The sequence below is a fragment of the Lactuca serriola genome, chromosome 5 (assembly GCF_051521515.1).
Source record: "Lactuca serriola cultivar US96UC23 chromosome 5, Lser_US96UC23_V15, whole genome shotgun sequence".
NCBI lineage: Eukaryota > Viridiplantae > Streptophyta > Magnoliopsida > Asterales > Asteraceae > Lactuca > Lactuca serriola.
This window is the reverse complement of record NC_136412.1, coordinates 306426646-306498734: the sequence shown is the minus strand read 5'-3', so window position 1 is coordinate 306498734 and position 72089 is coordinate 306426646. Positions and strand designations below refer to the sequence as shown.

At 35.0% G+C, this 72089-nt stretch overlaps 2 long non-coding RNA genes across 3 annotated transcripts; one reads left to right on the top strand and one right to left on the bottom strand.

The window, feature by feature from the left end:
* Positions 1-45837: 45837 nt before the first annotated feature.
* LOC145054854 (uncharacterized) lies at positions 45838-50654 on the bottom strand. Of its 2 annotated transcripts, none has more exons than XR_013684987.1 (3): positions 50481-50654; positions 50128-50312; positions 45838-46929 (listed from the first exon to the last, which is right to left on the bottom strand). It is a non-coding gene; the product is annotated as an uncharacterized LOC145054854 (long non-coding RNA). The 2 variants fall into 2 exon arrangements; XR_013684986.1 differs by having other exon boundaries at positions 50128-50205.
* LOC145054855 (uncharacterized) lies at positions 46673-47120 on the top strand. The gene is made up of 2 exons (XR_013684988.1): positions 46673-46762; positions 47006-47120. It is a non-coding gene; the product is annotated as an uncharacterized LOC145054855 (long non-coding RNA).
* Positions 50655-72089: the final 21435 nt, after the last annotated feature.

The following is a 72089-nucleotide window of genomic DNA, read 5'->3' as shown; positions in this document are numbered from 1 at the left end:
CAAATATTCGACTGTTGAATTTTTTTTTCCATTTTACCTTTCTTTCCTATATATACACAAACACTTCATTTTTTTCACACAATACAAACCCTTGTCTCTCAAATTTTTTTAAAAAAAATTACCAATCTCTCTAAAAAATGTCATCTTCTTCATCTTCTGAAGAATTTCAGACTATTTTTGATGTCACTGTTCTGTGTGCTCAAATGGCGGAACAAACATACGATGCTTTATGCAATAACACAGCTGTAAGTCCTCAACGGAGAACACGAAGATATATTTTCAGAAATCGTGAAGAAGCCAACCAGCGTTTAGTACAAGACTATTTTCAAGAGAATGTCACTTATCAAGGGTATTATTTTCGTTGGTGCTTCAGAATGTTCAAAAGTTTATACGAACATATAGTTGAAAATGTAACGAGGGAGTGTAGTTTTTTTCAACAACACTACGATGCTAGATGTACACCCGATTTCACTCCCTTACAAAAATGCACGGCAGCACTTCGTCAGTTAGCATATGGGATTCCGCCTGACGTGTTAGACAAAAGTTGTAGGATGTCTGCTAGGATCACACAAGACAATCTCCACTTTTTCTGCCAAAACGTGATTCAGTTTCATGGTCCAAAATATTTACGTAAGCCTACACATAATGAGATCTTGCAATTGCAAGCTCATCATGCTAGTGTGCATGGGTTTCCTAGAATGTTATGAAGCTTTGATTGTCACCATTGGGCATGGGAAAATTTCCCTACATCATATCATGGGCAATTTACCCGAGGTGATCATGGTCACCCAACTATCATACTTGAAGCAGTTACATCAATAGATCTGTGGATTTAGCATGCTTTTTTTGGTTCTCCTGGTTCGATTAGCGACATCAACGTTCTTAATCGTTCACCTATATTTAACAACATATACGATGGATCCGCACCAGATTCTTCTTTTGAAGTGTGTGGAACGCCATATAAGTATGGTTATTATCTGTTCGATGGAATATATCCTGAGTATGTTGTGTTTGTTAAATTGTTTACGTGTCCACATGGTTCTAGATGAAAAAAATTCAAGAGAGCTTAAGAAAGAGCTAGGAAGGATGTTGAGCGTGCTTTTGGAGCTCTAAAGAAATGGTGGTTCATATTGAAAAACCCAGCAGTTCAATTAAGCGAGGAAAAACTTCAAGAAATCATGTATACATGTCTCATATTACATAACATTATTATTGAAGACGAAGGAAGAGCGATATGTGCGTTTGACGAGGAAAAAACCATACCAGAGACACAACCAATAGAAATTGGTGGCGAAGAGTACATGAACAGGAGAGCAGAGATACGTTGCACTGAAACATTTCACAATCTTCACAATGATTTGGTGGAACACATTTATGGGGTTCAAAACATTAACCTTAATTTGGATCTACCGGATAACTCCGAAGACGAGTTCTCGGATAACGACTTTATGTAGTTTGCTTTAGTTATTTTATTTGTGTTTTTTAAGTTTTTAGGATTATTTTAATGTCATGTGTGTGCTTTTTTTTTTTGTAATGCAATGTAATGTTTTTTGAATTTTCAATGTCATGTTTTTTTGAATTTTCAAGTAATGAAAAATTATGTTTTTTTATTAAAAAAGAAGTTCTAATTAAAATAGCTAAAACAGCAAAAAAAAAAATAAAAATAAAAATAAAAGTGTGGCAAGAAACCACACTTGTGTGGTAAAAAATGACATGGCGCTTATGTGACGGTGGAGGGAGTGCGGCTTCGGTGACACCACACCCTCCGGCGTAACCGACCACCACGCCGTGGTCTTCCTTGGCCACGTCGTGGCCCACATACAACCAAATAGTCGACAAAATGTCAGTCGTCACACCGTGGTAGCTGGGGGGATTCCAACAGCTTAATGCATTAAGTTGTTTGCTTCTATTCCAAGAGCTCCAAAGCTCAGATATGGTCCAAAATGTGATCTACGGGGATAAAGTTATTAGTACCACCCAAAAGCTCCAAACCCCAAATCCCTAAGTCCCAAAAGGCTTAACAATGCAAGATCTTAACCAATAAGCACATAATCCATAAAGTCTGAAGTCCATCCTTTCCAGAAGTGATTCTAGCACAAAAACTAACCTAAAAGTGGTGCTTTATAGACATGCATGTCCAATGCATGTCTTGAACCCATATTATGTTAAAATGAGGGTTTATGACATAAATTTCATGCATGGATTGAAAACCCAACCAAACTCCAGATCTAAGGCACAAATTACACCAAATGCCCTAGAGATTCATAAAGTTGCAAACTTCTAGATATCTCACCATCTCAACAAGCAAAAGTAGAAGTTAATGGGCCAAAAATCAAGATCTAGCAACCTAGCATGATAAAAATCAAGTGTTGGACACTTACAAAGGTCCAGAAGAGTGTTAAGGTGAAGAATGCAGACTTGCTTGATTGATCTTTTCTTCTTTCTTCCTCCTTCTTCCTTCTATAGCTTCAAGGAACAACAAAACTAGCTCAATATAGGAGGAAAGTGATTAGAGTTTTCTTTAGGGCTTGAGGGGGCTGATGGAGGCTGAGGATGAGCAAACCGTAGTCTCCTCATTCCTTTAAATAGGGAGCAAACCCTGAAAAGTAGGGTTTTCACATCAGTCGTCCACAACATCGTGGCCAATTCTATCTCGCCGTGGGGGCTTAAATGAAACACACAAACCCTTCTCGCCTCGCCACGTCGTGGTGCCTCCACTACGTCGTGGCAATCCTGAGAATGATAATTTAATTATGAACAATCTACCTCAAGATCCAGGCGTTTCAAAATATACAAAAAAGCTATATTTCAAGCAACGTGAAATCACCCAGATCACATAGTTCAAAAATGCAAATATACAAACAAAGCAATATTTCAAGCAGTGTGAAATCACCCAAATCACATAGTTCAAAAACACAAATATGCAAACAAAGTAGTATTTCAAGCATGATGAAATTGTTTCATATATAAACTTTATCTATACTCAAATTTTGCTAAACACTTATATATATATATATATATATATATATATATATATATATATATATATATATATATAACACATATTTTAGTGAAAATGTGAATATATACATATACATCATTGCAACAAGTTTTAAACACCTCAAATGTTATGTTTTTATATAAAAAAAACTTTATAAACATAACTTCTCATTATTTTATATAGAAACCCAAATTAAACATGTTTTGGACAACTATTTGTATAAAACTCATTTTTATATAAAATCATAACTCTTTTATATAAAAATCATGTTTTTGACCATTTTTGTACAACTCTTTTATAAAATTACATAAAATATATAATTTTATCAAATTTGCATGTATTTGTACTCTAGACCACATTTCATTTAACCAAAAACATTTATTTGTCTATTTTCCATAATAAACCTAAACATGCATTCTAGGTTGTCATTATATGTCTAACATAATGACTTACAGCATTTTTATGTTTAAAACATATTTGTAAAATAACACAATCCAAATAACATTTCAAGAACCTAATCTTATAACCATAACATGAAATGAATATAAATAGCATCAAACTTTCATTTTGGAAAAACAAGTATGTATCTTTCTCTGAAAATCTTAACAACTTAAAATGGGGCCATAAAGACTCGCCCTCATTTCGTGATTGCATATTTGTTTTGTTTTTGTGAAGCTTGTCGTGAGAAACGGCAAGTTGACAATTTTTTAGTTTAAAACAAACCACCAGTAATAATTGAAACTAAACGGATGAGTTTGAAATAATTTAAATCAAAAGGGGTTATTTTGGAAATGATTTAAATAAGGATTTTTTTGAATCTTCTAAAATGAATGAGGTTGTTTTTGGATTAGTATATGTGTCCATAACTATATTTGGTATGTACTTAACACGGTTGTAGCATGGTCCTTTTAGGTTTCCTTCACTAAAGTAACTTGACTCGATGAATAATAGAGAAAGAGGTTATTATAATTTATTAATATAATGGAGGAGCAGTAACTTGGAAGAGTTCCAAGCTGGAAACCGTAGCTGATTCAATGTGCGAATCAGAGTGCATTGCAGCAAGCGAAGCGTTGAAGGAGGCAATATGGTTGAAGAACTTCATTGGTGATCTTGGAGTTGTGCCTGCCATAAAGGAGCCTATGAAAATTTTCTGTGATAATGAAGGAGCGGTTTCCTTGACCAAGGAACCAAGGGATCATATCTCGTCATATCGACAGGAAATATCATTTCATTAGACATCGAGTAGAAGAAGGACACCTCGTGGTTAGGAGGATATCATCAGAAGATAACCCAGCAGATCCGCTTACGAAGGGACTGAGTAGGGTTAAGCATTTGCAGCATGCTAGGAGTATTGGGCTGAGAGATGATATTAGATTAGATTAGATAATTTTAGAAACTTGTAATAGATAAATGTAATTTAACATTTGATGAATAAATAAAGGAGTATTATTTATCAGTAAAGTTACTGTCTTATGTTAAATGTTTAACTATTGTTTCACTTTGCATGTTTTGACTTCCAGAATAATTGAGTTTATTTAGAATAATCGAATTATTCAAACAATCCACAATCGTTCATATGTTGGAAGTAGGTATGAATGAAGATTGTCATGAATTGGTGTGTAGATTGTCTAAATGGTATTAGACATAGCAAAAGTTTGCTGCAACGTTCATGAGTGCTTATGAACTAGTTTTGAGCATTGGAACAAACCCGCGCTTGCTGGAATCACCTTATGGAATGTGACGAAAAGGTTGATCGCAAGATAATAATATCATATGGTCTTAAAACCTAGATATATGGTTTGTTATTTGTTGAATGGTTGTACATTGATAATGCGAACCCGCATTAGTAAATTGATGTTATAAAATGCATTATTGTGTATAACTGGTTAATGAATAAGTAAATGCATATAAGTCGAAGTTTATCTGTTACTTTTATCCTAAGAAGGTAAAAGCGATATCTCGGCCGCTCGATGATTTGATTTGACTTATGTGCCGAGCCCGGTCAGAACTAAATTAATGTGTTCGATTAAGTTCTATGTCAAATAAATATGAGATCGAGAAACCAAGTGCTGGATAAATAGTTCCATAGAATTGTCTGTATGATATCTAAACAGAGGACTGTACGATCCCTTATCTAAAGGACATGACTGATAAGATCAGAGTTTGACAGCGTCTTTAAGAGCTACGATTGCTAATCGGATTATGCTTGTGTATATAGTTACTAGACTTATCCAAGTGGGAGACTGTTGGAATAGTGTCTAAGGCTGCAACTATATTTGGCAAGTATTTGACCCGGTTGAGCATGGTCCTTTTGGGTTGCCTTCACCATAGCAAGTTAACAGGATGATTTATAATGAGAGAAGAAATATTATTATTATATTATGAGAATAATATAAGGAATAATAATATTGTTATTTGATTAATATAAGTCATAAATTAATTAGGAATTAATTTGGTGACTTAAAGAGATTAACTGAATAAAGGGGCATAAACTGTCAATTGTATGATAGTTATACTTTGGGCTATGATTCCTTATGATTAAGGTAGTGGACGATTTTAGGGTTAGGAAAGGCCTAGAAATCGTCCAAGGCTTATCAATAAGGAGATTGGATTGCTTAGGGCCTAAGTTATCTAATTAGGGTTTAAGGGTGAAACCCTAGGAGGCTCACTAGTATAAATAGACCCTTAGGGCTAAGAAAATCGGAACCCTTGGTATTGGAGAAACCCTGGCCGAATTTTCTCACCCTCCCCTCTCTCTCTAATCATCCTCTTGCTAAGTTGGTGTTTGTAAGCCATTAAAGGAGTGACATTTGTGACTCTAAGCTCCAAGGACAAGAATATTCAAGCAAGCAATTCAAGGTAATCTTTCAGATCTGATTTCATGTGTTATGATATGAATGTTTTCATTAGATCTATCAATCAAAGTCTTGGATACATTGCATGTTCAATTAGAGAAACCTAGATCCAAGCATTAGGGTTTGTATGTGCACATAGGAATGTTCTTATGGCTCAAACCCATCAGAAGGAACCTCTAATGCTGGCGCTCAACCCGAGGAGGAAACTTTGGTTGAACGAATTGACGAGTCCCTACCTCTTAGACGTTCGAGTAGAGTTAGTGTTCCACCCCTGTTATATGGTTTTCATATAACAAGTGAGGGTGATACGTTTATTAGTGATAGTACAATAGTAAATTTAAATGTGCATAACAGCTACAAGGAAGCCATGGCAGGCCCGGAGTCTATAAAATGGATAGAGGCTATAGACGATGAGATTCAGTCTATGTATGAAAATGAAGTTTGGAACTTGGTTGACAATGTATCGGGTCGTAAGATGGTCGGGTGCAAATGGATCTTCAAGAAGAAGACCAACATGGATGGGAAAGTACACACTTATAAGGCACGATTGGTTACGAAGGGCTTTAATCAAACTCCTGGAGTTGACTATGATGAGACCTTCTCACCAGTTGCGAAGGTAAAGTCTATTAGGGTTATGCTAGCCATAGATGCGTTTCATGATTATGAAATATGGCAGATGGATGTTAAAACCGCTTTCCTTAATGGGATGTTGGTTGAAGATGTTTACATGAGTCAGCCAGAGGGTTTTGTTGATGCGAAGCACCCTAATAGAATGTGTAAGCTTGAGAAATCCATTTATGGATTTAAACAAGTGTCTCGCAGATGGAATCTTTGTTTCGATGAGAAATTCAAAGAGTTTAGCTTCATGTGAAGCGAGGACGAGTCTTGCGTATATGTCAAAGCCAGTGGGAGTATAGTTAGCTTTCTGTTTTTGTACTTCGATGACATACTACCCATAGGAAACAACGTCCCGACCCTACAGGAAGTTAAGTCCTGGCTTGGGAAGTGCTTCGCTATGAAGGACCTCGGAGAAGCTGCCTATATTCTTAGGATAAGGATAGTGAGAAACAGAGATAAAAGACAAATAGCACTTAGTCAAAGTACTTACTTGGATAATGTACTAAAGCGTTTTAGGATGGAGAATTCCAAGAAAAGAGAGTTACCAATCCAAAGCAATACCAAGTTGAGTAAGACTCAAAGCCCGAGTACCGAAGCCGAGATAGCAGAGATGAGCCGAGTACCTTATGCTTCCGCAGTTGGCTCGATCATGTATGCCATGACTTGTACTCAACCTGATGTGGCCTTCGCTTTAAGCATGATCAGCAGATATCAAGGGAACCCTGGCAGAGCACATTGGACCGCAGCAAAGAATATTCTTAAGTACCTTCGGATGACTAAGGAATGGTTTCTTATCCTCGGTGAGAGTGATGACTTAAGGGTGCGAGGGTATAGTGACGCCAGTTTTCAAACTAACCGAGACAACTTCCGCTCTCAGTCGGTGTGACAACCCAAAATTTTCCGTTAGTTTTAACGTCGAAATTAATTACGTCAAAAATTAGCCAAATTTATCCCGAAAATATTTTTGACCGGATTAAACCCGTTGGAATATTTTAAATAATATTCGTCAAGCAAACCAAAATTAAGGCGGTATAATTTTAAAATTTGTCGTGATTAACGATAGTCGTGAAAAATCCCGTTCGCGGTTGGTGTCAGGTGAACCCCAACCAGGCCATAAACTCCACCATATATAAGGGTTGAGTGGGTTTCATTCCCACCTTTTTCCCACCTTAGACACACTCTCTCTCTACAAATCGGGTTTGCTCCAAAATCGCCTCTTTCAAGCCCCAAACTAGTAAGCGATCTACCCTAACTTGTTGTTTAGCTCATTTAACTTACAAACTCGTGTTTAAATTACCCAAAACCCTCAAGAACATGATTTTACGGTCCAAGAACACCTTCATGGACCGTAAACACTCATAAATGGGGTTTTAATGCTAAAAAACCCTTCCAAACCACTTCTAATGCTTAGCAATGACTTAGAGGCTTGCATGAAAGGACTTAGAACACCAAAATCGTAACAAATGGGGACTAAACATGAGTTTATGGTCTAAGAACATTCTTATACCGTAAACCCATATTCAAGGACCATAAACACCTTTTAAGGTGTTAAACTACCCCTCAAACACCGCCAAAAGCTTCCATGAGTGCCTAGAGCCTTGTAATCCTTCGTTTGATGCACCAAAACATAGGATTCATGGACAACATGAGTTTACTACCATAAAATCATGTGTTTAAGGTAGTAAACTCCCCAAGAACACCTTCTTAGACCGTAAACACCTTTCCAAGGTGTTTAAGTGCCTTTAACACCTTCCTATGCTCACATAAGTGACTAGAACCTTGCATGCATGAGTTAGAACCACCAAACAACAAAATAAATGGGCAAAGATGAGTTTACGACCGTAAACTCATGTGTTTATGGCCGTAAAATCCTCAAGGAGTGGTCATGAACCGTAAACTCCCTAAAATGGTCCATTTGGAGCCTAAACCACTTCCTATGCCCTAGAATTGAACCTAGCCTAATTCCACGAGTGATATAAGACCTTAAAGCATCCAAGAACACACCACCCATGAGTTTACGACTGTAAACTCATGGGGATAAGGTCCTAGGGCCGTAAAATTTATAGAGAGTTTACTCTTGAAGAGTAAACTCCCTAACTAGGCCATACACTCCCTTAGATGTTACCCGGGACACTCCTAGCACTTGACCAAAGTGTTTTCCGCTCATTAGGATGCGTATACGTGTTTAATTATTATTATAACTACTAATTGTATGTAAACATATGTCATCATATGTTAATAGGTCACTAAGCGTGTTCAAGTCTTTACTTGACACCGAGCACCCAACCGGCATCTCCGTACCGATCCACTTACAACAGGTGAGTTCATACCCCTGAATTAACCTTTTTAAATGTTTTTACATGCTTTTATGGTGGGAATACAAGTTAAAACATGCTAGTTATCATATCAATCATATGTGATTGATAACCCGCATGCAAAAGAATTTATCACACTTTCAGCTGTTTTCCCAAGTATGATACTATAAAAGGTTTTCCCAAAACGTCTTTACTTGTTTAAATCTTTTCTCAAATTGTCTCTCGCATTGTAGGTTTTACTTCAAAACCAGTTACAGCAGTATTTTAAACAAAGGTTTTTCTTTACTTATATTGCTTTATCAAAGTTATATTCAAAACTTGTTTATGAAAGATTTTCAAGGATTTCTAAAGGTCTTCAAACTTATTTTACAAAAGGATATCAAGTCATGATTTTCTTAAGTGTAAAGGTTTTCCAAAGTTTTCGTCAAAGTTTTCTTCCATGCTTCTATGCTTCTACTTCGTTAGATACTACTACTTCGTTAGGTACTTCTACTTCGTTAAGTGCTTCTACTTCGTTAAATGCTACTACTTCGTTAAGTGCTTCTACTTCGTTAGATGCTACTACTTCGTTAAGTACTTCTACTTCGTTAAATGCTTCTACTTCGTTAAATGCATGCTTGTACTTGTATAGTTATATAAATAATGTTTAAAGGACTTAGGAAGGCTAGTTCTCCCAATTTCCTTTTCCTCATTGGGATGTGGTCTGGTGGGTATCGGATATCCGTCCGAAGGTCATTTAAACATTAATTATATATCATGTATACATGTATAGACATAAAGGTTTACATCGGCCAGTTCATGTTCCTTGGGTAGCAAGGGCATCCTCCCGCTCGTCACTCGTAGATCAGGGACACTAGTAACTATTGTAGGAATAGTTAGGAAGCTCTATTCACTCTTTTTAGCATGAGAATTCCACAGGAGTCAGTTCATATGCGAGTATATATCATTTCTCCAGCGCCTCTAATAGAATTCAGATTATGAGATGCATCTTCAAGACACGGATCTCCCCATCGTCGAGTTGGTAACCAGAGTCTCCTGTAGGGAGAGTGGGCATTGTGTGTATAGATCTATATGGGACTGACACTCCCGCACCCTGACTGCTAGCTACAGTCCACAACCTACCAAGCCAAGGGGTGACAAATGTCATATTTATTCCGACGCTTGCAGGGCATCAAGTACTCTAGTGTCAATCAGTATGGTTACGAGTATCTCCATGAACAAGGAAGACTGTTGGATAAGGTGTCTAAGTCCATAACTATTTCGGGCTTGTACTTGACCCGACCCGGCATGGTCCATTTGGGTTGCATGGCACCATGCAATTGGATAGACTAAATGAGAGAAATAACACTTGGAGATTATTAATATATTATAAGTTCTAATATATTAATAATATTATTTAATTAGTTGATCAAAGAATTAATTTGGAATTAATTAAGTGATCAAAGGATAACTAATTAAATATATGGGTTGATTATGTAAATCATCCATATCTTGTATAGTGGGCTAAGAGGCTCCATGGATTATCAAGTTGGGTTCTACCCATAGGATGCTCCATGGATGCTCCATGGATGCTCCATGGGAGTTACAAACCCATGGGTCATGGAAATGAAGAGTCATGACACATTAGGGTTTACATGGTGTAACCCTAGATGTGCCAACACTATATAAGAGTCCCATTCTCCACAAAATTGGCTACACAAGTTGAACACAAAAAGAAACTAGAGGGCTTGGCCGATTTTGAGAAGTGTGTGTTATCTCAAGAGTCTTTCCAAGAATATTTGGTGTTGTGTGAAGCATTTGAGGCATCACACTTGGGGTGCTAGGCTCACAAGGTTTCAAGGAACACAAGCAACAACAAGGTAAGTTATTCTATCTATGATTCAAGTTAAAATTGTTCCCCATGTATGCTAGATAGGAATATAACCTTGGAATTCAACTTTGCATGATAATTAGACAAACATAGATCCAAGGTTATTAGGGTTGCATGTACACTTAGGAAGTGTTAGAATGCTCAAAACCCATCAGTGGTATCAGAGCCTAGGCTTGTTTGTTTGTTATTTGTGCTTAAAAGTTGAAGAAAGTTGAAAATTCTGCTGTCTGACTGATGGACTCGGCGAGTCCATGGGGAGGACTCGTCGAGTTCATGTGTATCTTCAACCTACTCGGCGAGTAGGTTTATGCACTCGGCGAGTAGGGTCGACAGAGTGCAGAATTTCGACTTGAGTTGCTGGAAATGAATTAGAATCATTACCCTAAAATGTTTTGGTACTTGAAAACTTGTTTTAGAAGGTGTAATGTCTTTTCTAACTCATTTACAACAACTAGTTATCAAGATTACAAAGATTAAATGTGATTTTGATTCTTGAAAGTGTTCATATTCATATTCTTGTTCTTATGATGTTTAGATGATCATAGGAATTATTTGTAACCTATGTGGTAGATTAATTCATGATCATAATGTGTTTTAATGGAGTCCATAACTTGTCCTCAAGTTATGGAAAACCAAAAGTCTCTTGGATTAAAAACCATTAAAAGAACACAAGAGTTAGGAAAAATGAAAAGTCCTCATTTTATTACTCTATTAAACTCATAAGTTACAAGAAATGAAAAGTTTTGAAAGTTTACAAAACTTGCCCTCAAGTTTTGGAACAAGTAAAGTTAAGTTAAAACTTTAGTTCCAACCCCTAGAATTTTAAAAGTTAAAATTCAACCCTTATACTTATATTATTATGATTTAATAATTATATATATATATATATATATATATATATATATATATGTATAAGAACAAAGTCGTCTTACCGCTAGTACGCCTCATTCACGAAGCCGGTCTATAAGGTGGGTATAAGGTTGTTGCCTATAAAATGGTGACTTAATGGGTGTCCACTCTCACCCACCGCTTGCTTGATCGGTGGAGGGTCGTTAGCCGAACGGGTAAGACAAGGACTTATTAATTCTCATTCAAAGTATGATGAATATTATAAAGTAACTAAATGTTTTATTAAATTCCCAATCTTAGTTACTTTAGGAAAAATGTGAATAAGGTGCTATTCCATGAAATTACGCTTTACACTTTGATTAAGTCGTTGGTGGAGCGTGTGTGGTTAACCGGCACACTAACTTGGACTTAACAAGGTAGGTAAAGGGTGACTTAGGGTTTATTATAGTATCGATGGAGCGTGTGTGGTTAACCGGCACATCGATTGAGTGATAAACTTTAAGGGTACCAAGTGATTTGCATGGTTACTTCACACCTCGTTTTGTGATCCTCGGTATCCCAGTCACAAAACTTGGAGGGCACACTCGAGATTGAAACATGCCTTTGAAAAGTTCATTGAATCTCAAAGAATCTAGGAATTTCTAAGAACCATTCAAAAACCTAATACTAAAATATTGCGGTTTTCGTGGTGGAAATTGGTGAATCGTCATTCACCTACCTTTCAAATATGATATAGCTTAGATTACGGCATACCTCTTCTAAGTTATATTATATTGTGATTGGATCCTAGCCTTAATATTACATTTGGGTGTTTTATTAAGGACTCTCTTATATCTAAACTAATCTTGTCCTCTTTTCTTCAGATGTCTTTCAACAATGCTTCTGGCTCTAATCCTAATGGCTCCTTTACCCTTATGAACTTGTGTGGAAAAGTCACCTTTGATGGATCCAACTTCAATGAGTGGATCAGAAACATCAGGATGATTACCCGCTACGAGGACAAAGAATATGTCCTTGACAAGGAGCTTAAGGAGATTGATGAGTCCACTGCAACTCCTCAGGAGATTGCTGAATTTCGGGCACATGAAAGGGATGCTACGAAAGTGGCTTGCATCATGATGGCCACGATGACAGCGGAACTCCAAAAGTCTTATGAGGATTTCTACCCTTATGACATGCACCAAGATTTGATGGAAAGATACCATCAAAGTGCACGACAAGAGAGGTATGAGATCATCTGCTCCATGATAACAACCATGATGAAGGACGGGGAATCCGTCACGAGCCACATGCAGAAAATGCAAAGGTATGTGGATCGTTTGCTGAAGCTTAATGTGAACTTCCCGGAGGATCTTGCAATAGATATTATTTTGCATTCCTTACCATCGTGCTATGATCAATTCCGCATGACATATCACATGAACAAGGAAGAAGTCACCCTCAGCAAACTTCAGGGACTTCTCAAGACCGCAGAATCAGGTCTTAAGGGGAAGTCGGTTGCTATCACTCCTACTCAAAACTCCACTCCGGTTTTGGCAATCGGGAAAAGTCGAGGGAGGAAGAGAAAGAGCTCTTCTAAGGGTACCAAGGTTCGGACCCTTGATGGCTCTTCTTCAAGTGGAACCAAGAAAGGTTTCATTACTCCTTCTTCTGACCCAAAAGAGGCTGAATGCTTCTATTGCCATGAAAAATCTCATTGGAAGCGGAACTGCCCAAAATACCAGCAAGATGTGAAGGATGGGAAAGTTAAACCCAACCATGCAGGTATTTACACTATCATTTCTAATAACTCACCCCATTCTAATTCTTGGGTCCTTGATACCGGGTGTGGTATTCATATTTGTTGTAACTTGCAGGGACTAAGAAGAAGTGAGAATGTGGAGCAAGGAAGAATAAACTTGATCATGGGGAATAGGAACGCTTTACCTGTTACCAAGATTGGAGTTTATACTTTATCGCTAAGTAGTGGGTTTAGTTTAGATTTGAATAAGTGTTGTTATTCGCCAGGAATGGCAAGAAATATTATTTCCTTTCATGCTTTGTACAAACAAGGGTTTACCTTTTCATTTAATAATGAAGTTGGTTCTATTGATGCTTTCTTTAATAATGTTCTTTATTTTAAAGCATTACCTTGTGATGGTGTGTATGAAGCTGTATCTGTTGTAGATAACTTAGGAAATAATGTTTTTTGTATTGATTCTACTAATAATAATAACTTGGATAAAGCATCATTATGGCATTGTCGTCTTGGACATATAAGCAAGAAACGCACAGGCCAACTCCAAAAGGATGGAGTCTTGGAGTCGTTTGACCTAAAGTCAGATGATAGTTGCGAATCATGCTTACTTGGAAAAATGACAAAGTCACCCTTCACAGGTTCGTGTGAGAGGGGTGAAGGTTTGTTGGACCTTATACACATGGATGTGTGTGGACCATTCAAACATGCCACAAGAGATGCTAATCGTTATTATTTGACTTTTACTGACGATTATAGTAGATATGGATATGTCTACTTGATCAAGCATAAGTCAGAGACTTTCGAGAGGTTTAAGGAATTTAAATAGGAAGTCGAGAATCAATTGGGCAGGAACATTAAGATGCTTCGATCCGATCGTGGTGGTGAGTATCTTAGTTCAGAGTTCCTCGACTATCTAAGGGGATGTGGGATAGTCTCACAATTGACACCTCCCAGGACACCACAGTTGAATGGTGTGGCTGAGAGGCGTAATCGAACCTTGTTAGATATGGTTCGTTCCATGATGAGTCGAGCTATGCTACCAATCTCATTCTGGGGGTATGCCTTAGAGACTGCCGCCCATATTCTTAATCTAGTCCCTACAAAGAAAGTTGCCAAAACTCCTCACGAGATGTGGACTGGTAAAGTACCTAAACTAGACCACATCAAGATTTGGGGTTGTGAGGCTTTCGTGAGACACGAGACTCATGATAAGCTCGAACCTCGAAGCGAGAGGTGTATTTTCATCGGTTACCCACAGCGATCCTTTGGTTACCTCTTCTACAGACCTAGTGACAATGTGGTCTTTGTAGCAAGAAGAGGAGTCTTTCGAGAGAGAGAATTTATAAGCCAAGGAGACAGTGGGAGGCAAATTGATCTTGAAGAAATTCAAGAATCAAGCGGTGAAGGAACTTCAAACTCTAGCCCTCAACTTGAGGAGGAAACTCCTGTTGAGCCAATTGACAAATCTGTACCTCTGAGACGTTCCATGAGAGTTAGGAGTGCACCTGAGCATTACTATGGATTCCATATTACTGCAGAAGGTGAGACACTTATTAGTGATGGGACACTAGTAAGTCAAGATGACCCTAACAGCTACGAGGAAGCCATGGCAGGCCCCGAGTCTGCTAAATGGAAAGAGGCTATGGATAGCGAGATACAATCCATGTATGACAATCAAGTTTGGAACTTGGTTGAAAATGTACCAGGTCGTAAGACAGTAGGGTGCAAATGGGTCTTCAAGAAGAAGACCGACATGGATGGTAAAGTACACACTTATAAGGCTAGACTGGTTGCAAAGGGCTTCTCTCAAATTCCTGGAGTGGATTATGATGAGACCTTTTCTCCAGTAGCCAAGATTAAGTCTATTCGGGTTCTGTTAGCCATAGCTGCATTTCATGATTATGAAATATGGCAGATGGATGTCAAAACCGCTTTCCTTAATGGAAAGTTGGCTGAAGATGTTTACATGAGTCAGCCAGAGGGTTTTGTCAGCAACGAGTACCCTAATAGAGTGTGTAAGCTTGAGAAATCCATTTATGGATTGAAGCAAGCACCTCGCAGATGGAATCTTTGCTTTGATGAAAAGGTCAAGGAATTTGGCTTTTCTAGGAGTGAAGATGAATCTTGTGTGTATGTCAAGGCTAGTGGGAGTATAGTTAGCTTTTTGGTATTGTATGTGGATGACATACTACTCATAGGAAACGACATTCCAACCCTGCAGGAAGTAAAGTCCTGGCTTGGGAAGTGTTTCGCTATGAAGGACCTTGGTGAAGCTGCCTATATTTTAGGGATAAGAATCTTGAGAGATCGGAGTAAAAGATTAATTGGACTTAGTCAGAGTACCTACTTGGATAAGGTGCTGAAGAGATTCAGCATGCAGGATTCCAAGAAAGGAGAGTTACCCATCCAGAGTAACACCAGATTGAGTAAGACACAAAGCCCTAGCACTGAGGCTGAGATAGCAGAAATGAGTCGAACACCTTATGCTTCGGCCGTAGGATCGATCATGTATGCTATGATGTGTACTCGACCCGATGTAGCTTTTTCCTTGAGCATGGTTAGCAGGTATCAGGCGAACCCTGGCAAGGCACACTGGACTGCGGTAAAGAATATCCTCAAGTACCTACGGAGGACTAAGGACTGGGTTCTTACCCTCGGTGGGAGTGATGACTTGAGAGTTGTAGGGTATAGTGATGCTAGCTTCCAGACTGATAGGGATAATTTCCGCTCTCAGTCGGGCTGGGTCTTTACCCTAAACGGAGGAGCAATTTCTTGGAAGAGTTCCAAGCAAGAGATAGTGGCAGATTCTGCTTGTGAATCAGAGTATATTGCAGCTAGCGAGGCAGCAAAGGAGGCGATATGGCTGAAGAACTTCATTGGAGACCTTGGAGTTGTACCATCTATTAAAGAGCCAATGGAAATTTTCTGTGATAGTGAAAGTGCTGTTGCCTTAGCCAAGGAACCAAGGGATCATGGGAGATCCAGACACATCGACAGAAAATACCATTTCATTAGACATCGGATCGAAGAAGGACACCTCGTGGCAAAGAGGGTATCATCAGATGAGAATCCGGCAGATCCCCTCACAAAGGGATTGACTCGGGTTAAGCATCTTCAGCATGCTCGGAGCATAGGGCTGAAGGATGATATTAGATTTAGTAGTTAGATAATCTCGAAATTTGTAAAGTGTAATTGACATTAGATGATGAATAAAAGATGTTTTATTTATGAGTAAAGTGTTGCTATCTCTTGTCAATCGTTTACTATATTTCTTTTGCATGTTTTGACTTCCAGAATAATTTTGTTTGGTATAACATATTATTCAGACCTCCACAGTCGGTCATATGTTGGAAGTAGATATGAATCAAGACTGTCATGTTTGGTTGTAGAGGTCTTGGACAAGGCTACAACAATCATGAGTGCTCATAAGTTCTGAGCATTGGAGTCAACCCACGCTCACTGGAATCACTTCATGGAATTCTATCTCGAGTGATCGTGAGACGGTAATATCATATAAGTCTTCAAACCTAGAGATATGATTTGTTACTTACAAGTTGGTTATGCATTGACTGTACGAAACCGCATTGGTAACTCGATGTTATAAAACGTACTTTTGTGTGTAATTCAATGAGTGGTAGAACAAACATATGAGTCGAAGTTTATCTGTTCCTTCTTGGATTAGAAGCTGATATCTGGGCCCCTCGATGATTTTGTTTTGACCCATGTACCGGGCCCGGTCAGAACTAAGTTGATGTGTTCAATTAAGTTCTATGTCAAACAAATCGGAAATCGGGAAACAAATGTTGGACAATAAGCAAGACAATGTTCCATGTATTTGTCCGGCTGATATCTAGAACGGAGGATTATATGATCACTTATCTTAAATGGTGTACCATCATCTTCTCAGTTCCGAGAGACCTTGAAAGAGCTACGATTGCCGGTCGGTTCCTGAAGTACTAGAGATATAGTTATTAGACTTATCCAAGTGGGAGACTGTTGGATAAGGTGTCTAAGTCCATAACTATTTCGGGCTTGTACTTGACCCGACCCGGCATGGTCCATTTGGGTTGCATGGCACCATGCAATTGGATAGACTAAATGAGAGAAATAACACTTGGAGATTATTAATATATTATAAGTTCTAATATATTAATAATATTATTTAATTAGTTGATCAAAGAATTAATTTGGAATTAATTAAGTGATCAAAGGATAACTAATTAAATATATGGGTTGATTATGTAAATCATCCATATCTTGTATAGTGGGCTAAGAGGCTCCATGGATTATCAAGTTGGGTTCTACCCATAGGATGCTCCATGGATGCTCCATGGGAGTTACAAACCCATGGGTCATGGAAATGAAGAGTCATGACACATTAGGGTTTACATGGTGTAACCCTAGATGTGCCAACACTATATAAGAGTCCCATTCTCCACAAAATTGGCTACACAAGTTGAACACAAAAAGAAACTAGAGGGCTTGGCCGATTTTGAGAAGTGTGTGTTATCTCAAGAGTCTTTCCAAGAGCATTTGGTGTTGTGTGAAGCATTTGAGGCATCACACTTGGGGTGCTAGGCTCACAAGGTTTCAAGGAACACAAGCAACAACAAGGTAAGTTATTCTATCTATGATTCAAGTTAAAATTGTTCCCCATGTATGCTAGATAGGAATATAACCTTGGAATTCAACTTTGCATGATAATTAGACAAACATAGATCCAAGGTTATTAGGGTTGCATGTACACTTAGGAAGTGTTAGAATGCTCAAAACCCATCAGTTAGGAGCATTGGGCTGAAGGACGATATTAGTTTTAGTGATTAGATAGCCATAGAAACTTGTAATAGATAAATTGTAATTGACATTTTGGTGATTTAATAAAGGAGTATTATTTATGAGTAATGTTACTGTCTTATGTCAATTATTAACTATTGTATCATTTTACATGTTTTGACTTCCTAAATAATAATATTATGTAAACTATCCACAGTCGTTCATAATTTAGAAGTAGGTATGAAAGAAGACTGTCATGAATTGGCTTGTAGATTGTCTAAGTGTTTAGACATAGCAAAGGTTTGCTGCAACGTTCATGAGTGCTCTTGAAATATGATTTGAGTATTAGATTAAACCCACACTCACTTGAATCACTTCATGGAATTAATCACGAGTGATTGTGAGACGATAATATCATATAGTCTTTAAACCTAGATATATGGTTTATTGTTTGCGAGTTAGTTGTGCATTGATAATGCGTAAATGCATCAGTAACTTGATGTTATAAAACGCATTGTTGTGTATGATTTCATGAGTAAATAGTAAATGCATATAAGTCGAAGTTTATATGTTCCTTTTATCCTATCAGGGTAAAAGCGATATCTTGGGCCCCTCGATGATTTGATTTGACTTATGTGTCGGGCCCGGTCAGGACTGAGTTGATGTGTTCAATTAAGTTCTATGTCAGACAGATCAAAGATTGAGAAACAAACTGTTGGACAATAAGTATGGCTATGTTCCATGTGATTTTCCACACGATATCTTGAGAATAAAGGACTATACAATCCCTTATCTAAAGGACGTGTCAAAGTTCGACAGTGGATTTTGAGAGCTACGATTGCTAATCAGATTTTAAATTCGTACTTACATCTATAGTTATTAGACTTATCCAAGTGGGAGACTGGTGGATTAGTGTCTAATTCCATAACTATATTTGGTATGTACTTGACTCGGTTGTATCATGGTCCTTTTGGGTTGGCTTCACCAAAACAACTTGACTGGATAAATAATAGAGAAAGTGGTTATTATAATTTATTAATATATTATATAAAAATATATTAAAAGAGAAATCATATTGTTTAATTAATATTGGTCAAGAATAATTAAGAAATTAATTTTGTGATCAAAAGATATTAATTAAAGCTAAGGAATTGACATTGTAATTATTAGATAGTTGCAAAGTAGGGTAAGGAAAACCTAGAGATAGGTTGGACGAATTCTTGGGGATAAGGCCTTGAGAATGCGTCCAAGGTAGGGATTCCAGAAAATTCTTATGGGTTGCTTAGAGCCGAAGCAACTAGATAAGTGTTTGACTGAAACCCTACTTCCTCACCCTTCTGGCTATCGATTTTCGGCTACACATAACCCTAAGAGTTCTAGAAGCCGAATTTTAGCCTTCCCTCTCTCTCTCTCTTTTGCGTTTTCCAATTGTTTTGGTGTTTGTGATCTATTAGAGGCACAACATTTGAGGTGCTAAGATTCTCAAAAGCTCAAGATCTTCAATCAACAAACAAGGTAATCATCTAAACTTGTTTTAGTTATTATTTTCAGATTTAGTATGCAAGATCTAGGGTTTATAGATTTGGATGATTTTCATGTACAATTAGAGAAACCAAGATCCAAAGCTTTAGGGTTTGCATGTGCACCATTGGATTGATGTAATGCTCAAAAGCCATGAGTGGTATCAAAGCCTAGGCTATTTTCTATTATATTTGATGCTTATTTGATCATTAATTGCATGAAAAAATAGAAAATTCTGCCCATTTGACAGCTTAGTCATCGAGTCCCCAGATGAACTCGACGATTCAGATGAACTCGACGAGTCCATTGAGTGACTCGGCGAGACGGAGTGTCGGGGATCAAAACTATCAGGATTTTGTCCTATTTTTTATTGGGATAATTACCAAAAACGTTTTGATTAATAAAATCTGATTTTTATTAAAGAAATATGATTATCCTTATCAAAATAGAAGATAATTGCGAATTAATTAGATAACTATTGTCTTATATGATAATCTTTAATTATTTGAATTATTTGATTGCATTATCTTGCCATGTAATTGGATTAGGTTAAATTTAGATAATCACTAATTAATTGTTTAATTAAATTATTTGTAATTTGATCTAGTAAGTTTTGAAAAGTTTCAAAACTTGCCATAAAGTTTTGGAATTTAATTTTTTATTTAAAAAGTTTAATGTTGAAATATTTGAATTCTAAACCCTAGAATTTTACAAGTTTACAATTCAACCTTATACTATTGTAATATTATAAGATTAATAATATATATATATATATATATATATGTGTGTGTGTGTGTGTGTATAAGATTAAGCTAGTCTTACCGTTAGTAGGCCTCATTCACGAAGCCGATCAATAAGAGGGTATCAGGTTGCTGATTATAAAATGGTAGTTTAATGGGTGTCGACTCTCACACACCGCTTCCTTGATTGGTGGAGGGTCGTTAGCTGAACGGGTAGGATAAGGCAACTAATTCCTCATTAAAAGTATAATGAATATATAAAGTAACTAAATGTTTTAATAAATTCCCATTCTTAGTTACTTTAGGAAAAATGTGAAATGACGTTATTCCATGAAATAACATTTTATACCCTTGCCAAGTCGTTAGTGGAGCATGTGTGGATAACCGACACACTAATACGGACTAGTAATGGTGGGAAAGAGTCACTCGATGTTTATCATAGATCAATGGAGTGTGTGTGGTTAACCGACACATTGATTAGGTGGTAAATGACATCAAGGGTACCAAGTAATTGCATGGTAATTCACACATTGTTTGTGGTCCTCGGTATCCCAGTCACAAACTTGAAGGGAAATCGAGATTTAAACATGCCATTGAAAAGCTCAATGAATCTCAAAAGATCTATGAGTTTCAATAAATTTAAAACCTAATTTCTTTTTCATTTTTCATGGTGGAAATTAGTGAATCGTCATTCACTTACCTTCAAATTATTTGTGATTTAGATTATGACATCCCTCTTCTAAATTATGAATAATGTTGTTGGATCCTAGCCCTAATTTCTCATTTGGGTGTTTAATTAGGGATTCTTTTCTAATCAAACTTTGTCTCTTTTCTATTCAGATGTCTACTTCGAACAACAACAACGCTTTAGGCTCGACTGCTTCCAGCTCAGTCTCACTCATGAACTTGTGTGGGAGGGTGATTTTTGATGGGACCAATTTCAATGATTGGAACTGCAACATCCGCATGGTCACCCGCTATGAGGAAAAGGAGTATGTTCTCGATAAGGGGCTGAAAGAGGTTAATGTCAACATTGCTACTCCCAAAGAAATAGCTGCTTTCGAGGCTCACGAGCGAGATGCTACGAAAGTCCATTGCATCATGCCCACGACCATGACCGCCGAACTCAAAAAATCCTACGAGGACTACTAGCCTTACGAGATGCATCAAGATTTGATGGATAGATACCATCAAAGCGCGACGCAGGAAAGGTATAAGATCATCGTTGCGTTGATCGCTACCAAAATGAAGGACGGAGAGTCTGTCACAGCCCACCTGTAGAAAATGCCGAGGTACGTGGACCGCTTACTGAAGTCAAATGTTACTTCGATGAGCAGATGGCCACAAATATCATTATTCACTCCTTATCTCCTTGTTACAACCAGTTCCGCATGACCTACCACATGAACAGGGAGTAGGTCACTCTAAGCAAGCTTCAAGGCCTGTTAAGGACTGTTGAGAGTCGTCTGAAAGACAAATCCGTTGCATCAACTCCTACTATTGCCCCCGTCTTGGCAATTGGGCAAGGGAAGGGCAAGAAGAGGAAGGCTCCTTCTATGAGCCACAAGGGAAAGCCCCACGATGGCACCTCTTCTAGTAGAACTAAGGTTGGTCTCGTTGCACCCTCATCCAACCCGAAGGATGTAGAGTTCTACTACTGCCACAAGAAAGGGCATTGGAAACGAAGCTGCCTGGAGTACTTGCAAGATATCAAGGATGGGAAGATAACGCCATCCTTCGCAGGTATTTATACTATTCATTCTAACAACTCATCGCATGCTATGTCTTGCGTCCTTGATACAGGGTGTGGTTTTCACATTTGTTCGGATTTACAGGGCCTAAGAAGAAGTAGGTATGTGGAGCATGGGAAATAAACTTGATCATGAGGAATAGGAAAGCGTCGCCTGTCACCGAGATTGGAGTTTACTCTTTAGTGCTTAGTAATGGGTTAGGTATAGATTTGAATAATTGTTGTTACTTGTCAGAAATGAAACGGAACATTATATCTTTTCATGGTTTGTATAAACAAGGTTATAGATTTTCATTTGATAATGAAAAAGGTGCTATTAATGCTTTCTTGAATGGTTCTTTATATTTTGAAGCATTGCCTTGTAATGGAATATATGAAACTGTGATGGTTGTAGACAACTTAGGAAATGATGTGTTGCATATCGATTCTTCCAATAGTTAGGACAAAGCATGCTTGTGGCATTGGCGTCTTGTACATGTCAACAAGAAGCGCATAGCCCAAATCCAAAAGGATGGAGTGTTGGAGTCATTCGAACGTAGGGACGATGACGTATGTGAGTCTTGTTTACTTGGAAAGATGACCAAGTCACCCTTTACTTGTACTTGTGAAAGGGGTGAGGGTTTATTGGATCTCACGCACACCGATGTGTGTGGGCATGTAAGCATCTCTAGCTTATGGATCATGACTCCTTTTTGGATATGTAAGCATTGACATCCTCTAGGAATTGGGAATTCCTTCATTCTTAAGGCTAATCAATTTTCTTGAGTTCAATTGCTTCAATTAGGTTCTTGATTATAATTAAGAAGGTGTGTTGTGGGCTTCCCTAACCTTGATGCTATCATTGAGGAATTTTGGCATATCATGCTTCATGATTACTTTAACCAATTTGGGATAAATGACAAGCTTACATATTGAATCCTAATGATAGATAAACAAATATTCATGGTTGTAAGTCCCGAATTCTCCTACGTATCAATCAGATTCACTTTGATGGTGCGGAATCCCAATCAAAGTGTATATTGCAAGATATAAGATGAATAACAACACAAAATGAATCTTCAATGCACATGATATATTGATTAATCGTCTGGTACATAAGATTTCGATTACACATTGTTTTCTCTCTAGATCTCTCCAAATCATGTCCTTAGCATATGGCAGCCCGCAAGAACGTCCAACCCTTTACAAGGCCTAAATGAAACTATTTATACCTAGACCTAACAACAAAGCCCAAGCCCAAAATCCAAAAAAAAAACAATATTAAGCCTAACCAAAATCACATGTGATTTTGGTCCAAACAACACCAAAACATGGTGATTTCGGTCCTAGACCGAGAACTCTAATAGCTTATGAATAGCAAAGTATAAACCATAATTTATGACCTAAGAATGGTGTTAAATTTCCATGGTTCACCAATTTTCTCAAATATTTGAGCATCTCACCATCTTGCTTAATTTCAAGCTTTTCAGTTATTCAAGTCTTTTAGTTTTCAAACAATTCAACCCCCCCCCCCACCCCCATTTTAGTTTAATTTCAGTTAGTTACTTTTATTTCACTTATTCAATTGCATTGCATTGGTGCTTAAATACAATCATTTCTACGTCGATCGATCCCCTTTTTACTACTATATTACGTTTTATTTGCAAGCAAAAGGGTGTAACGTGCTTGATGGACTTGGCATCCCACCAGGAAGAAGAAAAAAAATTGGTCTGGTGGTTGATTAGTTCGAAGTAGGGGGAGATCGAAGCAGCAAGGTTTCTCCTGCGTTTCATCTGCATCGGAAGGGAATTGCAAGGGTGAGGGACCAAAAGGGGTTACTGCCTCCTGGGTTTGCTCCAGGAAAACACCCACCTCGATGGTATATTCATGCTAGAAAACGATGAATAATGGAGGAGGATAGGAGGGAAGGAAGAAGTTGGTCCGTGGGAGGAAAACGAGCAGCGATAACAGCTTTAGAAAAGGTGTTGGCAACAGTCCTCGACAGAAAGAAGAGAAGGGTGCGAGCGGCTGTTCCCCTTTTTGATTGTCGGAGATCTCCACTGCCGGTGGGGGTTTCTTTGATTAAAACTGAAGAAGAAAGAGGAAGGAAGAAATAGATCAGCAAAGTGATTTTCATGGGGTGTTTGTTTGATGTTCGACAAGAAGCAACTAGAGGAGAAGAGAGCTTGTTGCCTCTATTGCTCACCAGAAACAAAAACCACCTCAGGTGGTTTCTTTGATAGTCGATCCAAGGGGAGAAGATAGAAGTAAGGAAGTGTTTGGGTTTATTGATGATCCATTCCTACACAAGAAAATTTTAGTTCAATCATTATACAGAAAGTTTTTGAGTGATTTGAAGAAAGCTTGCAAGACTTTGTTTAGCAAGTTGTACACACCTTCAAAGTTGTACAATAATTGATAGAGTGATAAATACAACGTGTGAAAAAATAAATCATAAGTACATGGGTGGACATTAGAGTCAAAATACTTGAATTAAAATACAACCCATGTGGTATCACACTTGTGATATTAAAAATGTCACAAAATAGCTTTCTCGATTCGTGTGTCCAATTCCCGACATCTCATAATTTTTCTAAAGATAGCGAATGATAGTCTCGGGTTCATGAATTTCAAAAACTCAGACAGATTCAAAATACAATATGTAGAACTTTAGGAAAAGCCGTTTAAAGTTTCGCGATTAATTGGTTCAGATTTGACAATTTTCACGACTTTGTTAAATTTACAGGTTAAAAATACTGCGATTACGAAATCAAATATTAAACCTACGTCTAAGTCAAAAAAAAGTTCTTGAAATTTAATTTGAGTTGTGCAAATACCTTAACTGATTAATTCGATTTTCGTTTATTAAGAAAATCAGTATTATATTAATTTTTTTTCTTAAAAGGGCCGTAACTTCTACATGTGATCTCTGTTTTTGACATTATTTATATCAACGAAAACCTAAGAGTATAATCTATCCGATTTGATCATAAATTTTCTTAAGTATACTTGATGTAAAAATCCATTTTTAACGTCACAAGTAGAATTAATTTTTGGTGATTTTCGATTCGATCATTAACAAGAGACGGTTTGTTGAGCAGGTTGAGACGTTCTGAAGTAATTATGAGTATAATATATTTAATATACATCATACAATTTTTTTTCCAGACAATTGGTCTGTAATACATAGCGGTTTGTGATGGTTTGACCGACGAACACTGGCCTATTTTTACCAATTGTTACACAATAATACCCTTAATGAAAATGGTTCTTAAAATATTTTTAATTTTTTTGTTCTCATTTGATCTTTCACACACATAGAAAGCGCGCGCACACACACACACACACACACATATATATATATATATATATATATATATATATATATATATATATATATATAGAGAGAGAGAGAGAGAGAGAGAGAAAATGTTATATTGAGAACCAAAAGTTTGTGATAACTTGTAAACTCATAATCAGTTTACCATTTTTCAACACCAAAACAACAATCTTCTTCAGTTGGTGTGTCTAAGCCATATCTACGCTAAAAAAAAAAAAATAAAAAAAAAAAAAAGATTTGACGATTTTTTTTGATGAAAACCATCAGCAATTATATGCACTGCTGATGAGCACAATATGTAGTCATATGGACTGGTGATTGCTCATCAGCACTACATATGGCTACTAATTATGCACATCTGCAATATATATATATATATATATATATATATATATATATATATATATATATATATATATAAGTTCAATATAAAACCATTATTAATCAAGGAACCAATGAACTAATCTAAGCGTCGGAATTTAAAGCGATTAACGGCAAAGTGAAGGGTTGTAGACTTTTATAATGGATGCAAATGCACCATATTATAACAAATATACTTCGTTTTTTCGTTTAATCTTTTTTAGGCCATGTGTTTTATTGGAAAAACACCCGAATATACTATTATTCATGATTATTTGTCATCTTTTCATAGAGATCCATACTGATATATAAAAATTGATTTATCTTTTCATAAAAACCCTCTTCATTTCTTTGTTTGTTTTTTTTTTTTTTTTTTTTTTTGAAAATTTAAGGCCTATCTTTTATCGAAAAAAATTAATTAATATATCAAAATTCAAATAATCTGATACTCTTTATACATAGATTTATATAAAAAAAACGAATTTTCAGTTAAAATTCACATTGTGAATCTGTTCAGATTCACATTGCGAATCTACTCAGATTCACATTGCAAATTTGTTCAGATTCACGGTATGAATAATAGTAAGTCAGATTCACATTGTGAATTCTGAAAATTAAATTATATACAGTTCAAATTCACAATATAAATAAATCAATTTGTTAATTTTAGGACACCAATTTATTAGTAATCAAAACATAAAATATTATAAAATTTCATGAAAATATATTTCATTTCATATGTAAATTTCATTAAATTAATTTGTGAATGATCAAAGAGTAGAAATAGTAAGACAGATTCACATTGTGAATATTAAAATTGAAAAATTACAATTCAGCTTCACAGTGTGAATCTGAAATGATCGATGTTTTTCTAATCGATTTTGATGTTAATTAACAGAGGAATAAAATTGAGATTCTTGGTATAGTTAGTTTTTTTGGATAAAAGAAACTTTAAATATTGAAAAGAAAACAACAAATGAAGTGGGTGTTTTTTGAATTTTTTTTTTATATCAACATCAAGGTTGTAGAACTCGCTACTCGGTACCTGCTCGGCCGACTGGGGAGTAGCAAGTACTCGGGCAGTACTCGGATTCGGTAATTCATGTCGAAATATTTTTTGGAAAATTATTTATGTCGAAATCATAAGTTAAAATCATAATTTGATTGAAATATATAATCAAAATTAGATACAAGTGAATACATAAAAACTGAAATACACATAATTGTCTCACTACGTGGATAATTACTGAAAATTTAAGATATATATGTAGTAATAATCACATGTTTGTGTTAAATAATAAATCATTAAGTGCATTATACGTATTAATCTTGAAATTCTTGATTTTTTTCTCTTTTTATGACAATTTTGACCGAGTTTGACCGAGTTGGCCGAGTTTGACCGAGTAGGCCCGAGTTTGACCAAGTTTGTCCGATTTTTGACCGAGTTTGACCGATTTTTGGCCGATTTTGACTAAATCCGAGTTTTTTGGCCGAGTTGACATTACTTGCCTCGGTGGAGGGCCGATTCCTAGTAATCGGCCGAGTAGGCCGAGTTTTGCAACACTGATCAACATAGATCTCTATGGAAAAATGACGAAAAATCGTGAACAACAATATATTCAGTTTTTTTTCGATAAAAACATGACTTCAAAAAATTTCAAGGAAAAAAGAGGTGAGTTTTTTTGGTAAAGATGTGAGTTTTCCCTAGTCCGTTGATCATTATGATTTCCGACGCTCACGATTGGTTTTTTGATTACTTGTTAATAATGGTTCTCTATTGAATTATATATATATATATATATATATATATATATGGAAAAAATGAATGTGGTTGTTATGTACTTAAGCTTAGGTATAGAACCTTTTAATCGACGTAATTTTCTTATCATATATGTTATCTTACAACCGAACAAATTTGAAAACAATTGAAAACAGAATCCTAAATCCAATGAAAAAAACGCATTGTATTGTTTGTTTCTGTAGAAGCTTGTTCATCACTTATGTGTTTGGATTTATATGATAAACTAGGCGAATATCCGTGCGTTGCGCAGAGTAAAGTTAAAACTTTTGGTAATCTTATGTAATTGAAAATATTTATATCATTTATATTAACTATAAAGTAATAATTATTACATTTAGTTTATATAAAGTTTTAATTAATTTGAACAATAAATAAAATAACGTTTATTAAAATCAAATCATTTAATGGTCTCAACTCATGTTGTACATGTGTATAACATTAATTATATTTGTCAACTATTTTAATTTACCACTTTTATGATTTATTAATTTTTTTTTTAAAAAATTGAATGTGTTTTAATTTGATCAATGATAATTATTTAAATTATCAACAACTTTTTGTAATCTAGCATAATTTAGCTTCTATGTTTATATTATTTTTAACTATTATTATTATAAATTAGTTTAAAAACAACTAAACTGAATTTTAGTTGTTACAAAATATAGTTTTCAGACATCTTTTAGTTAATTCGATTTATCGATTTAGGTTCTTTTACATTTATTATATTTAATGTTTCCTTTTAACTATGTTTTATATATATATATATATATATATATATATATATATATATATATATATATATATATATATATATATATATTAAAATTTTTTTAAACATTATTTGATATTTTACTTTAGGTTTTAAGTTTTACACTAAATTTTTAAGCTTATTTGATATATTAATGTAGGTTAGTTATTAACTATATATTGAAGCTAACAAATTAAGTGTATCATATTGATAAATCACAAAGTCTTCCATTTAGGATAACGTTTACAATTAAAAACATATATAAGTTAATAAGTTAAGTATATTATATGGAAATATAAAGAGTTGAGAGTTCCAAATGAATGTGGTGAAAGAAAAAATATTTCCTTTATAATATAGTATGATATAGATAGATATTACACTTTAGGTTTGATATTTATTTAACATAATTAACCAAATTATAATTATTATTAGAAAGAAATTGAAAAGTCATGGGAGTTTCAAATGAATGTGTGGAAAAGAAAAAAAAATTCATTTATAAATATACAATGATAATGATACAACGATGATGATAATGATGAAATAATTGAAAACTTTGTACTTTGAAATTGACATGAAGAATAAGAACCGGTGCACTTTTGAGGATGATTTAATTAATATTACACATAGTATTATGCATTTATTGCAGAAATCTATAAGTGCAATCACACAAAGAAAAGGAAATTGAATTTTGTGTGTTTTATAAACTGCGGACTTGCCCATTTGGGTTTGATGTAAAGTGTAAACTAATTCTGGAGCAAAATTGGCTCAACTATTCACTCAATTATTTGTATTTTATTGATTCCTTTGATTTAAATGATGTTTGAGACTTGTGTTGAAGATTTTAAAAATAAAACTCCATAGCTGTTTTATTGATTCGCAGATATATTTAAGGTTTTGTTTCAAAACGATAAAGAAATTTTTTCATGAATTTTCAGCCCACTATTAGTGTTCTCTTTGGAAATATGTACATAAATCGTCATCGAATCACTATAAATTGATAGGCGGGCAGTAATTTCCATAGATATGAAGATAACCATTATACGATGCAATTACTTACGTTTGATTTAGATTAACGGTTTTTCATAATCTACAAAATGTAGACCTAACATTGTTTCTTGGTTAATGTTTTTGTTATAAGAGAAGAAAGGGATCTCATGTTTGCCAAAGTTTAGGTAGACGTCGTATATGATTTGCCAAAATGCTTTAAAAATTTGTCATCTATAGGGCGATTGTGACGCTTGCTATATTATTTTTTTAAAAAAATTTAATTTTAAAAAATATTGATTATATTTTATAAACTTTATAAAATAAAATTATATTTTGGGTATAATAATAATAAACATATATAAAAGAAGTTTATTTGAGTTAATAAAGGGTATTAAATATAAAACAATAACTCAAATGTTAATTATTAGAGTAAATTATACGAATAGTCTCTATGGTTTAGGGTAATCTCCGCGTTTAGTCTCTAACTTAATTTTTTAATTTGCAATGTCGCTACTATTTGTTTTTGCTACACGCTTCGTCTATGTCTTACGTAAAAAGACTATTTTGCGCTTACTCTATGTTTTTTTTGCTACGCGCTTAATATATATATATATATATATATGATAAAAAACCAAGTAGTATAGAAAGTTTGGATACCTAAAGTTAAATACTCTTAAGTGTATACTCATTAGATGTGGCCCGCGTAAAGCGGCGATGATAAATAGCTCTTTTGACGAATATTTTTTACAAGGAAATAATCATTGGATTTTATTATTAGTTATTATGTAAAAAAATTATCACTTTTAAATAAAATATTTGAGTTTAGACCTTATACTTACATTGCATTATACATATAATGTAAATTAAGTAATATCGGTGTCTAGTTTAAGAAATTTAAATTAATGTATATACATGAATTTAACATTTTAAGATTATCATTTTTCTCCAAATTAAATTTTTTAATAAACTTCTTTAATTTAATTCTTCCAAATTTTGGCAAGTATTAATGATATTTATGCATAATTGATCTGTACAAAAAGTTTTATATATATATATATATATATATATATATATATATATATATATATATATATATATATATATGGGTCATTTTAAAGAAAAAAAAATGTTATTTTATTTTGGCATCTAGTGTTCTAAAATAATAAAATTAAATCTCTAATTTGTTAAACAAATAATTTTTTATATTGACCTTTGTTTTCATAATTGATCATCTAACTATTTAATAATTTACAAATTGGATGAGTTATATATATATATATATATATATATATATATATATATATATATATATATATATATATATAGGTTCAGGTTCATTTGAGACTATTCTAATTTTGTGAGACCGTAAGACCAAATCTAAAAATAATTTTAAAATGCAAAATAAATGGAAAAATCCAAAAATTCTTTTTTTAAATATTATTTTCGGAACTTGAATTAACTAAAAAAAATAAAAAAAAATCCCATTTTTTTTGAAAAATACGTGAAATATTCTAATAGAATATTACACTGACATATTCTAAACAATAATTTTAAAATGAAAAATAAATGGAAAAATCTAAAAATTCTTTTTTTAAATATTATTTTCGGAACTTGAATTAACTAAAAAAATAAATAAAATAAAAAACAATCCATTTTTTTTGAAAAATACGTGAAATATTCTAATATAATATTACACTGTACATATTTTAAAAAATAATTTTAAAATGCAAATTAAATGGAAAAATCCAAAAATTCTTTTTTTTAAATATTATTTTTTGAACTTGAATTAACTAAAAAAATAAAAAAAATACGTCTCACGGTCTCACAAAATTAGATCGTCTCACATGAACCTAACCATATATATATATATATATATATATATATATATATATATATATATATATATATATATATATATATATATATATATATATATATATATATATATATATATTGAAGTTTCTAAGGGATAATTGGTAACTTTAAGGTAGGTTTAAGTGATCGGATCAAAGAAAATTTATTTAGTTAAAGTTCAAGGAACCCAAAAACTATTTGGATTATGACTCACATAATTAATATTAACATGATATGCATATATGTTGTATTTCTATCAAATATGATGTACAATATTTATGTAGCATAGAATAATATATTTTATCATGATATGCATAAGTGTTACATTTCATCCTAACTGTGATTGTGATTTCAATATTTATGTGGCGTAGATTTAATGGTTACCAACTTTATACTTAGTCAAATAATACTCGAGTTATACAACAAAGCATTTCAAATTTCTTGGGAATGTTAAAATACTTGGAAGTAGTGGTTTATTCAGCCATTTACACCTCCAAGAATCTAATGAAAATACACATATAATTCAAGGGCCCATTTCAATTAATATTTCACTAGGAGCAGCTACGATTTATGTATAGGTGGGTCATATGACCCACCGATGCTTTTTTTAACTTTAATTACAATTTATGTAGAAAACATTAGGACTTACCTTCAATTTTTTTAAAGAACCGCCTTATACCGTTCGACAAAAAAATTGAAAGAAAAAAAAAAGATATATAATATTGACAATAGAATACTATCTTTTTTGTTTCCATGAAGGAGTCCTGTATCGACTCTAAGAATAAAGTTTTGGGGTTTTTATTATACTAGACGTTTCATCTTTCACACATTCATATTATGAAGCTTGATGATGTGGTTTACTCCAAGTTTAAGTTAACTTTAGTCACAAAAAAATCCAGGACCGAATTGGATTTGGTCTTTTACCACCGTTTTATACATGTTGAACCAATTATTTTTATAGTTGAACCGATTTGGTTGAAGCGTTTTTCTCTTGAACCTACCCAGTTGAACATGATTAAGAAACAAAATGATTTCCTATTTTAGATTCTCCACTAATTAAGAGATTTCGTTGAATATATTTTGAAAATACAATTACAAATGAACCCACTTAATAGATTGACACTGAAACCCATGAAACTCAAGAACCTATAACACATTTACTATGATATTATTATGTAGTATTCTCATTTTGCTTGTATTTCTAATTTCCGTCGAGCATCACTTGTAGTTTCACAACTTCCTTCACAAAAATATGTGACACCTACATTTGCTTTGGCAAACAACATTAGGAGAAATTACTAAAGTTCTCTCAACACATTTCCAAACAACTTCATTTACTTCCTTCAAGATGTAATTTCATGTGAATCACTCACTCTTCGACGATCAACATAGGTGCTTTCAAACCTGACCCACCAATGCTATCTATTGAAACCAAGTTCATGTTTGTGCAATTTAAAGTTGTCATTTTGAACTAGTGATCCTAAGTGAAAAATTGGTCTTAAAAATTGTTTTCCTTTTAAAAAACGAGAATAATAATAATAAAAAAAAAAAAAAAAAAAAAAAAAAAAAAAAACTGTGAAGATTTCGGAATAACGCTTTGTGAAAATTGTTTATACCTAAAATCAATTAGAAGACACATTCTCACATACCAATTGTTGAAAAAAAATATGTTGAAATATATTATGTGATTTGTATGACAAAATGTCTTGTCAAGAGTTATGGAATAACTTGGTTTTAATTTTCTCAGGAACAACTAAAATGACAATAATATGAAAATTAAGTTTGAATGATATCAAACATGAAGTGAAGAAGAAATAAGATGAATGAACATGAAAATAAAATCTCATAAGTTCCATTATATTGATCTTGATGAAAGGATCAATATAGTATTTGGACGTACCTATAATCTTAAGATATAAATGGAAACATACATTATTTTTGACAAATACTTAACAAGTATAGCTTCTTTAAAAGGAAAAATTAAGAATTATTCTTCAATATTACTTAGGCATGATGATTATTGTTAGGAGAGAAAATTAGCAGTGACGGAGCGTGAACCTTTGAGTTGGGGGCCGAAAGTATAATATGTATAATAATTGGAAAACAGGGACCACAATCAATTTTTTTTAGTTGTAGGCCTAATATGTAAAAATTTTAATAGTATATGGACTAGTTTTTAAAAAAACCAGGGGGGGGGGGGGGGGGGGAACCCCTAGCCCTCAAGAAGATCTATCCATGAAAATTAGATAGGATTTATGGGAAAGTGATGTAATGTTGGATTAATTTAGAATCAGGGACAAAATCTCATCCAAGGGTGTTTTAGGAAAGTTTCCTTTTTAAACATTTTTTGTGTTATATTAGGATACTAGTTTTATTAGTATAAATAAGGTTAATGTTTAAGATGTTTAAGTTAAGATTTCCAGCAATAGAACTTTTGTTTACCAAGTAATCCTAGAGTTTTTCTCATTTTTTCTCTCCTGTATCTTTTCTTGGTTTCTTCCTTAGGCACCAAGGTAATATCAGGTTGTTTCCTTACACTTGGTATCAGAGCTTAGGATTCTTGAAGACGTATGGCGGTCGGTTTGAGAGTCAGTGTCAAGAAAGTGTAGCCTTTTGTTGCGGGGTAAACGCATTGAGAATCAGGTTACGTTGAAGGGGGTGTGATTCGGTTTTGATTGCAAGCAGCCCCAATTTTTCTTGATCGGGCTTGTTCTAAGGTAATGAGAGACTAACCGGAGGCTCGGAATAAACAGACGAGAAGACGTCAAAGCGGGTGGCTTTGATTTAGTTTGTTTTGTGGGTGTCAGAAGACGGTAAAGGTGGTTGTGACCTTGTCTTGTTGTTCGGTGGAAGAGTGCTCTCGGAACAAGGTAGATTATAGAGGTCGGGGTTGCAAATAAGAGAATAGGATGTCGATGGTTAAAGAAGGAGGTTCGATGACGTATCAAGTTTCGGTTTTAACTCCAATGAATTATCCAATATGGGTAATCAAAGTTAAAGCGATTATGGGTGCACACTACATAAGGGAGACGGTTGAATCGAGGGCGTTCGGTGGAAGAATCTATCAGATTAGGAGCGATCGACAAAGATATGGTTGTCAAGACAAGAAAGGAATGGACAGACAACACTATATCAACATTATGGCGGTGGAAGTTCAAATCTAGTGGCTTTGGATGTGGTCGAGGGAAGGTCTTGAACTGGGATAAGTCAAGATGGTAATGAACGTGTCAACGGAATGTTATGTTATATGTTACAAGTGTTGTGACAAATCAAATGGGTTAAGAGAACACTTGGATCTGACCGAGGTTGAGGGTGTTCGGGAAAGTCGAGAATCAAGAGAGTTCGAGAAGACGAGATGAAGAAGTTGTTAGGAATGAAGATGTGTGAAATTCTAAATTAAGGGAGGGAATGTTGGATTAATTCAGAATTGGGGACAATCTCATCAAATGGTATTTTAGAAAAGTTTCCTTAAGGTTTTTTTGTGTTAGATCAGGATACTAGTTTTATTAGTATAAATAAGGTTAATGTTTAAAATGTTTAATTTAAAATTTCTAGCAATAGAACTTTTGTTTACCAAGTAATCTAAAAGTTTTTCTCGTTCTTTCTTCTCTCTTGTATCTTTTCTTGGTTTCTTCCTTAGGCACCAAGGTAATATAAGGTTGTTTCCTTACATGTAATACACAAATTCTCTCAAGGTTAGTGTCAAAATATGGTTCGCGTGTTGTGGCATGTTTATTAGGGAGGTGAGAGTCATTTCCATTCAACCCATTCAACCCATTTTAACATTAATTTTTCTGTCTCTCCTCTCTCTTCTATCTTTCTCAACCCACAACATATATAAACTCTATTTTTTTCAACTCACTCAATTCATTTGTCACATCATTATTTTTTATTTAATTAAATTAGACAATATAAAATAAAATAAAACATACTACTAACATTTTTTTTCCTTTAAAGATAAAGTTTTGGTAATGAGTGAATTGTGTATTCATCTTTATATAAACTTGTAAAAAAAAGAAAAGAAAAGAAAAGAAAGAAAGAAAGGCACGCATGAATAAAATGATCAAAAGCTCCCATGAATTAAAACTAAAAGAAAAAAAAAATTTTAAAAATGGTAGGAGAGAGTTGCATGCATATTAAATTGTGTCACATTGAATAGTAAAAACCTCTTTCTCAATTGAATAGTCAAAAAGTCACATTCATCTACAATTTTCATGGGTTGGTTAATCTAATGGAATACAATTAATGGTCTAAACCGTTAAACCCTTTGTGCTAGGTGATGCAAGATGGTGGTACCTTACAATTCTCGACACGACACGCAACACGACACGAAATAAATGGGTTTGGATTGAGTTTTTCAACCCGCTAACCTGCCAACCCGCCAACCCGTTTATTAAACGGGTCATATATGGGTTTATCAAAAAATAAACGAGTTGACCCGCCAACCCGTTTATATTCTTAATAAAAAAAATTATTTTATTTTTAAATGTATTTATATATCAAGTATTAATATTTAATAAGTATTACAAAAATATACCATTTATTCATAGACCATTTGACTGTTTTGACATTATGACTCGTGGTGAATGGTCTAATGTCATAAGTCGTAACCTATAAGACTAAGTTTGTAACATGTTTCTATGAATGTTTTTAATTTTCATTTGGATGTTTAAGACATAAATATGTAAAATTCGGACCTATGAACCCAAATCTGACCCACGAACCTGCCAACTTGTGAACCCGTTTAAATAAATGGGTTGGTGGGTCATATATGGGTTTATGTTCCAAACCCGCCAACCCGTGACCTGTATATTTAAATGGGTTGTGTTTGAGTTGACATATTTTGACACGCCAACCCGCCAACCCGCGACACGCCAACCCGAACACGACACGATTGCCAGGCCTAGTGGTACCCCCGATGCCGCCTAGCTCATTTCCAAAACACTATACGACCCGTGCCACCTTACTCATATTTTCGAGACTATTTTTGTAATGTTCTCCTACACGAGATCCATTTTGTAAGTTTGCTATTAGAAAGAGACAATTTCTATAATTTTATAAAACATAGGAACCAACTCTGCAAATTTCTATTACGCAAGGACCATTTCTATATTTTTATGAAACACATGGACAATTTCTATTGTTTTGTGAACATAGGGACAACTGCTATAAATTCTCTGTTAAGCAAGGACTATTTCTATAAATTTTTGAAACGCTCCATTTCTGTTATTTTGCTATTAGGCAAGGACCATTTATGTAGTTTTATAAAACATAAGGATTATTTCTGTCAAATTTTCTATTAAATATGGACTATTTCAATGATTTTATGAAATATCCTGGTAAAGGTAAGAAGTACAGTAATATAGTAATTGGCAACAGGGTAATGACAAAAGATGGTAATAATAACTGTGATGTTTTTATGCATTGCTTCGTTTTAGAAGTGATGATGAGACACGTATTGTTTAAACTAGTGGTAATATTTGTAAAGTTACGAATCATAAAAATTTATTTCGATGTGTTTGGTTCAACTACCAACAATCATAAATAGGAAGTTTCTTCGAGATTGATAAATATCATACACAAAAGATCTAAGAGGAACTAGTTAATGTTGACCTACTAAATTTCTATTATCCTATTCCTATATACATTAATTATGCTAATTTTAATGTGAATAGGCATATGCAAACATGTATGTTTCTACTAAAAAAAAATTATTTTGACGTGTTTGCTATCATTGATTTTAATTTTTCATATGATGGTTCGTAATATTTTGAGTCTTTTCATCCGATAATATTTTAAAGTTCTCTAAAAAATATATAAATGAATGAATTCATGGAACTTCTGGTTTTACAGCGAGTTATTTCTAGTGCATTTATAGCACATCGGCACTATGTGTTTTTGACAATTTGTCATACTTTTGGAAACGGTAGAAATTATATTGATTGCATAGGTTGGAATTTAGTGGTGATTAAAACGTGTGGTCCATGTTGTCGTGCCCAAAGTGTTAAAAACTAGACAAAATCCTATCATCTTTCTTCTACAGTCTACACTTCTTCATTTTATTTATCAAATGTAATTAAATTATAAAGGGATTTTCATTGTACTCACTAAATCATGATTTTAGGTCGTGTTTCTACTACGCTTAATGAATTATATACATAGACAGATGATGAAACACATTGTGTGGAATGCGAGTTGTGGAGTATTTCAACAACTTAGAAAGTTTTGGAATAATAAAAATAGACATGATCGAACTTGTATTATACTCGACAAAATATAGAGAAAAGGTTTTTGTACTTCAAGATATTCTCAATCAAATAGTCAGATTTATTCACTAACATTATTAGATATTGAGGTGATATATTTTCTTAAGGTTATATTTTTCCAAAAGATAATTAACATCTACTTAAGGGTGTGTTTGGGATTACTTTTTAAACATAAAAGTCATTTTTATATAAAGTTTAAAAGAACTTTTTCTAAAAGAAGGTGTTTAAAATGTGTTTGGCTTGACTTTTAAGACTTTAAGTGATAAAAACTAAAAGTCATAAATATGAATTCCTATATATTGTCCAACCAACTTTTTCTTCTTAACTCAAAGTTGATTTTAAAACAACTTTTCAATTTAACAAATAACTTTTGCTAATTTTAACGTTTTGAAAAGGTCAAAAATCAAAAAGATGATTAAAAAGGAATCTCAAACACCTTCTAAGTTTAAAAGGATAATCATGGTACTCTGAATTTGAGTTAAGCACAGTAAAAAGGAGGATACTACATTCGTACGCAAAGAAAGTATGCCCTTGCGCACCTTTCATACTTCGTCCCCTTTAACATTAGGTACTAAACAATGTAACATCACTATATTGTTGGATGTATATGATTGTTTAGACTTTTTGTATGTTTTCCTAAACAGCTGATATGTTGTCTTATTCTTTTTCGACTTCAATTGTAGGTTCACGAACATATGGTGGCAACAAAGCTTGTGGGTCACATGTGAGAAGATTGTTTTAAGGGCAAGCTTAATGGTAGTCGCTCTATCGAAGATTATGATGAAATAATCAATGTGATTGATGCATCCCAACAAGTTTCTCAAAAACCATGTCCAAGTGTGTCCTCAAACTCGATGTTCCCACTTCGAAGGCAAAAGAGGGTATTTGATTATTACCGTCGATAACAACCACAATAAACATGGTGTCGAAGTACCTGTATTTCAAATGGACAACGTCTATAATGACAAATGAACGCATATGATACTTGACTGTGTGAATCCACAACTGACACATGTTACTAACTCATAGTAATAAATTTATCAGAATGTGATGTTAATTTTTTTCTCTTTTGAAACAGCCAACCATATATTAGAAGGAATATATATATATATATAAAGAAGCTAGAGAACAAGAAAAAAATATTACAAATTGTTTAAAGGAAATTGCATCCAACAACTCCAATTAAAAGAACACTTTCTATGACTATTACTAACCCAAAGAAAAATAAAAAATCCCCAATTGAATAAAAACTAATCCTTTCTCATCTTACCATGTTCAACAACCTTATTAGTACTATATCTCCATAAGTACCAAAGCATAGTACAAACCACCACATCAATCACACTTCTTTTATTAGTCCTACCTCAAAGATTATCCACTTTATCGGATAAAGTGGCCATGTAAGAAAAAGAAGTAACTGGATGTCTAACCATTTAAATACTCCATTTCAAGTTCTAGCTGCCACCTTGTATCTAACAAACAAATGGTCCAATTGTTGCACATCCAAGTTACAAATCGGACATAAAGCACTAGGAATATCAATCCCAAGGTAATCAAGGTTACTTCTTGTCAACAATCTATCCATCATAATTCTCCACACAAGAATATTAACCTTCTAAGGAATGAATCCATTCCATCTAGTCAACATATCAGCACTCCGAAAAATCTTTTTATCTATCCACCTTCTAGTATTTGCTATAGGCTAGTTCTCATCTTTTCCTATATTTCAAACTCATCCATCCACTTTATCTATCAAATTCACTTGCAAAAGAACAGTCAATAATTCATCTAGTTGAGAGCTTTCCTCCCTTCCTCTAATAATCCGACGCCAACACCACCCCCAACTCTCTATCAAGTTTTATCCCAAATAACACAATTCTACACCATCTCCAAACGAAAAAGACGCGGGAAAGAATAGACAATTTTTGATCTCCAATCCACACATCATTCCCAAATTGAGTGCTAGTCCCACTCAGTTTTTCTTTTACCATCGAATAAGGAATAATGTCTTTTTCTTCAAGCAGATTAGTGGAAGCAGTAATCTTGGCCCGAAGACCATTCCCACGACTTGCATTATTGTCCAAACCAAAACCTCCATTTTCAACATAAATTGCTTTCATAACTTTCACCCATATTAAATCACCATTGTTAAAAAAAATATCATCTTCGTTTTTTACGGAGAGCAAAATTAAAAGCTGTCAAACTCTCAAATATTGAAACCTCCTTGAGACATATTCACAAAAACTAAATCCCATTTCATCCAAGGTATTTTTATGACAAAATCTCCACCCCGAAAGAAATTAGCACGATAACATTCTAAATTTTTTCAACCGCAACAGACATAAAAAATGGACATATAATAAATTTCCAAAGCACTCAAATAGCCTTAATTAAAACTGACCGACCTCCAATTGAAAAGGTTGAAGTTTTCCACATTGATATCTTCTTCTTGATTTTATCAATAATCGAAATAGTAAAACATGATGTTAATTAAATTATATCTTACCATATGACCAAAGGCGATAAAGAATAGATGAAACCAGTCTTCATTGCCTGTATTAATATTGGTCACTATGCCTAGATTTGCCAACTCTATGTTGAGACAATACATGTGGAGTCTTGAAAACAAATCTTCATCTATACATTTGAACATGTCGAAGTGTATGGTTCGTAGCGCCATTTCTAGGTTATGACAATACATTCGGAGTCTTGAAAACGACTGTTCATTTGTACCTTTCAACATGTCAAGTGTATGGAAATGTGAACTTTAGATTAGGAAATGTGAACTTTAGATATGTTTTGATATCTTGGACAATTTATTTTCCCATATATATATATATATATATATATATATATATATATATATATATATATATATATATATATATATTCTACCATGCTTTGCCATAGAATATTCAATATATGTCTATAAGAACTTTCTTCTTTTCTTGTCAATGATTAGGATATATTTGTATTTTAGACCATATGTGTTGATTCTCAAATACTCGAACAGTTAGGTGTTATTTGTTTTTTAAGATATATATATATATATATATATATATATATATATATATATATATATATATATATATTCTACCATGCTTTGCCATGGAATATTCAATATATGTCTATAAGAACTTTCTTCTTTTCTTGTCAATGATTAGGATATATTTGTATTTTAGACCATATGTGTTGATTCTCAAATACTCGAACAGTTAGGTGTTATTTGTTTTTTAAGAGATATAAGGTTTATAGTCTGCGGATCACATCTATAGAAGAAAATATGCATCAAACGTCTGCAGTTTGTAAGAATAAAAAAGACTATTTGTTTTTTAACATTTGCAGACTGATAAAATAAAATAAAATATAAATAAACTGGTTTTTTAAACTTAAAAGAGTTTTTCAACATTGAAATTTAAATAATTTTAGTTTTACAACTGAAATATAATTTATACGACTACTACCAATTCTTTTAAATCTATTCATTCCATATAATTCGAAACGGCACATTAGGTTGCTTGTATTAAGAAAATGATTTATCGTTCAAACTCTTTTTCGTTATAAAATTATGAAGCGCAAAACATACAATTGTAATGTTCTTTTGTATAACCAACCAAAATTTTGTCATCATCTTCAATATGATATAATTGATTTTTTTAAGAAAACATTGTATAATTACAAAAAAAAAAAAAAAAAAAAAAAAGAAAACATTACATTAATTTGTATATATTATAATCTTTACAATTTGTATCTATCATAATTTTCATATAAACTTCTACACATAAACCTCATATATTAAACACAATAACTAAACAAAAAAATACAATCTAATATATTAATCTTATTGATTTTTTAAAAAGTAATTCAATGGTTTTAGAAAAGAGATAGTTTTAATTTACAAAAATTTAAAAAAAAAAAGTAAATGATCTTTAATTATATATAAAAGAATTTAATCATTATTATTGTCTAGAAAATGTATGGGAGATATGTATTCCCGCCCGTAAACTTTGCTCCATATCTTTTTGAAGAGAACATGCAGACATTTTGACGTCTGCGATTTTCTAAAAAACAAACAATTTGTGAGAAATACATACACAAATGTCTTCTCACCCACAAACATAATTGCTCAAAAAAAAATTCCCTAACAAAACAAACAACACCTTAGTATCTTCGATTTTAACTGCCCTGTTATGTCATTCATAGTTTTTATAAAGACATGTGGTTTGAAACCTATTTTACATGACTTTGTGGTCTTATATTGAAAACATTCTATGCATTTATACCCTGACGCTAACATCAATTCTCTTTTATCCTTAAACATTTGTCGAAGTGAGACGTGTGTGGTAGGTTGATACATTTGTGGTACTCTATGCTTAATATCAAGTTCAGTTTGCGACAATGGTTTGGATTCGGCTTCACATATTTTTTTTCTCTTGTCACATAGCCTCGAATTTGATCTCTCAGGTGTTAAGGTGGTGGGATATCCCGATCCTGATTCTTATGTCCTATACAGAATAGTTGTCTTGGTTTGATGCTTTACGGATAAGGAAGCAGGCTAAGGAGGTCCTAGAAGGTGTTTTTTTGGTGACTTGGTGGTATATTTGGCGTTTTCAGAATGATTTGTTGTGTGACAGACATAGCCAAAAGAAATCTACTTTGTTTGATTCCATTGTTTCTCAGTCGTTTTTTGGTGTAGTAATAGACGTAGGACCTCGATTAATTGGGGAAGATGGTTGCAAAACCCTATGGAAGCTATTTTGTAATTGTTCTTTTTTTTTTCTAGCTTTTTGTTAGTTTTATCGAATCTTTTTCCGTTCAAAAAAAAAATATCAAGTTCTATGTTAGGCATTAGGGGAGAAATAAATAAGATATTTATCATTAATATTCTATAACTATTACTTATGTTTATCATCATAGTTATAATCATTATATCCACTATCTTTGTCCACAAAATCACCAAAATTTTCTCCTGATATGATATACCCTTAGAATACTCATAATTATCCCAAAATAAAGATGAAAACCTTTAGAATATTCATAATTATCCCAAAATAAAGATGTTTTGCCATATAGAGATGAATCACCAACAATGCTTTACCATCTTTCTCATAAAACAGACCTAATTTTACCCTAACAAGAAGGGGTGAGCAAAACCGAACCCATAAACCTAAAAACTGACAAAATCGAAACCACAACGGAAACCGATGGTTTGGGTTTGAGTTTTTCAAAAACCGAAATCACAACCGACCCAAATCAATCCATGCTCACCCCTACTAACAACTCAATATTTCAATAAATAAGCAATGAACAACTCAACAACAAAACAAAACAATCAATAAACAAGTCAACAAGAAGTCAAGAACTAATTTTATTCAAGCAAACAACTACTATGTTCACCAAGAAAATTAGTAATTTCACTAAAAAGACAACTGATTTCATAAACCTAAAAGATTCATATTTGTTTCATTTTAAGGTTTGGAGAAAACACAATTTCAACTTCGAGGAAGCTCAAAACCAATAAGAATCGACTATGGACAGCAGCTTCAAGGAGGATCGACCACAATGTTGGTTTTTTTTTTTTTTTTTTTTTTTTCTTTTTCTTTTTCTTTTTAAAACCTCTATTGCTATCTTCTTTTTGCCGACACACATTTTGAATTTTGTGCGGTGGATTATTACTTACTAGACAAACAATAGGCTTATCATTGATAAAGAAAACAAAGTTTAAATGTTAAAATAATAATAATAATAATAATAATAATAACAACAATAATAATAATATGGATTGAGCTATTATCTACTGCACCATATTTGTTTATTTTTTAACCTGTAGTTGCACATTAATACCCAAAGAACTTATAAATTTTACATTTCTAGGGCGAAATCGAATAGTTTTCTGGGACACTAAGTGTGACCGCCCCTACAAACAACTAACAGTTGTCATTTTATTATGTGGTTATATTTGTTAGGATTAAGATGTGATAAAAACACACAAGAAAGATGTGAAGAAAAAATAAAAACACAGCGATTTATGTGGTTCATATGATATAAGTAATCGTGGTAATTCACAGGCAAACTACACAAACACTTTATTAGATACGTAGAATACGCAGTTGTCACTCATACGTTAATGCTTAGGGTAACAAAAGTACATAAAGATATATTTCTAATGACAAAACTTAGACCAATGAGTGTTTATGTCATGGCCAACAAGCCTAAGACTTCACCATTTGAGCACTGTAGTTTTCCTACATAAATGGGAAGACAATAAAGATGGATTAAACAAGTTTAAGTCTGCCCCAATGGGAAGAAAATGAGTTTTCCAATAATCAATCTTTTTGTGTATTTATTGATAACAAGATTCCAATTTCTTGTGCATACGTTAGCGCCAACTGATAGACCCAAATAAGTAGTAGAAGGGTTAATGGTCTAGGAGGGTAATAAGGTTTCAAATTTGTTCATATTAGGTCCATAAGGTATTTTTTTTTTGTACATATTACACCAACATGGTTGTTACAACCGTTTAAATGTCATCCCTTAAAACATTAAAGGGACGACATTTAAACGGTTACAACAACCATGTTGGTGTAATATGTACAAAAAAAGACTTTAAGGACCTAATGTGGACAAATTTGAAACCTTATTACTCTCCTAGGTCATTAACCCTTCTAAAAGAGATTAGAGATACAAGATTTGTTGGGGACACCCCATTACTTGTCGGGGACACTTCTTTACTTTGACCCTGGCTCCGCCACTGGCTGATAAACTATCTGAAATTTATATAATGACATAAAGGGGCTTTTAAAAAAAATATGTTTTTTATAATTAATTAAGGGGTATATTTGGAAAATTAAAAAAAAAATGTTTAAAAACTAGTCTAAATGTTTTTTTTTTAAATGCTAACTTATAAACTACTTTTTGATTTGTTAAACATAACAACTTAAAAAGATCGAAAAATAAGCTAGTTTATTAGCTAGTTGTGGCATGCCAAACATAGCCTTAATCATTAAGACTTTGATTTATTTTTTTTATTTTATTTTTTGTAAAAATGACAAAAAATTGTTAAGTAACGTTTCAATTGAAACTGTTGGTTGTAGTGAATGTGCGACTAAAATGAGAAGACGAAATGAGGAAGTCATCTAATTAGATACTAATATAAATTGTAAAAGAGTTAGATAAATTGATAAAAATATTGATAAAAATATTAGAAATAGGGACGTAATGTGGACAAAACTAAAACCTTATTACGCTCATTAAACGGTTATAACAACCATGTTGGTGTAATATGTATAAAAAAGACTGTAGGGACCTAATGTAGGCATAATTAAAACATTATTACCCTCTTTAAACGATTATAACAACCATGTTGGCGTAATATGTACAAAAAAGACCTTAAGGACCTAACATGGACAAAATTGAAATCTTATTACCTTCCTAGATCATTAACTCTAAGCAATGTTTTAAAAACCGGTTGGACCGGGAACCGGGGGAAGGAGCGGTTCAACGATCACCAGTTTTACGTCGAATTTTAAACTAAATTGAACCGGCCGGTTTTTTAGAAAAATCCAGTTGAACCGTTCAAAATAAACCTGTTGAACCGATTAAACTGAATAAAAACACATAAAAAAGAACCATTTGTGTAATAAATTTTGGTGAATTTTTTTTTTCAAATATATTTACTTTTCTCTAAATAAAAATATATGCTATTATACTTTTTTTTTACGTATATGAATTGATGTAAAACACTAAACCTTATGGATTGATTTACAACTTATTTTTATGTGTATTTTTAATGTTTGAACTTATAAACGTCAAATTCGTGATTTATATATGTATGTATGTGTAGGGAAATAGGAAAAAGAATTATAGAAACCGGTTGATATGACGGTCGAACTGGTTGAACCGGAAACCGATCACCATACCGGATCAACTAAAAAACCAATTTTTAAAACATTGACACTAAGTAGAACGGAAAGACGTGGATTCACATTTCAATATACGGGCCATGTGGGAAATATTGAAATCTTAACACCAATGATAAAAACCTTATTTACATAAATGTTCATTTTAAATCCAAAATCAACTTGAAAGCACCTACGCGATATAATTTTTTTTTTTTATCATTTTTATTAATGACCACTAAACGATATAAATAGCATTGTCTACATACATGAAATAAGGAGTAGGACCCTAGCAATACCATAAATTTTTTTTAACTTTTATTATCAAAATGTAAAGTCCTTCTATAGCAATAATGAACAAAAACTGAAATAACAAATCACCTTATTTGACGCCTTTAAATAAGAAACAAGAGAGTAGACGAACAACTAAAAAAACAGAACTTGTCAAATAAATATAACCTTTAGCAACAATATGAGCTAACTTATCTGTCAATAACCAACAATATTATATATATATATATATATATATATATATATATATATATATATATATTATTATTAAGGATATTGCTCATTTCTTGAAAATTAAGAGATCTTCTATTACCTCACCTCATGTACAATCAATTTATTTATGGTTACCGATCAGTACATCATTTTTTTTACACTTACGTTGACAACAGATTACTTTAGAAACTAAATCAAGAAATTAAATAATAATTTCTACTTTCCTCTTATGTACCTATACAATCGATAAAACCCTCAAACAAATATCAAAAACCTAATCAGAAGCGCAACTCATCCACCCGAGTCATCGTCCTCATCACAATGGTAGTGAACCACCACCCGCTCTCCAACCTTGCAACACCGCCATTTCTGATTGTCGTCTCCATGAACTTTGCACTCTCACAGAACTTTTTCCGGTAATGCCAACCCATCGTGATCCGTCAGTCTCACTCTCTCTACCCTAAATTGTTCTCCATCCCCGCCACCACTTATTTACGATAACCACTGCAACACTCATTAACACAACCACCAATAAAACCAGTTCCAATCAGATTATCGAATAAAAGAGGGCTGGATACCCGATTCCAAGAACCTGGATTAGGTTCGAGTGCAAGGTGTTTGACGTTTTGCTTCATTGAAGCTTTCCCTCGAACCAACAATGCATCACCACCCATTCTTCATTTCTCACACCACCAATCGCTAACTAATCATCGACGTCGATAGCCACCCTGTTAATCTCCTTTCAAAAAAAGGTAATAGATTTCTTCTACATTTGATTGTTTTCCCTAAAAGTATATATCAATTTGCCTTTTTGGATTCTGAAGAATATCTCTTAATGATTGTTAAATTGGAATGAATTTTTATAAACATCCTTCCCCATGGTTATTTTGCTTATTGGATTAGTCAAGTCAATGGAGTTCAAGTAAATTTACACGATGTCATCCGGTCAACCCATCAAGGAGTAGGCTCTGCAGTGAGACATGCTTCTTAGATAGGTAAACACATTTTGTTATCTGTATCTGATCTTGCTACATATTTTCTTCTGAAATTTAACATTTAATAATTTAATTTTCCCTTCAAGTTTTATAATTAAGTTCCTTCATCATACGCACCTTTGTCTTGTGTATCGGTGTGTGTTTTTGTGTCCCAATGTGTGTGTATCCTGCAATGCAAACAAATGTTAATGTTTTCAATTTTCACTCTTTACTAATGTTAGTTTTTCCCTTTGTCTTGTTTAGTTTTGTTGCAGGTATGACTAAGGTTTTACCAGTGAATTTCTATTGTTAGTCTTTCGTAATGACCTTTAACCAATTTGGTGTATGGGGTTCAGTATGAAAGTAGTTGTCAGTTAAGCATGTCACTAAATGAACAAAGTTCAAATACAATTGAGATCATGAGATAGAGGAACGCGCCCTTGACCTATCTTGATTAAGACCGAAACCTATCTAATCGAAAGTGGGGTCTAGTTTAAGCTGTCAAACAAATGGCCTGGAATATGTCTTTAAATTTGTATTTTTCTACTTTGCCAACTTAAAGGTTTATCATGTAAAAGAAAATTGTTTCCGTTGAAACGTCAAAAATACATTTTCGAATAGAAAAACAATACTGTAAAAATTTATTGCAAATACTTTGATTGTTTTGTGAAATGTGAAATGAAATTTGTATAATATTAAAACATATTTGATTTTTTAAGCATTGTTATTTAATAATATATTAAGTTAATTTTGAGTCCTATTTAACCATACTACTTGACCACAAAGTGGACGTTGACAAATAAAAGTTCAATTAATATATATATATATATATATATATATATATATATATATATATATATATATATATATATATATATATTATTTTTTATATAATAAATTATTCTGAAAAGTAGTATCAAATAACTTTTATATATATATATATATATATATATATATATATATATATATATATATATATATATATATATTATTTTTTATATAATAAATTATTCTGAAAAGTAGTATCAAATAACTTTTATATATATATATATATATATATATATATATATATTATTTTTTATATAATAAATTATTCTGAAAAGTAGTATCAAATAACTTATTTTACATTTACATATGTATCATACATGTGCTTCCACACAATTAAAAAATACCAATACGAAAATACCTAATTAAAAAAAGACAGATACGAAAAAGAGCAGTCAATACTGCTTGAAATAGGTAGAAACCAAACAATTTTTCGTTAGGGAAACTTAACCAATCGCCGGAATAAAACAGTTCTTCGTCCACTGCATCGCGCGGGTACACTGCTAGTTTATATATATATATATATATATATATATATATATATATATATATATATATATATATATATATATATATATATATATATAAAAGGTGTAGGACCACAACATTGTACACTGCAATCTTCCACTCGATATCATCATGAATCTTTTTCATACATTAACCACTTTTTTGGTTGGTTGTTTAATTTATCCAGGAAAGTTAATTAGGTCCACCATGTGTCTTGTTATATGCTTTTTAGACTACTAAAATTGGTAATGGTCCAATTAAGCTATGTGTTAGCACTATTACAACATATGTAATGGTTCCAATATTTTATTGTTGTCCAAAAATGTTTCAAACATTTCTCGAATATAAGTGACAGATTTGGGCATACCATGTAAATGAACAACTTCCTAAAACAAAAAACTTTGTTACATTACAAAATGCCAAAAATGTTAGATTATTAATAATGACCACGAGAGCATAAAATCTACTCCATATTGGGTTTGACAAAATGAAGAGTTATATAGGTTCAAATGTGGATTGATATCTATTATACGGATTTGTGGTCAGTGTTATTCTATGAGAATGACAAAGAAAATATGTTGTTTGATAATGTGAATATGTGCAATCTTACATAACTATTTTCATTATCACGCATCCTCACCAATTAAATTGTCTATAAGGTTATTATAGACATTTTTTTTATTATTATTTTCATTTTGTCAGGATGTTTATTGAATCGTATTCTGTAACAATGAAAATGAGCGAAAAACGATGCACGAGAACAAAAACGAATAACAATTAGTGAAAATGCATGGAAATTACAATAATTGTATGAGGTTGAATGTATTCACATTACTAAACAACTTATTTTTTAAGTAATTTCATAGAATAACATTGTGCACATGTCCGCACAATAGTTGTCCATCCACATTATAACCTATATATATAGGGATGAGCATATAACCCGTTAGACCGCATATTCTTATAGGTGGGCCGGTTTTCGGGTTTTGTTTTTTACAATAACCGGGTTTCGGGTTTGGACCGGACCGAACCCGAAATAAGGTTGTTAACCCGGACCGGACCGGAAAACTAAAACTTATTTATATTATTGCCTTTTTTTAGCGTACAAAGCAAAACCTAATTGTAGCCAACTTACACAAATTTTAATAGAAAAGCCCTACTAACGGCTATTTTTAGTTGTTAATATACTGTTGATTTTTTTTTTTGGGTTCCTTCTTAGTGTTGATAGACGATGTTTTCCCAAGGCTACTAATTTTCTACTCTCTAATACTTCCTCTCTTCTACAATGGTGATTGAAAATTGGGTTGGTTCTATGAAAACAATCAAAATCAAGTAAGTCTAAATACATTTATGTTTCATGTTTTAATGTAAATTTTAATCGTGGGTCTTTCTTTTTTTTGTTCTTCTTTTAACTATTAAATAAGGTGGTTCTTTTAGAACATTTTAGATATATCATTGATAGATTAGTTAAATTTTGAAAATAAATAAATAAAGAAATAAATAATGGAAGAGGTTAGCCATTAAAATGTTCATTGAATCATATAGAGTAAAGTTAATGGAATGATAAGTTTGACAATTTTTAAAGTTATAACATAGTTTAACCGTTGAAGATGCTTTGATTATTTAAAGGGATAATCAACTGTATTAAATTAATATGGAAGAAATCTTATAAATTTTGTCATTAAAATTTGCTTCCATTTCAATCCCCAGACATTTTCAATTTTCAAAGCAAGTTATTTTGCCATATGTTTCTTTCATTGGATTTTTGCCATATGTAATCATTACTTCCTTAATCCTTATCCTTCTGAGTCAGCATAAGCCACTATTGAACATCATGTATACAACTATTACCCGATCAAAAAAAAAATGTTATGTAATGCTTCTGAGTCAACTCAAGAAAAGTAGACCATGTAAAATCTAGGAGTTTTGTGATTTACCACAAATCTACAATTAAAGCTTCAGAGTGGAATAATTAGAAACGTAAAAAGAAACAATGATAGAATATCATGAATTCATATAAAATAAAAAACAAGATTATATAATTATAAACTGACCTTAGCAACAAAGATATCCTTAGACCATTGTGGGGTGCAACAACTTTTCATCAAATGGCGCTTGACTTGAATATGAATCTACACAGATCGATGGAAGTACATTGCGAATTTATTCTAATTTTTTTATTTAAACTGTCGTCCAAAATCATTGAAATAGACTTGAATACAGAGCATATGAGTAACACCTAGGTTTCAATACGATTCCGGAATTAATACAAACTAAAAGAAAACTTTTATCGTTTTAAATCCCAAGAAACAGAGTGATACGAAGCGCATACGGAAACATAACAAATAACTGAAGACCAACAGCCCAAACAAGTTCTATAGTTTCGATGGAGGGAAAACAGAGATACCTTCAAGGCTGCGAGACTAGGGCGAAGATCAAGCAATGCTAGCTACCGGGAATTAGGTCACCGCCGGGGAAAAGCCATGAGCGGCGAGCCGATGAGTGAGGAGGAGAGGGGAGGACCAGATAAGAGGTGTTTCTTCTGAAATTCTTTGTTGGGCCGATGAGTGAGCTTTACTTTTGAAAAAAAAAATGTATTTTTAAATATAAAAATATCATATTCTAAAATTTTATTTTAAACATTTTATAATTATTTTAAATTTTTATTGTTATATTAACTATTATTTCCTTCTAATTATATAAGATTTTGTGGATTTTGAAATAAACTCAAATTTATACCCATTTTTTCCATTTTTCGCTTAAGGAATTTTGGAATTTATAACAACTAGTAAAAAAACTTGGGCTTTCCTTCGGTCAGATTTCTTTTTTTTTTTGTTTTTAACTTTTTGTTATTATTCCAATTGATTCAATAACCACAGTAGAAATTAAAACTCTACTTGTTATCATAGAAAAAAGTCTTAGTTTAACGTTTCGAAATTTAAGACTAAAAAATTTATTTTTTATAATAATAAAACCATAATGGAATCAGAGTAAGTCAAAATCATCCAAATACATCAGAGTCAAATAAAATGTGGAAAAATATGGTGTGCGCGATGCGATCATCCCGAACTCTTCCCCTTCGATCCGAAAGTCCCTAAAACATAAACTGAAAACTGTAAGCAAGAAGCTTAGTGAGTTCCCCAAAATACTGCATATCGTACATATCTGCCAGCTCCAGACTGTCGGATCAATTTCACCCCTGAGTCTATTTTAACTCATGCGTCGGCCCAAGCCGTATCGGGTCTATTTCACCCAACATACATATAGCAAACAGGCACACATGCATATAACACATATAACAAGAGTCACAAAGACTACAAGCACATAACATATCCTAGTGTCCAGTGAGCAAACTCACCTCAGTTTGCTGACAGTCAAACAGATGATCAGGCTGTTGAATCGGAAATCCCCACTAAATCACAAGTAAAGAAACTCTAATTAGAAATTAGGTCAATAATCCAACCAGTGAGCCCAAACCCTAAATCTTAGCCTTAAGGGAAAAAGTTACTTATTCCTTGCCTTATTAGGTCTAGCTCATCAAGGCCTAAATGCTACTAGCCACGAAGCCCAAAAGATAATCTATGTCCAAAATGGGCCCAAGCCCCAAAGGCCTATCAAAAAAAAGCTTACGGCCCAACAAGGGCCCAAAGTCCCTAAGTTCCATACATGACCCGAAATAAGCCCAAAGCCCACTCTAATTAGTACGCTCAGTGTACCAACCGGTACGCCCAACGTACTCACAACCCTCACATCATTGGGACTTCAGACGCATACGCGCAACGTACCCAAAGGTACGCCCGACGTTCACTGCAATTGGCCAAAACCTCATTCTAAGGTCTTAATCAGTTAAGACCCAATGTCCAATTTTAGATCTAGGCTTATTAAAGTGCATTAAGCCATAAAGTTGCCAACTTTATGCTTTTGAATGTCTTAATGGGGCAAATCTTGGATTTAACCACATTATCTTCATGAAACCACCTTCAATCCTTGCATGGTTAAGCTTAATCCATCAAGACTCCATTTTTATGCTCAAGGGACTTTAGAAACACTAGGATCTAGCATTATAACCTTCTGGAGTAGCTCATACTCTCAAGAAATACCTTAAGGACCATTTTTATGAAGAAATAAGCCATAAACTAACGATTAACACATGCAGTCATCAAGGTACACGCTTTTTACCTTTAATAACCTAGAAATGATAAGAAACCTATAGATCTACAAGCTCTTTCTGATTTAATGCTTCTTAACAACTCTTCTTCTTCTTCTCTACGCACCATACACACCCAAAACACACACACAAGCTCAAACTTTAGGGAAAATGAATTAGGGTTTCGAGATATGGCTCAAGAGACAAGGGAGGCTGATAAGGTGGTGGACTTGAAGGACTTAATAAGCTTAAATAGGGTGTAAACCCTAAAAATTAGGGTTTTGCTCTGGCTTGAGTACGCCCTGCATACGCATGGGTACGTCCAGCGTACGTAGGGGTCATCCCTGATGCACACATGCAAAGGAGTATGTCGTGCGTACCTAGTGTATGCCCAGCGTACTCATGGTCTAGTCCTTGATTAATTGAAATAATGGTTAAAGTTTATACATGGCGACTCGGGCGTTACAATATACATGCGGCCCAGCTTGCCCCACTTCTTGAATTGGATAACACCTTTCCAAGGTGACACCTTTAGGAGAACGATATCCCCAACTTGGAACTCCAGGTCTGATCGGCGCTTGTCGGCATAGCTCTACTGCCGACTCTGAGCTATATGAAGTCTATCATGAACCTGGTAAATCATCTTAGTCCTCTTGAGTACCACATCGGTACTCCCCATGACCCGCTGACCAACCTCACCCCAATATATCGAGGTCCTACACTTCCAACCATAGAGCATCTCAAAAGGAGGTCGAACGATGTTGGCATGATAACTGTTGTTAAACGAAAATTCCGCTAACGGAAGATACGTATCCCAACTGCTGCCAAAATCTAGAACGCATCCCTATAGCATATCCTCCAATGTCTACATCATGGAATTTCTTCCAGAATTTGGAATTAAACCGGACCTCCCCGTCCGAAACCACTGAAACCGGCACCCCATGTCGTGCCATAACCTCCCTGATGTAGATATCGGCTAACTTCTCTGCAAAAATAATTCCTTGAATTAGAACGAAATGTATGCTCTTGGTCAATCGATCCACGATGACCAATATCGAATCCACTCCGCACGATATCCATGGTAACTTCGTGATGAAATCCATGGTAATCTCTTCCCATTTCCAGACGGAAATATCCAACGGCTCCATCGTTCCATGAGACCGCTGATGTTCGGCCTTGACTTTCTTGCAAGTCAAGAACCTTTCCACATACCAACCTACATCCCACTTCATACATGGCTACCAATAATCGGGACAGAGATCTCTATACATCTTTGTTGCTCTGGGATGAATAGAGAATCTCGACTTGTGCACCTCTTCCATCAAAACCTATCGTGCACCACCCCAGTAAGGAACCCACATCCTCTGATGGAGAGTCAATAACTCTCGACTATCATAATCAAAGGAAGCCACCTGACCCACAATGCCCTCACTCTTTCGGTGCTCTTCCTTCATAGCCTCAACCTGAGCCTCCCGAATCTGCTCTAATAATGGGGTAATCATTGTCATCCTCAAACATAAGTCCCTGATCGGTTCTGTCACCGCCTTACGGCTGAGAGCATCGACCACTACATTAGCCTTCCCCTGATGGTAAAGGATCTCACAATCATAATCTTTCACCACATCGAACCACCTACGTTGCCTCATGTTAAGATTCAGCTGATCCAACAAATACCTCAGGCTCTTGTGATATGTGTAGATAGTAAAACAGACCTCATAGAGGTAATGTCGCCAAATGTTGAGGGCAAACACCACCACCCCCATCTCAAAATCATGCGTATGATAGTTTGCCTCATGAGGCTTCAGCTGTCTCGAAGTGTAAGCAATAACATGACCCGTCTACATCAGAACTGCACCCAAACTCGTCATTGACGCATCACAATAAACTACAAAATCCTAAACACCCTCAATGTCACACCCCAAAACCAAGAACGGCGGAAACGTTCTGGGGCGGAGGACGTCATGTACAGTATCACAACGATGTAAAGTAGTAAACAAGCAACAACATCATCCATTGCATTAATAATAGAATTATTATACAAGTGTGTTCTGTCAAATTTTGATAAACACTAAAGCATAAATCAAAATGAAAGATGAGTCTTGAACAAGCTCCATCTTCCTTTCTCCTTGCATCGGTACCTGTCTATGATGACCTGAGGATACAAGTAATTTTGAAAGCGAGTATCAGCTTTAAAGCTGGTGAGATCATAAGTATTTTTAGTGACTTAATTTGTATGTCAGAATTTGTAAGTAAATGAACTGTAAGTATTGTAAATGTATATGAACTGTAAGTATGAAAATGTTTGTAAAACAACTGTAAACGTTTGAAAAACTCTAGAAATCCCTATGATTCCTACTATTATATAAGGGTGTCTTCTACCAAGACCTAACTGTTCTCATTGTAGTCTTCTACCAAGACTTAACTGTTCTAAATGTTCGTGTCATGTAAAAGTGTGTAATTTTCCCCAGTGTAACTATTATTAACAAAATATAGTTTTTACATTTATAGTTTAAGTGAAAAGATCACTAAGTATGTGTACAGGGAAAATCAATGTAGTACTAAAACGTAGCGCTATAAGAACCACTGCTGTACTAATTACCTTAAACCGGATTTATATTAAGACATCATGTGATTAATTGTACCATACTATTGACTGGTAACAACGACATAAGAATGGTCGTAATAACGGAATGACGTTTGGCACCCACAGACCTGCAGGTTCCGTTGTAGCTAGCAGCAAGGTGTAGGATAGTCAATCCAGTATAGATCTATACGCAAACTCACGCTCTCCCTTCAAGAGACTCTGGCTACAACTCGGGCCATGACAATTAAGGCATGCTCCGGTATAGTGGATCACAATTTTATTAACGTATTAATGTAAGTGTAATGTACGAAAATGTTCTACGTGTGCTAGCTGTAATGTGTGTTCTCTCTCTATCTAGCAAGTATAGTAATGTAATGTAATGTTCTAGAAAGTATTGACTCATGAATGAACTGACTCATTGTATGATATTGCGTTCTAGTAATAGTTCTAGTATCTCCCTAAACTACCCATATGGTAGTTTACTAGTAATCTAACTGGTACGTATGGACATGGATGTATACCCTTGCTACCCAAGGGCATGGGATGAACTGGAAGGACCTTTATGACTATATATGTATACATGTTATATAACTAATATTTAAACGACCTTCGGACGAGTACCCGATATCCCACCAGATCACATCTCAAGCGCGAAAAGGAAATAGGGTGGATAGCCTTCCTAAGCCTTTTAAACATTTCTTATATAACTATACATATAGAGGCATGCAATTTCTAATATAAAAGCATAAAATAAGATTTGTAAAACCTTAGAACATAAATATTTTCTAAGAAAAGATCGACTTGATGTCGATCTATAAAATGGTTTCGAAGACATGGGTTTGATAAAACAGTTTAGTATAAAGAACATTTGTTTGAAACACAATTGTAAATAAGTTTGAAATGTAATATACAGAATAAAATGTATAGTGTAATAAGGTGTTTTTAAACACATAAAGTGTTTATGAAAAACATTTGAAGGAAACTGTTTGGTAAAACGACTAATGAGTAGCCAATCATTTGAATGCTCCTTAGGGTCACTAAATGAAGCTTAGAATTACTACAACTCTAGTGGTGAATTGTTTCAAGGCTAAATCAAGTGTTTGGGCTTCCTATTAACTCTTTTAAGGAGTTTACGGCCCTGGGACCATATTCCCTTGGAGTTTACGGCCGTAAACTCCCTTGGGAGGGTGTTTATGGTGTTTTCAAGTCTCTAACATTTCAAGGTTATGATCTATGTTGGGTTCTAGGCATAAGGAAGGAGTTAGGGTGTCATTTGACCCCTTTATAGGGGTTTACGGCCCAAGAACTTGTCTTGGCCGTAAACTCCTTAATACATGTGACTCCTTATGTTTTCTAGGCTATAAACACTTTAGAGTACATGTCTAAATTCAAGCCTAAGCCTTAGGAAGTGTTTGTGGCATCAAAACACCCCTAATTAGAGTTTCCGGCCCATGAACCATTTGGCCATGTGTTTGCGGCCGTGAACACCCCTAGGTGTTGGTATTTTGATTGTTTTGGGTCTTAGACACATCAAGGTAATGTGCTATGCTAGTCTCTTGGTTCAATGAAGGCATTTAGGGCACTTTTGCAACCAAAAATGGAGTTCACGGCCCTAAAATATCTTGGGCCGTAAACACCCTTTTCTTGGTGTTTTAGTGGTGTTTGCTAGCCCCAAACACACTAGGGTACTTGTCCTAATTTGTCTCTTGGCTTAAGGAAGGTTTTCAAGGCATTTTGACCCTTAAACATGGAGTTCACGGCCCTGGAACATCATTGGCCGTGAACTCACTTTCATCCATGTTTTTAAATGATTTTGGTGTCCTAAACATGCAATGGTGGGTTCTAGTTCGAGTTCCAAGGCTTTGAGGGACATTGGGACACTTTTAGCCCTTAAAATGGAGTTTACTCCCCAAGTGTTCTTGGGCGGTAAACTCCCAAATCTTGGGGTTTTGGTCCGATTTTGATGTTATAATACACAATCTAAGCTATGTAATATAACTAGATCGAAGTACTCACAATTTGGGATAAAAACCCGAAGATCCGTGAGAGAGAATTTTGGCTTTTCTCTAATTGGAAATGTAACTAATGAACTATTTGGTTTAGTTTTCTATATATAGTCCTGGGATTTTTGACAGAAAATATTTTTAGTCCCGGAATGAACTCTAATATCCTAAAGTTTTGGAATAACAGTGTTGCACAAAACCCTAGTGCATCCACTCTCCTAATATCTCGTTAAGTGTAAAATCCTGAAAACTGCCAAACTTATACTCGAAGTCTGAATTTTCACTGTAATGGTTCTACTTCTATTGGCTTCAAATGGTTTGTACATAATGGAAATTTCGGGTTGTCACATTATCCCCCTGTTGAAGGGAATTTCGTCCCGAAATTAGAATTTAGGCAAGGAAGTATGTACGAATGATCGATTCGTGAGGAGGAAACTTCCTAATCGATTGGTTCTAGCGCACTTAAGTGAAATCGGGTTCTCGATTGGAATCCCAACGAACCTTCACTATCGGGCGATGGCGCTGCTTCGTCTGCTTGACCTCTCGGTCGAGGGTCACTACGGTTCTAATACGAAGGCGAGGATCTCGACGAGTGGACTTACAAGAGTCCTAACGGAAAGGTATGGTTTCACGATCGAGACGCTAAGAGTAGAATGTACGTTACTGAGTTCGTGGAATAGGTCTAGTTTGCGAGGCATAGGACCGATTCTGGTAAGAATCTTGGAGGTCCTATCTATCGTGGATTTAGCTTTCCACGCTTTACGAAGCGTATTAAAGCTGTTCCCATAGTGAGACTTCCTAAAGAACTTCGTCTCTCACTTGGAATCTCCAAGGTTTCTTTTTCTTATTTAACTTCCCAGACAAAGGCCACCCCTTGCTGGGTCAAATTCGTACGGGTTTCTGTAGTTTGCGAGGAGTTCTGAATGAACTATGATAGTAGGTCGGTAAGACCTAGAATTTGGCGAAAGACTGTTGGCGTCTCTGGTGTCGATAAATGCTCAACGGTTTTGACAAATTGAAAGAGTACTCATAATTTCCCACATTACTAACAGTGTGTCCTAGAAATTTGACTTTTCAATTTCAAAACTTGTGCCTAGAGAACTTCGCTAAAAGTTCCTCTGTAGGAAATGTTTCCATGGGTTTTCTTCTTACTACGAGGGTAGATAAGTAAGTCATTACATGGAGAAATGACGAATTGATCCAAGTAAGAAAGACGTACCTTATTTGTTTAGCTCATGAAAGCTATGGGCGTATTGGTCCTATCCAAAGGGTATCACTACGGACTTGAAGTGTCCGTATCGAGTTCGGAAGATAGTCTTACAGACATCCTTCTCTAACACTCGAACTGGTGATATTCAGATCTCAGCTCCATTTCTGAAAGTAATTCTTTCCTTGCGTTTGCTCAACCATTTCATTTATGCGAGGCAGAGATAATGATTCCTAATGAAAAATCTTGACGGAGTCCTCGATAACCGAGGTACATACAATGCGATCCGTCGATCTCTGGAAGAATATGACCGGGGTTCTCTAGGGTGAGAAACCTAGTCTTCTAATTCTATTTCTGTGTAGTTCGCTAAGTTGTCCGGACTGTTCTTGTATCTCCGTAGGTGTTTAAACTATAGGGCGATCTGTTTACACGAGTCGTACTGGGTTCTAAGTTTGTTCACATGACGATGCGATCTCTCGTAGGCTTAGGCAGTTCTCCGTCCTGAAGTTCATATTAGAATTCATACCTGGTTTCACAATCACTTTTTCGTGTATACGAGTCGTATATAATTAAGATTGAAAAGGTAGTCGAATAACTGATTCTTGTTTAAGCTCACATCCCATGGGGGAAAAAGAAGTTAAAGTGAAATCATCAATTCTAAACCTGTAGAACCTTGATTATATATCACTCTTATGCATACATTCCTCAGTGATAGATCAATCGTATAAATCCTTGGATTGAACTTAACGTACTGCAGGAGTGGTACTTCGGGGGTTTCTTTGGAAAAATAACTAAGAGGTACTCCTGGCATGAGTACTTCGGTGTTCTGATATGACGGCTTCGCTGGAAAAGTGATCTAGAAGGAAGAGATGTACGTAAAAAGTTGTTTTTGTGAGGATCAAATTGACTCAAGTCGTATGATAATGTCAGAATCATACTGAAACTTAAAGACATTAGATTTGAACATAAGACGTTTTACAGAAAAAAACACAACCGTGCAACCATCCACAGAGTTCCTACAAGACTATTGCTGCTAAAAAGGTATACTACAAAAGACAAGTATACGCAGCACGAGCATCCCTAATCCTACGAGATCTCGCAAAAGATAGGACTCTAGTTGCACTAGTTCGGGATACTTTATAAGTCTGTTACAACGAAACGCCTAAATTACATTTAACGTGGTTCCGGAGCAAGCTCTCCTGCAGCCGTGATCCTGAGAATTTTCCCGTCTGCGCCAAAGTTCTGCGTTATCGGGAAATCCTTCTTGAGGTGTCCAATTTCACCGCATTGGTGACATATATGGACAGCACCCACATTGGTGTTGGAAGTGAAGTGTCGAGTAGGAGTTATGGGCACACGGTTGCTTTCGTTGATCTTCTCTTTTGGGCAATTTCTGTAATAGTTCCCTGCCTCACCACAACTATAGCAAACTAGGCTTGCTCCAGTGGTGGAGGTAGTTCTACAGAAATGAGCAATGTGTCTCATCTGGTTGCAATTTTTGCATTGCCAGGCTTGGCAAATTCCCTTGTGGTGGTGGTTGCACCGATCGCACTTCGGGAGTGTTCCTTTGTATCGTCTGCTCGGTACGGGGATGACAGAGGTTTCTACTTGCTGTTGTTGTATAGCCAGCCTTTGGGATCTCTTGCGTTCTTTCCGGGCTTGACGCTTTCGTTTCTTGTTCTCTGCTTTTCGGCTTTGCGAGCCTGTGACTGTTACTGTTTGGCGACTTCCTGGATGGATACCACGATTGGAAACTTCATTCCCATCAGCAGCATTAACTGTGCTGATAGCGCTACGGGGCGCAAGGACCGCGGTTACGGTAGCCACCACAGCAGCTGTAACTGCTGTTTGAAAGGTAGCGGCGTCAATAGGAAAAACGGAGGTTTCGCTGTTCGACTGATTGCTTCCGGATGACGACATGATTCTGTAACACGAAAGATAAGGATTTTGTGAGCGATTCTGGTTGACCCTTGATGTACTTAGATTGTTCATGTAAAGAGTACGACTATGTTCTCGAAAGTTTGACCTACATCCCTATGATGCAGTCCTAGTACGGAATGGAAGTATGTTCGCGAAGGTTTGACCTACATCCCTATGATGCAGTCCTAGTAATGAGTAGAAGTAAGTTCGTAGAATGGTCTCAAAATGTTTGTTGTGCAAGCCGAGGTATCGTGGGTTGCTGAATAATAAGATCCAACCACTGAAAGAGACTTGGAAATGTCTCCGGAGATAAATCACTATAGTCCAATGACTTGACTAAAGCATGTTTTAGATAGACCCCAATGAAAGTATGATAAGAGTACTTGAATGAAGAATAACACAAAAGTTAGCCGGCTATCAATATCTTTGATATTCACGATGTAAAGATTCGGGAAAATGACCTTGTAAAGGTCTTACATCATATCTAGAGAAGATAGTCCTTGACAGCATAAAGACCTAACTAAAAGTACTTACAGTACAAGATAATTTCATAGAAAATGCCACATCAGGCAAAGACAAAAAACGATTACTTTCTAACAAGGGAAGTAAGGTAAAGCATCTACTCCTGGCAACGATCATCCCTCTGGTGAACTCTCAGTTCAGCCAGTTGACGTTCCACGTCAAGTAGGTGTCTTTCGTACACCCTCTGGCGTACTCGGAGCTCTATGACTTCGGCTCGTGATTCAGCCAGTGCTTGCAGCAGGGTTTCATGGTTTCTCTCTGATCTCCCGTGAGCATCTTCTAGATGAATGGTGCGGAGGGTATGCATTCTCGCATCGGCGACAACTTCGGAAATCTGATGTAAGGCTGTCCTGCCTTGAATCTCATTTCGGGCCACTCTGCGGACCAAGATTGGCAAGACTCTATCTGCTGAGCCCCCATTGCTCAAGTCGTAAAAGCTTCGGTCTCCATTAAATGGCATAGGCTGATCTTGTCCTTGGCTCCATGTCTCCAAACATTCCACTCACTCAGGGTCGGGCCATGAAAAGTCGGACGAGGGTTAGGAATTGGAACGGGAGCTGCCTGGGGTTGGTTCTCAACCTCTGGTTTGGAATTAGCATCGTCCGAAAGGTTTTCATCATGGTGATCATTCAAAGGGATAGGATGATCATTCTCTGGTTCTTCTTCAAACCATCTAGCAATGACCTCATTCGGAAGGTACTGGTTGCCGTAGGGATGGAGTCCAGCTATGTTATCTATGCGGGAATTTGGGGGTAAAGAAATAATTATTAGACGAACTATCTAGATAATTATTTAGAAAATCTTCATCAGTTACATCGCTATTTGTGAAGTGCATACCAGTTATATGTAATCTAAACAGGATAGACCTTCGAATAAGTGACCTTAACTCCGTATTCACACAGAATAGGGGTGAAGTAAAATTTCCACAGATTCTAAGTCTATAACTGTGACAACCCAAGTTATTCCGTTACATTTCCCCATTACCGTTAACGGAATATTCCAATTTATAAAAGTTCCGTTAATAAGAGGTCGTCAATTTAATAAACATTTCATTTGTTTATATTTAATATGCCGTTAAGTCGTGATAAATGGGAATAAAAACACATAACACACATTTTCATTTAGTTGGAAAATGTTAAGTTTTATTATTACGACCACTAAATCGGGTGTGACCAAAAGCCCCGTATGACGGCAGTATCGGGTAGAATTCCACTAAGCTCCAACTCCCACCCATATATAAAGGGGAGTAAACTCCATTTGGAGCTTTTCCACCCTCTCTCTCTATACTCTCTCTCTAGACTCGTTTTCGCCCCGAATCCGCAACCAAACGCTTCCAAATTGTAAGTCCGCTTACCCTAGCCTATTCTAAACATATTGATTCATGTTTATAGCTTAGAAATCGAACCTAGAAGCTGTTGAAAAGGAGTTTACGGCCTAAGCTCCTCCTTAGACCGTAAACACCTTAAAAGAGGCCAAAATGACCCCCAAAAGTCCATATAGGCTTGGAAATAAATAGAGGAATTAGCCTAGGAGTGTTTGCACATTTAAAACAATCATTTTGAGGCCTAAAAGAGAGTTTACGGCCCAGGCATATGCCAAGGCCGTAAACACCTCTTAAACATGTCTAAAAGCCCCAAAAACACTCCCAAACCACCCTTAGGCTTCATACATAATTTAGGGACTTGGTATTTTGGGTTTAGATCATTTAAACACAAGGAAATATGGGGTAACATGGAGTTTATGGCCCAAGCAAGTGCCTAGGCCGTAAACTCCCCAAAACATGCCCAAATGTTGGTTTTCACCCCCCAAATGGCCTTAGACTATTTTTATAAAATGCTAGGAATGATTTAGGGGCTTAAAACTTCATTAAATCCATGATATGAGAGTTTACGGCCGTAAACTCCCTTAGGAGTTGTCCCTAGGCCGTAAACTCCTATAAGATGCCCTTAGAAGCCTTAAACCCACTCATGCCTTTTTGGAAATGTACTTAGAAAAGTCCCATGAACAAGCTAGAAGCCTTAAACACACTAGATCCCCTCACCATGAGTTTACGGACGTAAACTCATGGTGAGATGTCCCTGGGCCATAAACTAAGCTTTGGGAGTTTACTCTTGGAGAGTAAACTCCATTCCTTAGACATACACACCTTTAGACGCTACCTGGGACACCCAAACACTTATCCAAAGTGTTTTCCGCTCCTTTGAGCGCGTATATTTGTTTAATTAGTATTAAATATACTAATTGTATGTGAACATATGTTATCATATGTTAAATAGGTCATTGTGTGTGTTCAAGTCCTTGCGTGACACCGAACGCCCAAACGGCACCTTCGTCGGACCTACTTACACCAGGTGAGTTCATACCCCTGAATGAACCTTTTAAATGTTTTTACATGTTTTATAGGGGGGAATACAAGTTAAACATGCCAGTTATCATATCAATCACATGTGATTGATAACCCGTATGCACAAGATTTTACCACTGTACACTGTTTTACCGAGTAGGACACTATAATGGTTTTCAAAAGGGAATTCAATTGTTTCAAAACTCTTACTTATACTGTGTTACCTAAATTCATTTTAAACTGGTTTATGAAAGATTCCAAAGATTTCTAAAGGTTTTCACACTTATTTTACCAAAGAATACCAAAATGTGATTTTCCTAAGTATAAAGGTTTTTCCAAGATTTTCACGTTAAATGCTTCTACTTGTTAGTTACCGCTGCTTCGCTTTCACTTATTTTAAACTCCTACTCGATAACGCTTTCACTTCGCGATACGCTTATACCAGATTTTGTCTCTATATCGCTTATACTTGTAGTCGCTTATACTTGATAGACGCTCTTACTTCACTTATCGTCGTTTCCACTTCGTGATACACTTACACTTGGTACACTTATACTTCACGACACGATTATCCCACTCTGTATGCTTATACTTCACGACTCGGATATTTCACTGTATGCTTATACTTCACAATTCGGTTATTCCACACTGTACACTTATACTTCACAATATGATTCCACTCGATACACACTCAAGCATAGTTAGATGTATGTCTGTGCTTGTATAGATGCATATAAATAATGATTGAAGGACCTAGGAAGGCTTGTCCGCCCTATTTCCTTTTCTTCGTTGAGATGTGGTCTGGTGGGATCGGATGTCCATCCGAAGGTCGTTTGATTCATTAGTTATATATTATGTGCACAAGCATGGACATATGGGTTTACTTCAGTCAATTCAGTTATGAGTCTCTACCTCTAGTTCAGCACTTACATTAGAAACCCACTATTTGGAAGTCTCTACCCACTATTTGGGATGCATCTTCAGGACACGGCCTTCTCCGTCGTCTAGTTGGTAACCAGAATCTCCTGTAGGGAGAGCGGACATTGTGTGTATAGATCTATACGGGATTGACAACCCCGCACCCAGACTGCTAGCTACAGTCCCGGCCTACCAAGCCAACGGGTGACAAATGTCACATTTTAGACACTTGTAGGGCGTCTGGTACTCTAGTCAGTATGGTTACGAGTATCCCGGGTTACCTTATAATTCTTTGGCCTTAAGGTAACGGTATTTCGCCAGCAATTTACACTGTATGCTGGTAATTCATTTTCAGAGTCACACTATTTTGACCTTACAAGACGTATCTTTCATTTGATACTGTCTAGGGTCTTTTCTCTGTTTTTGACCTTACAAGACGTATCTTTCATTTGATACTGTCTGGGGTCTGTATCCACTGTATTCACTATATTCACTGTATCCACTGTATTCACTGTATCCACTGTATTCACTGTTTTAGACCTTGCTAGACGTATCATTTAGTTGGTGCTGTCTGGGGTTTGTGTTCATTGTAATAGACCTTACTAGTTGTACTTTTCATTTGGTACCGCCTGGGGTCTGTGTCTCTTTCTGTTAGACTGAGCCAGGCATGTCGTTCGTTCGATACTCTCCTGGAGTCTATGATTCCTTGCCTTAGTCAGCAGTCCTCATTGCTGAGGCATATGTTATTCCCTGATGTCGTTTGCTTTCCTCAATAATCAAATTCAGTGTTTTGATAATGATAGCAATTTAGGGGAAAACTACTTTTTACCACATAACACTGACCAGTCTTGGTAGAAGGCTGCTTTATTTAAAGAAAATATAGGATTTTCTGGAAAGAACTCTAATACACAGTAAACACTTAAACTACTACTTCATAAAGTTATTTGACAAAATGACACTAAATACTTATGAACTCACCAACATTGTAAAAATGCTGATACCCGCTTTTCAAATAACTTGTATTCTCAGGTTAGCATTAGACAGGTACATCTCGGAGCTGTTGATGAAGATAGCTTAGTATCATGTTGTATCTATTCTATTACTTGTATTACTTTGAATTGATGTATTAATGTAACCATGTAAAACTATTACTATTAATGCAATGTTTTGTTGTACTTTGATTACTATAATGCATGTGTTGTGATACTTGACATGACGTCATCCACCCCAGAACGTTTCCGCCGTTCCGGTTTTGGGGTGTGACAATAACATCCTAATTACATATAGCCTTAGTGTATCCACTTAGCAACTATCAACTTAGTAATGAAGATCCCGTTTTAGTTCTCAAGTATAAAGTACTTATAGTAACACCAAATACTCCTATAGTATTTTAATTTTAATGTTATGTTCTATTGTTCTCATTGTGGTAGGGTTGGTAAGATTTTAGCATTGTTGCAACCACACAATTAAACTTAGGCACATGCTAGTCAACCCTCGGATAATATAGTTGATCAGGCTATATCTTCCCAGTTTTGACCATATGTCTCTAAGCCCACTTGTGTTGCCCAACAATCGTAATTCTTTTGTATTGTCCTAGTGACACTGATTTTAGTATGAATGCAGCACGTATACTTACTTAAATATTTTATTATTTAAAGTATAAACTCTTGGTCAGAGTATTTTTAATCCATTATGTATTTATAGTTAGTATATCTTTTATGGGTTGATATACTTAATTCACTATAAACAATGCTCTGATACCAATCTGTCACACCCCAAAACCAAGAACGGCGGAAACGTTCAAGGGCGGAGGACGTCATGTACACTATCACAACAATGTAAAGTAGTAAACAAGCAACAACATCATCCATTGCATTAATAATAGAATTATTATACAAGTGTGTTCTGTCAAATTTTGATAAACACTAAAGCATAAATCAAAATGAAAGATGAGTCTTGAACAAGCTCCATCTTCCTTTCTCCTTGCATCGGTACCTGTCTATGATGACCTGAGGATACAAGTAATTTTGAAAGCGAGTATCAGCTTTAAAGCTGGTGAGATCATAAGTATTTTTAGTGACTTAATTTGTATGTCAGAATTTGTAAGTAAATGAACTGTAAGTATTGCAAATGTATATGAACTGTAAGTATGAAAATGTTTGTAAAACAACTGTAAACGTTTGAAAAACTCTAGAAATCCCTATGATTCCTACTATTATATAAGGGTGTCTTCTACCAAGACCTAACTATTCTCATTGTAGTCTTCTACCAAGACTTAACTGTTCTAAATGTTCGTGTCATGTAAAAGTGTGTAATTTTCCCAAGTGTAACTATTATTAACAAAATATAGTTTTTACATTTATAGTTTCAGTGAAAAGATCACTAAATATGTGTACAGGGAAAATCAATGTAGTACTAAAACGTAGCGCTATAAGAACTACTACTGTACTAATTACCTTAAATCGGATTTATATTAAGGCATCATGTGATTAATTGTACCATACTATTGACTGGTAACAACGACATAAGAATGGTCGTAATAACGAAATGACGTTTGGCACCCGCAGACCTGCAGGTCCCGCTGTAGCTAGCAGCAAGGTGTATGATAGTCAATCCAGTATAGATCTATACGCAAACTCACGCTCTCCCTTCAAGAGACTCTGGCTACAACTCGGGCCATGACAATTAAGGCATGCTCCGGTACAGTGGATCACAATTTTATTAACGTATTAATGTAAGTGTAATGTACGGAAATGTTCTACGTGTGCTAGCTGTAATGTGTGTTCTCTCTCTATCTAGCAAGTATAGTAATGTACTGTAATGTTCTAGAAAGTACTGACTCATGAATGAACTGACTCATTGTATGATATTGCGTTCTAGTAATAGTTCTAGTATCTCCCTAAACTACCCATATGGTAGTTTACTAGTAATCTAACCGGTACGTATGGACATGGATGTATACCCTTGCTACCCAAGGGCATGGGATGAACTGGAAGGACCTTTATGACTATCTATGTATACATGTTATATAACTAATATTTAAACGACCTTCGGACGAGTACCCGATATCCCACCAGATCACATCTCAAGCGCGAAAAGGAAATAGGGTGGATAGCCTTCCTAAGCCTTTTAAACATTTCTTATATAACTATACATATAGAGGCATGCAATTTATAATATAAAAGCATAAAATAAGATTTGTAAAACCTTAGAACATAAATATTTTCTAAGAAAAGATCGACCTGATGTCGATCTATAAAATGGTTTCGAAGACATGGGTTTGATAAAACAGTTTAGTATAAAGAACATTTGTTTGAAACACAATTGTAAATAAGTTTGAAATGTAATATACAGAATAAAATGTATAGTGTAATAAGGTGTTTTTAAACACATAAAGTGTTTATGAAAAACATTTGAAGGAAACTGTTTGGTAAAACGGCTAATGAGTAGCCAATCATTTGAATGCTCCTTAGGGTCACTAAATGAAGCTTAGAATTACTACAACTCTAGTGGTGAATTGTTTCAAGGCTAAATCAAGTGTTTGGGCTTCCTATTAACTCTTTTAAGGAGTTTACGGCCCTAGGACCATATTCCCTTGGAGTTTACGGCCGTAAACTCCCTTGGGAGGGTGTTTATGGTGTTTTTAAGTCTCTAACATTTCAAGGTTATGATCTATGTTGGGTTCTAGGCATAAGGAAGGAGTTAGGGTGTCATTTGACCCCTTTATAGGGGTTTACGGCCCAAGAACTTGTCTTGGCCGTAAACTCCTTAATACATGTGATTCCTTTTGTTTTCTAGGCTATAAACACTTTAGAGTACATGTCTAAATTCAAGCCTAAGCCTTAGGAAGTGTTTGTGGCATCAAAACACCCCTAATTAGAGTTTCCGACCCATGAACCATTTGGCCATGTGTTTGCGGCCGTGAACACCCCTAGGTGTTGGTATTTTGATTGTTTTGGGTCTTAGACACATCAAGGTAATGTGCTATGCTAGTCTCTTGGTTCAATGAAGGCATTTAGGGCACTTTGGCAACCAAAAATGGAGTTCACGACCCTAAAATATCTTGGGCCGTAAACACCCTTTTCTTGGTGTTTTAGTGGTGTTTGCTAGCCCCAAACACACTAGGGTACTTGTCCTAATTTGTCTCTTGGCTTAAGGAAGGTTTTCAAGGCATTTTGACCCTTAAACATGGAGTTCATGGCCCTGGAACATCATTGGCCGTGAACTCACTTTCATCCATGTTTTTAAATGATTTTGGTGTCCTAAACATGCAATGGTGGGTTCTAGTTCGAGTTCCAAGGCTTTGAGGGACATTGGGACACTTTTAGCCCTTAAAATGGAGTTTACTCCCCAAGTGTTCTTGGGCGGTAAACTCCCAAATCTTGCGGTTTTGGTCCGATTTTGATGTTATAATACACAATCTAAGCTATGTAATATAACTAGATCGAAGTACTCACTATTTGGGATAAAAACCCGAAGATCCGTGAGAGAGAATTTTGGCTTTTCTCTAATTGGAAATGTAACTAATGAACTATTTGGTTCAGTTTTCTATATATAGTCCTGGGATTTTTGACAGAAAATATTTTTATTCCCAGAATGAACTCTAATATCCTAAAGTTTTGGAATAACAGTGTTGCCCAAAACCCTAGTGCATCCACTCTCCTAATATCTCCTTAAGTGTAAAATCCTGAAAACTGCCAAACTTATACTCGAAGTCTGAATTTTCACTGTAATTGTTCTACTTCTATTGGCTTCAAATGGTTTGTACAGAATGGAAATTTCGGGTTGTCACACTCAAGCAGGGTCAAATTCGGCTCCTCATACAATCTCTGTTTCAAGGTCTCAAAATTTGCATGCTGCTCAGACCCGCAACGAAAAGTGACAATCTTCTTCGTCAATCTGGTCAAAGGAGCCGCTACCTTGGAGAAATCCTAAATGAATCTCCAATAGTAACCTGTCAAACCAAGGAAACTCCGAATCTCATATGGATACCGCGGAATCTTCATCCCATCACCGCCTCGAACTTGGCCGGATCGACCAGGATACTCTTTTGGTTGACAAGGCGCCCTAGAAACTGCACATCATGCAACTAGAACTCACAGTTAGAGGAATTCGCATACAACTTTTCCCTCCTCAAGATCTGCAATACCTCCCTCAAATGCTCCTCATGCAGCTCCTGGGTCTTGGAATAAACTAGGATGCCATCAATAAACACAATCACAGACCGATCCAACATAGGCCTACATACGCTAGTCATGAGGTCCATGAATGTGGTTGGGACATTGGTGAGCCCAAAGGGAATCACTACAAACTTGTAATAACCATAACGAGTCTGGAAGACCGTCTTCTGCACATCATCCCCTCTTACCCTAATTTGATGATATCCCGAATGCAGATCGATCTTGGAAAACCAAGATGCACCCTGAAGCTGGTTAAAAAAATTGTCAATCATCGCGAGTGGATAGCGGTTCAACACTATCATACACATAATGGAATCAGAGTATGTCAAAATCATCCAAATACATCAGATTCATATAAAACGTGGAAAAATATTGTGTGTGTGATGCGATCATCCTGAGCTCCTCCCCTTCGATCCGGAAGTACCTGAAACATAAACTGAAAACCGTAAGCGTGAAGCTTAGTGAGTTCCCAAAAATACTGCATACAATACATATTTGCTAGCTCCAGGTTATGCCAGGTCTATTTCACCCCCGATTCTATTTCAACTTATATGTCAGCACCGGGTCTATTTCACCCACGAGTCTATTTCAACTTATATGTCAACACAAGGCTAAATCGGGTCTATTTCACCCCATATACATATAGCAAATATGCCCACATGCATATAACACATACAATAGGAGACACAAATACTACAAGCACATAACATATCCTAGTGTCCTACAGTATAATGACCGCACTCACCTCAGTCTGCTGACAGTCAAACAAATGATCAGGCTGCTGAACCGGAAATCCCCACTAAATCACAAGTACAGAAACCCTAACTAGAAATTAGGTCAATAATCCAACCCGTGAGTCTAAACCCTAAATCCTGGCCTTAAGGGAAAAAGTTACTTATTCCTTGCCTTATTGCGCCTAGCCCATCAAGGCCCAAATGCTACTAACCATGAAGCCCAAAAGATGATCTATGTCCAAAATGGGCCCAAGCCCCAAAGGCCCATCACAAAAAAGCTTACTCCCAACAAGGTTCCAAAGTCTTTAAGTCCCACATGTGACCCAAAATAAGCCCAAATCCCACTCTGATGAGTACACTTAGCGTACCTTCCAGTACGCCTGGCGTACTCATAACCCTCGCATCATCGAGACTTCAAACGCATATGCACAACGTACCCCAAGGTACGCCCGACGTACGCGACAATTAGCCAAAACCTCATTCTCAGGTCTTAATCAGTTAAGACCCAACGTCTAATTTTAGATCTAGGCTTATTAAAGTGCATTAAGCTATAAAGTTGCCAACTTTATGCTTTTGCATGTTTTAATTGGGCAAATCTTAGATTTAACCACATTATCTTCGTGAAACCACCTTCAATCTTTGTATGGTTGAACTTAATCCATCAAGACTCAATTTTTATGCTCAAGATACGTTATAAACACTAGGATCTAGCATTATAACCTTCTGGAGTAGCTCATACTCTCAAGAAATACCTTAAGGACCATTTTATGAAGAAATAAGCCCTAAACTAACAAGTAACACATGGAGTCATCAAGGTAGAAGCATTTTACATTTAATAAGCTAGAAATGATGAGAAACCTCTGATCTACAAGCTCTTTCTAATCTAATGCTTCTTCGCAAATCTTCTTCTTCTCTAAGCACCACACACACCCAAAAGCTCAAAATTTAGGGAAATGGATTAGGGTTTCGAGATATGACTCAAAAGGCAAGGGAGGCTGATTAGGTGGTGAACTTGAAGGACTTAATGAGGTTAAATAGGGTGCAAACCCAAACAATTAGGGTTTGCCTCTGGCTTGAGTACGCCCTGCGTACGCCTGGGTACCACCAACATACATATAGGTCATCCCTGATGCGCGTATGCAAAGGAGTACGCGTGCATACCAAGTGTACACCCAACGTACTCATGGTCTAGTCCTTGATTAATTGAAATAATGGCTAAAGTTTATACCTGGCGACTCGGGCGTTACATATATATATATATATATATATATATATATATATTTGTAACAATCTACAAAATGTCAAAATTAACCAAAGTACCCTTGAAAGTTATTCTTACATCGGTACCATACACACAAGACTTACACCAAGAATTCAGATGTCGTAGGAATCAAATTTGCTATCCAAAACAGTTTTCCTTAACGCAAACATGTTTATTACTAATCTAAATTATTTCTACCAACATTATGATGCTACCTGCAGTACTATTGATCTTGATGTTAATGTACTCAATTCTTCTGTAGATTTTTCAGTACACTTTTTATATTGCAACACTTCAACTGTTAAATGTTAAACTAATGCCAGTTGGCGATTACAATCACCTCTCACTTGCTGATGATCCCCTCTTAAACATCCAACTGTACATACATAGTCAAACAATCATAAAGATAAAGTCGGTCAAAAACAGTCACATACATAGACAGTCACAAACAGACAAACAATAAAACAAACACATAACAACACACGGTTTGCATACACAAGATCCTACACATAACAACCACTCAAATTAAATTACACTTAATCTATAAAAATGCATATACATCCACCATAATACACAAACACATCCATTGTAGGTGTAAGATGACCACATTTTCTAGCAGAGGGAAAGAATAAACAAAATCCAATACACATATATTTGTGCATATGCCTACAACCACAATATGATATATATATATGTATATATATATATATATATATATATATATATATATATATATATATGTTTGCTTCATATAAATATAGTCATAAAAAAGTAAGTTCATTAAAAAAAGGCAACTTACTGTTTCTAACAAAATCGGATAAAACGAAATCTATAACCTTCATTGGAGAATCTTAGTCTTTTGTACTAAAAAAGAAAGTTCTACCAAGCATCATTGTGTCAAAATGAAGCTAAAAATCATCATTTGATTGTTCCAAATGAGATTAAATTACAAAAAAATAATTGTATATACAACGGATACCTCTGGCTGTAAATCACGGTGTACAACTTCTTGTAGATGAATAAATGAATATGCGTTTAGTATTTGTATAACAATGGATTTAGCATAGTGTTCGGTATATCTTCCACATCTACAACAACAAATGTGTAAAAGTTAGAATCCAAGTGCAAATTAAGAATTAATTAGTTCAAGTACTTAATCTGGATAACATCTGATCTAGAAACTCTCTCCATTTGCA